Consider the following 54,411-nt stretch of genomic DNA (forward strand, 5'->3'; position numbering starts at 1 on the left):
TATGGCAGTCTCGGAGTTGGACTAAGTTGGAGACCAGCTGAGAGATGTCAGCCTGCTTGGAAGTGGCCAGGTTGTCATGAAGGGGAATAGATTCTCCACCACTGAAAGAAGCTGGCTTTTTCTGTAAAACAGAGTCCCACAAAGGATCCCACGAAAGAGAAATTCACTATGACTAATGCCTTTTTTGCCTTTTCGTTTCATTCTTCTCTTTGAGATGGGGTCTTGCTATATTGCTCAGGCTGGCTTCAAACTTTTGGGACCTAGTGATCCTCCTAGCTGAAATTAACAGTACTCACCATCATTCCTAGCTCCAACTAAAGGATTTTGTTTGTCTGTTTGATTGGTTTCTGGAGACAGGATCTCACACAGGCCAGCCTTGTCTGGAACTGTCTACGTAGCTGGGGATAACTTTGAACGTCTGGTCCCCCTGTTCCACCTTTCCAGTGCTGCAATTCATTACAAGAGTATGCTAGCTTTTCCCCCAGGCATCTTTATGAGAGTTTGCCTGAATATATGTCTGTGTGCCACATGCAAAGCTGGTACCCACAGAGACCAGAAGACAACATTGATTCCCTGAAACTGGAATTATAGATGGTTGTGAACCATGTGGGTGATGGAACTGAACCTAGGTCCTCTACAAGGACAAATGCTCTTAACCCCTGAGCAATAATTCTAACCCCCTACATTTTTAAGAGGGTTATTTATATTTGAATGTACTAGTTCTTGTGGTTCTTGTGCTGGGCATTACAAAAGAAGAGAGAGGGTATGAGGGCAGGTGGGCCAAGGTGGGAGCATCAGGACATAGGCTACTACAACAGTCCAGACAGGAAATCATGGCCACACCTGAGATGGCCTTCCCTCTGTGAAATGTGCTGTGTACAAAGCACTTAGCACAGGCACTGATAGTAGGAAACAGTAGTTAGCTGCCATTGCCACTATTACTCCTGAAGCCTGTGAGACTGCTTTTCAGAAGGCTCTTAAGAGGTTCTTGTGCCCTTAAAAATGCAAATGAAATCTTCTCATTTCTGACATTAAAACCCTCAAGGGCCTTCCCATTGTGGAATGCAGAAACTTCATACTTCTTGCCTCAGCCTTCAAGGTCATTCATGGCCCGGCTCTGGCCCTTTCTGGTCTTAGTTCCTACCACTCTTTTCTCAAGCAACTCCAATGGCTTGTCACCATCTCATTTTCTCCTGCTTTCTTCCCCCTAGATTTTCCCTGTGGTAGATTTATTCCATTTCAGTTCAACTATCACCTTTCCTAATCACCCTATCTAAGGAAGAGGGCCTGCCTCTTATGTCCAGCATACCAATTTTACTTACTTCATAGCACAGGTTGTCTTAGGGCTGGGTATAACTCAGTGGCAGAGAACGTGGCTAGCATGTGTGAGGCCCAGTCTAATATTTTTTGTTGTTTTGTTTTTTGAGACAAGGTGTGTGTGTGTGTGTGTGTGTGTGTGTGTGTGTGTGTAATCCTGGCTATCCTGGAACTCGCTCTGTAAACCAGGCTGACCTTAAACTGAACTGCCTCTACCTCCCAAGTGCTGGGATTAAAGGCACGAACCGCCATTGCCCAGCTCTCCCAGTCTAACTTTTAAGCCTGGTGTGGTATTAGGTATATACCTGTAATATCAGTCTGACCTAAAACAGACCTGGTGCAAAAATAAAGCAAAATAATATAAATGAAATAAAAAATGTCTTGTTTACTATTTCTCCAACTAGAATGAATCTTTGTGTTCTTTAACACTTGGGACCGAGAAGACTGTTTCTGGAATCTCAAGTTCAGGGAAGGACATCAACTGATTAACCTTACAAGCCCAATGGGGGTTCAGTTAATGTCTTTAAGTTTCTATATAGAGAATTAAAATAGGAACATATCAATATATAGACATCATTCTAAGCATCTGCAGTGGAAGACTACAAAAGTTTTTATATAACAAACCAACAGTTTCTTGGGCAGCAAGTGTTTAGGTATTCGTTCAAATACATTGACTCCTCACTTGGACCCAACCAAGATAACTAAAAGCAGTATAAAAGCCTGGCATCTGTGCCTTCATTTTCTGTCTCATATGCTTCAAATGAAAGGACAGATGTTAAGTCAGCCTCAACCTTTCCTCGAGTTACTTAGGAATCATGGGACAGACAGCTGAATCTTGTAGGACAGGTGGGAGTAATTATCCACGAGGGCATACCCCTGCAGCAGAGTGATACCTGTAGGAACCAAGATAACTCCAGCAAGAGAGGGAAGATGACAGGGATAAGGGCTTGGGCTCATCTTGCAAAACCAAAACTGAGACAACTATCAACCAGATGTCCTTATCAAGACTCCTTAATTATGGGTCTTACATTCTTTCCCCAGCTCCTCTGTTGCAACCTAAACTTCATGCTGGTACTCTGCAAGGATTATCTTGGACTCACTGGACCCCTTTGTCCTTTTCAACATTGCAACATCAAATAAATCTCCTTTTTTCTGGTTTTCACAAAGACTTGTCTTTTTAGTGTATAATGGGGATGGGTTGCTAGGGCCCAGGCTTCTGCAACCCCCAAAAAACTCGTTATAATTCCTAAAATGGATATATGCTTCCCTATCTCCCTAAACAACTCCAATGCAATTTTGTGTTCTTTACTCAGCATAATTTTACAGGACTGCAATGAAAAGTGAAGCCCCAGAGAATTGACAGGACAGTTATGACCACTTGCTCCACTAACTAGCCACAGGAAAGAAAGTTCAGCATCCTTTCAAATTTTACCTTTCCTATATTTTAAACTGTTACCCTGAAAATGACAGCTGCTCTTCTCAGTAAGTCCTCTTCCCTGCCTTACAAACTGACTATATTTGATCTGTAGAAAGTTGTTTTTAAAAACTGACATAATTAGGGGGGTGGTGATGTAGGTCATCACCTACATCTAACATGCACAAAGCCCTGGGTTTAACCCCTAGCACTACATAAACAGGGTGTAATTCCAGAACTGGAGGCAGAGACAAGAGGATCAAAAGTACAAGGTCATCCTCAGCTACAGAGTGCAGTTCAAAGCCAGATTGGCCACATGAGACCTCTGACTTAACAAAATTATTAGAATTACATACCCTCAGAATTAGGTTAAGTAAATGCAAAGAGGCATTCCTTTCCCAGCTGTTAGCTACAGTTCTGGTCGGGCTAGGCAATGAGTTACTACATCATACTAAAAACTGAAACTACTGCATGATGAATTGCATCAAGTTCAGGCAGGTCTGGGTTAAATTTGGTTGTCCTGCTTTAATAACTTCTTGAACCATTCATTTGTTTTCCAGCAACAACTAATGCTGCAGGAGCATTTGCTATGTGTCAGGTTACTGCCCCGTCTCACCTTCACTGTGGCTAATTAATCCTTCAGATTAGTCCATGAAGACAGCACCAGGCTGGCAAAATAGCTCAGCACATGGTACTTGCTGCCAAGCCTGATGGGAGTCCTGACAGCCACACTGGAAAGAAGATAACCTACTTCCAAAAGTTGTCCTCTGGCCTCCACATATCTTCTATGTCATGAGTGCACCCCATCCAAAAAATGTAGAGAAAAAATACAGCACTACCCCCACTACCAGTTTCTAAAGGTAAGTAATTTGATTCCAAATCACTATTAAGGACTAGACAATCTAGCAGCCCGGAGCAGGGCCGGAGCTCTTAGCTACCTACTCATTCAACAACCATGTGAACCCCTAACACTCTCTAGGCATTGATGCATACCAGTGAATGAAGACATGGCAGCTCAGCTGTAATCCACATTCTTGGGAAGCAGAAGTGTGGTGAGTTTGAAGCCAGTCTGGGTTAAGAGAGTCCGGCCTCCGAACAGACAAAGACAGATCAAATGTTTTTGCCTGCTGGGCATGATGTCACAAACCTTTAATCCCAGCATTCCTGAAGCAGACATAGATCTCTGAGTTCTGGGCCAGCCTGGTCTATAGATCAAGTTCCAGGACAGTCAGAGCTACATAATGCAGAGACCTTGTCTCAAACAAAGCAGTTTGTGTCCTATGAAACTTACATTCTAGCAGGGGGTTGGACCAACAATAAAATATGAACACAAATGTAAATCATGTGTCATGTTACTCATTTACATCACTTCAAACTGCTAATAGCCAAGTAGGGATGTGTTATTTTACTTACAAAAAGGGTCATGTCGCTTAAAGAGAGTAAGAAGGCTCAGCAGTGGGAGGTGGGTAAGTGTTAATTAGACAGAGTAGCCAGGAGGACCTCAATGGATAACCCTTAGAAGGAGAAAAGGGCTCAGGAGTTTTCTTGACACTGCATCACATCTGGCAACATCAGGCTAGGAAGCAGTAGTGAGAAAACAGAAGTGAAATGTTTTGTAAACTAGGAAGTTCTAGGTCTGTGGCTTTTGTTATTTAATTACATTTCTTTTGCCAGCTTAGTACATGTGTGTATGCCCACACTTGTGAAGGTGGGAAGACATCCTGCACGAGTCCTCTCCTTTCATTATGCAGGTGGTCCGCCTCACCAGCTTGACTGCAGCCAAGTTCTTACTTGGTATTACTTCAAGCTCCCTGCTTCATAGCTCACTACAGCAGAAAGACAAATAGAAATTTTGATTCAAAATATTTCTCTTGCTCCCAAAAAATATTAAAGCTTTACACAAAGAAGGTAACGGGACATGTCTGAAAACTTGTAGGTCAAATTGCAGTCTGAACAAGCCCTCAGAAATCTAAGGGCCGTGTTTTATTTAACAGAAGAAAATGTAGTAAATAGTACTGTCTCAAGTAGACAGGAGCCTTCCTAGTTCTGCCAAACCATTCTACCAGATAACCATTACTTGCGATATTTGGTGAGGGTTACCAAGTTAATTTATAGGGAAATGATTGGCATGCAGAGTTCTATAAGAGACAGTCCTTAAGTTTAAGAAATTTTACATTAAAAAACTCAAAAAAGTGGTAAATTTTTAGAATTTATTTGCATTTAAAGGAACTGTTGACAATGACTCACTGAAAGAATCCAAGTGGGAAAATATAGGCAACACTGATAAAACATATGTTTATTCCACTGAGCAAAACTTCTTAGATGGTTACTGACATGAAACTGAGTGCTTCACACTGTTCTAAACACATGGTGGTATAATTAACAATATTCAATCACAGCTTTCTTTCCCGAATATATAAAAATTAAAATACCAATTAAAAAACTAATATATCTCCTCTTTAAATGTTTCTTACAGATACAATCTCAGCATTTTTAATAGTGGTAATTTAAGAGATTTACTTTGCTCACAAGGTAAGCGACAATCTATCGAAGGCTCATAGTGCAAATAAAAAGTTTAAGAATGCAGCAACTGACATTTCTAAAAATAAAAAACCATAAAATTCTTAGAAGGTTCATGCAAAAAGCTGTACTAAGCAGATGGCTGCAGAACTAGAATGCTTGGTAATTTTACTGGGAACATGAATGGGACTCCTCGTGTTTGCAGATTCAACTTGAACTCTCATCTTAGGCTTTGTATTTGGCTTTCCCAGTTTCACTAATGACACAAATATGCTGCAAAAGAAAAGAAACTCACATTAGAAAAATATATTCTGGAGAGGTAAGAGCAACATTAGAGAATTGTCTGGGTTCCTACCAAACAAGGTACTTTGGACCAGTAACTTGAAGAGAACACATTTTGAAAACAAAGCAGAAATATGTTCCATTAGTGTACTTTTTTCTTTCTCTTATTATGTAACTTTGAAAAACATATAAAGCCGGGCATTGAAGGCATATCAAAATAGGGATCAGTGTGGCTAGGTGATGATGGCAAAAGCCTTTAATCCCAATAGAGAGAGAGATGGATTCTCTGTGAGTTCGAGGCCAACCTGGTCTACAGAGTGAGTTTCAGGACAGCCAATACTACAAGATAAATCCTGTCTCAAAGAAAATAGGGTAAGTGATTAAAAAAATGAAATAAAAACTGTACTTTGGGCCTTTAATCCCAGCACTTGAGAGGCAGAGGCAGGCAGATCTCTGTGGTCTGGTCTACAAATTGAGTTCCAGGACAACCAGAGTGGTTAAACAGAGAAACTCTATCTTGAAAACCAATCAAACAAACAAAACTGCTTTAGATAATGCTGTCCACGTAGTCTTCTTAATTTCTCCTGGACCATGTTCATAAACTCACCTGAGGGATTCTTGCCTCCAGAGTGGGAGGCAGGTATCTGAAGTAGGGTCAATCATAAGATTTAAATGGAATTATTTATTTCTTATTTATGACTATATTTATCATGTGAAATAACAATGAGGCAGTTATTGTAAATTAAGGCTGTTCAACTATTTCAGCCAGCAAGAAGTGTCACCCTAGCCTGGCCAAGTTCCAGTTCTAAGGACGTCTGTACTTGACTACAGCTTTATGTGACTAATGGGAACCATCAGTCTGGTCAAATGACGAGGTGCTAGAAGGAGAAAACAATTCTTTCCTTTCCTAAATTTTTATGTGGGTTTTTTGAAAAATGAGAGCGAGAAAAAAAGAAACATTACTTACATTCAAATCCCTGAAGTACTCATTATAGTCAAGGGCATATCCAACAACAAACTTGTCTGGAATTTCAAATCCAACAACTGTAAAGAATCACAGTTTATTATTTAGACAGAGAAAACAGTACTTTCAAATCTAATATTTGCAAATGTGCCTTCTTTACAAACGTTCTCTAAAATAACTCTAAGCAATTTTAGTCACCTTTCAGCTATGATAGATAAAATGATCACCCAAAGGGCATCTACTTACAGTCTGGCCTATATCCAACACTTCGAGAGGTCCTTTTCACCAGCAAGCTGTTAATTACAAAATATTACATGTGACATATGGAAAGACAATAGAACATTATAAAAGAAAACATCAGTGTTCTTAAATAGTATCATCTGCATTTAGAATAAGGTCAGTTTTGCATACCCATAGGAAGACAAATGGAGACCCACATCAGAGTTTACAACAAGACAAGGCCCCTGACTGATCTCCACCTGGAACCTGATAAGATGCTTCTTCTGAGAGTGGAATCCTAACTACCCATATGTCCTTTGAAGTGTAGCTACTGAGAATAATGAATGGGCCAAGGTACCAACACACAAAGATTCAAAAATAAGGGATCTAGATTCAGAATCCTTGAAATACAACCCCTCAACTTATAAAGGAGGTGGGTAAAAAATGCTCTTTCATCAAGACTCTTAATAACTGCCTCACAAATGGGAACTTTAGGCTACAAAACAAGTGTGTTAAAAGTTGGTGGCGCATGCCTTTAATCCCAGCACTCGGGAGGCAGAGGCAGGCGGATCTCTGAGTTCGAGGCCAGCCTGGTCTCCAGAGGGAGTGCCAGGATAGGCTCCAACGCTACAGAGAAACCCTGTCTCAAAAAAAAGAACCATTTTTTAAAATAATTCTTATTTATTTACTTACTTACTTATTTATTTACTTATTTATTTATTTTGTATACAGTCTTCTGCCTGCATGCCAGCAGAGGGCACTAGATCTCATTCAACGTGGTTGTGAGCCACTATGTGGTTGCTGGGAATTGAACTCAGGACCTCTGGAAGAACAGTCAGTGCTCTTAACCGCAGAGCCATCTCTCCAGCCCCAAAAGAACCATTTTTTAAATTATTTTTTGCTGTGGAGATTGAACCCACAGACTTGATCATGTTAAGAATGGATTTTACCAGCTGGGCACTGGTGGCACACACCTTTAATCCCAGCACTTGGGAGGCAGAGGCAGGCGGATCTCTGTGAGTTCGAGACCAGCCTGGTCTACAAAAGCTAGTTGCAGGACAGCCACAAAAGCCACAGAGAAACCCCATCTTGAACTCATCCCCCTCTCCCCCCAGCAAAAAAAGGATGTATATTATCACTGAGCTACCTACTCCATTTTTTAGTTAATTATATTTTCCTTTTTTAATTTTAGAAGCACTCTTATTTACATATCAGTCCCCCATTCCCTCACCCTCCCATCCTCCTATGCTCTCTGCCGACCTCCCCCAACCCACCCCCATCCATGGATAGTGAAGCCCTCCACGGGGGACCATCAATGTCCCTCACATCATTTGGAGTTAATTATATTTTCAACTGTTTGACTCTTGCTAAAAACATAATAGCTTTGAGCAGTTTCATTTTTTAAAATTACTTTGCTGTTATTGAGTACTTATAGAAATCATGAATTTGCAACTGTAATTTGATTACAGAATTAATTACATACAGCTCTAAAGCTAATTATCTGAATGCTTGTCATGTATGCATACAACCCTGAGTTGAATCCCTAATACCACCAAAATAGTTAATGGCTTTCAATGTTTCTTATTTTCACAGGAAGTTGCAAATGAAAAAAATCATACAAAAGGGAGGTCTCCAGTGTCCTTTTTCAGCATATTATCAAACCAGGACATGGGCATTGATGAACTAAGTGACCATGTACAGATTTCACCAATTTTATATAAACTCATCTCTTTTTGTGCGGTTCAGGCAATTTTAGTCACATGTGGAATTATCTAATCACTACCATAATCAAGATACTTTGAAACATGCAAGGCTCCCTTCTGCATTCCCTTAACCCCTGGCAACCCCTAATCTGTTCTCATCTGTATGACTTTGCCATTTCAAAGTAGGTAATTTAAGTAGAATCATACAGTTTTATTACTTTTCTTTGAGGGGGGCTTATAATAGTCTTGGGGGAAAATGGGGCAGGTAAGCAGTTTAAACAGAGCAAAACACCTGCTTTATGTACTACTGAAAGTCATAATTGGTACAGTTCCACTTAGACTTCTCTGAACTGTTGTATATCAATCAATAGTTGTTCCTGTTTACTGATGAATATGATGGTATAGGTGTACTACAGTTTTGTTCAGTTTGTCGCTTTTAATTGTGGGCTATCACAAATGGTGTTGTGAATACTCTGGTACAGATTTGAGTAGGAAGCTACGAGACAGCTATGAAAACTCAGGCTGCTTGTCTTAGATTCAATGTGACCTCCTGCCTCCACTTTCCAAATGCTGACGTCACGGGTGAACCACCATACCTAGCTATCAACTTATATAAATTTTTATATCAATGTGCACTTTTACTTCTCAGGTATAAGTACCCAGTATAATTTGTAAGGCCTTCTGGTAGTTACATGTACAGTTTTCAAAAAAAATTGTTTTCTAGAGTGGCCATACTATCATATATTCATATCAAATAATAGCTTTTCAATTTTTATTTTGGGAAAAACACAAAACACACCTGTATAGGACAACTACATTATCAAAAAATTACCCATTCTCTTGAGCATATAGCACCTCCAGCAAGACAAAAACTCACTGAGGTACACTTGCACCATCTATCAGAAGAGTCCTTGAGGATGAACTGCTCAAATAGGCTTTATTAAAATGATATTCAAAGACTTTACAAGATACTTTGATCCTTTAAAATGGTTTATAAAAGGCAGCTAATTGGTCAGCAGAGATGGTTCAGTGGGTAAGGAAATTGCTGCCAAGTCTACCAAGCTGTATTCTACCCCCACCTACGACCAACAAGTTAGAGACCTAACTCCCCCAGGCTATCCTCTGACCTACACAAGTGCATGTGGCACATGCCCACATCCCTGCCACAATAAATAAGTGTAATTCAAAAAATGTCAAGAACCAGTTAATCATTCAGGGAAAAAAGAAAAACAGACCCGAACTTTCCTCTACACAAAAAACACAGATTAGTCAAAGATTTGAAAATAAAAATGAAATTGTAAAGTAAAAACAAAGCAAAATTCAACAGCAACAAAACAATGTTACTTCTAACAATAAAAAAAAAAACAACTTAAACTGGGCATTGGTGTAGCACACCTTTAATCCCAGCACTTAGGAGGCAGAGAGGCAGGCGGATCTCTGTGAGTTCGAGACCAGCCTGATAAAGCCACAGAGAAACACTGTCTCGAAAAACAAAAGCAAAAAACCCAAAAACCCCAACTTAAAATAACAGAAGCCTCAACTGAGCCAGGTACCCTGTATTCAAATCATCTCTCTACAGCTTATTAGCTCTGTCTGTGGGCAATTCCCTACGCTTCAACATTCTCATCTGTAAGATGGCGATAACAACTGTTGTAGGATCAAACTATGTAACTAAGGATAAAAACAGAAAGAACTATGAAAGCAAAGCCAAACATCTAGATACGGCCAGGAAGATATGTGACTGCTTCAGAAAAAAAGCAGGTATTGTAAAATGTCAATGATGACACAAAACAGGATGCCTTATCCACCACTCAACTTCAGGAGATCCACATGTTCAGAGCCCAACCCTATGGGTATCGCCGGTTTCTGTTTCACAAGGGGGCTCCTAGATCCATCCTTGCATGCTACTCAGGACAACTCTGATATAAATAGCAAGTGGCAAAACCAATTGTTACTTGACTCTACATATGTGTGAGAGTTCTGTATCTAAACCTTGTGTATCAAGTTGGTCCTAAAGCACAGGTACCTGAGTTTGCCTCTTCAGTATTCACATAAAAATCTGGCCATGGCTGTATGTGTTTGTGACTCCAGTACTGTGAGGTTAGAGAGGGATTCAAAAGCTCACCCACCAAACTCCTGCATGGCTAAAACTTTAAACTTATACCTCAGTTAGAGACCCTGATTACACAATAGAGGAAGATATCCAATCCTGCTCTGGCCTTTGCATATGTGCCTGTGTGCATTCACCTGCATGTAAACACACACACACACACACACACACACACACACACACACACACACACACACACACACACACAAATAGTCTAAGAAACTATACTAAAACTATACATATTTCCTTAGATGATTCAGCATAATTATTTATATGACATTGCAATAGGTATTAAAGTATAAGGGAGAATATGCATAGGTTCTGTGAAAACACTCTTGACATTTAAAAAAATTAAATTACATTTACTTGTCTGTGGGTTGGGGGACATGTGTTGTGATACACACGTCACAGGGACATTTCTAGGAGTCCGTTCTCTCCTTCTACCATGTGGGTCCCAGGGTTTGAACTCAGGTCATCAGGGTTGGCAGCAGGTGACTTCACCCACTGAGTCCTCTTGCCAGCCCATCTGACTTTTTTTTTTTTTTACAAAGGACTTGAACATCTAGGGAGCTTAGTGTCTGAGGTGGTTCTGAATCCAAGTCCCTGTATATACTGTATTAGACAAGTAGTTGACTATATAATGAAGGGTTTTAATAACAAAGTATACTAAATTTTAAGATTACATCACCTTTTCAAGATAAAAAGAGAGCTGAAAGCATTTCTCCTTACAAAGAAGCAATTGCTTATTGCTCCCAATGAAAAAAAACATTCTACTTTAAAATGGCATACATACCTTGCAACCTTAACCATTTTGGGGTTGTACCGCTTGACCAGGGAAAGCAGAGTTTGCATTGTTTTACCAGTGTCAATTATGTCCTTTTAAAAAGAAAAGAGGTATTTAATGGTAAGTGGTAAGTAAAACCAGCATAATTTTAAAATCAGAGTCACTATCTAAACACAGAATATACAGAATCCCAGTGTTCTGGTATTCCACAGTACGATGTCATTATTTTTCAGCACATAAAAAAATTCTCACAATTCACACACAGAGATTCTAGAACTTGCAACCCATCTGGCTTTCAGCAAGTAGTGGGAATGTCAGTTCCCAGAACTAGGCTGCATAGGTATAGTGAGGTCAAAAACAATGAATTGAAATGGGTACATGTAAGCAATGTACATACATGTAAATCTTCTTGTTGCTTTTCCACACCGGGTCTAGCTAAATAGCTCAGGCTAGTGTCCTTAAACTCAAGAGCCTCCTATTTAGACTCCTGACAGCTAGGATGGCAGACATAAGCCACTATGCTTAATTCTGTAAAAGTATTTTAGATTTTTCTCCATAACTTCAAGATAGGGACTCTTTCATCTCAAACTCTAATACTGTGAGAAATGGTGCTTTGTATTATTTTTGAAGGCATTCAAATGGCTAAGTTTCACTATATAAAATGACTTTATCAGGGGTAAAAGACCTGCATAAGATCCACTGAGCCGCAGATCTCCAGTATTACCAAAACTGGTATCAGAAAACAAATAAAAAGTCGGGCGTTGGTAGTGCACACCTTTAATCCCAGCACTCGGGAAGCAGAGGCAGGTGGATCTCTGTGAGTTCGAGGCCAGCCTGGTATACAGAGTGAGTTCCAGGACAGGTTCCAAAATAATACAGAGAAATCCTGTCTCAAAAACAAAAACAAACAACAAGAAAGAAAAGAAAAGGAAAACAAATAAAAATCCGTAAGACAAAGCCAGGCGTTGGTGGTGCATGCCTTTAGTCCCAGCACTCGGGAGGCAGAGGCAGGCGGTTCTCTATGAGTTCGAGGCCAGCCTGGTCTCCAGAGAGAGTGCCAGGATAGGCTCCAAAAGCTACACAGAGAAACCCTTTCTCAAAAAACCAAAAGAAAAAAAAATACGTAAGACAATGTGGACATTAGAAATTCAGGGCTAGAGACTTGTGAAAAACCAAGATTCTAGGGTGTGGCAGGCAGAATACTGATGGCACAAAAATTACCGCCCCCTAGAGTACAGAGTGGAAGAAGTGAGCAGGCATGCTATGAGAGGCTGTGTAGGACATGAGGGATGATCTCTGTAAATGAGAGCAATCCCTGGCCAACAGCCAGAGAGAAAACTATGCCTCATTTGGATAATTACTGTAACTATACAGTGCTATCATCCTGAGTGAATGTTTATTTATTTGTGGGGTGTGTGGTTCAAAGCCAGCCTCGATTACATAGCTAATCAGCCAGGGCCACATGGTGAGACCCTATCTTAAAATAATTGAAAAAAGCCAGACACAAAGTACAATTAATTACTATGTAATTCCATTTGTGCTATGTCCTCAATAGGCAAATCTTAGAAAGTAGAGAAGGGGAAGGAAGAAATAAAAAATGAAGGCTAGCCGGGTGGTGGCAGTGTACACCTTTAAACCCAGCACTCGAGAGGCAGAGGCAGTCAAATCTCTGAATTTGAGACCAGCCTGGTCTACAAGAGCTAGTTCTAGGACAGCCTCCAAAGCCACAGAGAAACCCTGTCTCGAAAAACCAAAAAATAAACAAACAAATAAATAAATAAATAAATAAATAAAGGCTAAGGGGACTGATTTCTGCGTAGCGAGATGAAGATGTTTTTATAATATTACTGAAAAAAGTAAGGTGGTTGGAGAGATGGCTCAGAGGTTAAGAGCACTGGCTACTCTTCCTGAGATCCTGAGTTCATACCCAGTAACCACATGATGGCTCACAACCATCTATAATGAGATCTGGTGCCCTCTTGTGGCCGGCAGGGAGACATGTAGGCAGAACATTGTACATTATAAATAAATAAATCTCTTAAAAATAACAAACAATTAAGGGCAACCAAGATGGATTGGTGAATAAAGCCATTCTCCATATAAGCCCAGTGACCTAAATTCAATCCCCAAATTCCATGCAAAAGGTAGAAGGGGTTGCTTATGGACCCCAGACTGATAGCTGGGAAACCAGCATAGGATTGACATGTAAAAGAAACTTGTTTCTAATTTAAACTTTTTAAAAAAGGTAGAAGAAGCAATTTCACAAAGTTGTCTTCTGGCCTCCATGTGCATACTGTGGCATGTTTACACATGCAAACAAATACAAACTATTTTTTTTTCAAGATAGAGTTTCTCTGTGTGGGTTTTTCTGTCCTGGAACCCTGTCTGTAGTCACAGATATCTGCCTGCCTCTGCCTCTGTGTCTGCCTCCCTAGTGCTGGGATTAAAGGTGTGTACCACCATCACCTGGCAACAAACTTTTTTAATTAAAGAAAAAGAGCCACAAAGTCGTAGATAACTTCAAGGAAACAGTGTTTTCTGACACAGTACTGCAGTTGCACTTATGAGTTCATATCAGTTGAGAAAGCATTACAAAACCTGTTTAGGGCCAGGCCAGACAAAATTCCAGCATGGAGGGGGAAGAGGGCATCATGTCCTACCTCTAGTGAAGGATCAATTTCTTTTGGCTTTTTGGGACAGGGTTTCTCTGTGGCTTTGGAGGCTGTCCTGGAACTCGCTCTGTAGACCAGGCTGACCTCAAACTCACAGAAATCTACCTGCCCCTGCCTCCCGAGTGCTGGGTTTAAAGGCGTGTGCCACTACCACCACCTTTAATTGCAAATAGCAATTGGTAGGTGTTGCAAAGAGGAGTCAGTTTTCTTTAACAATGTGGCTCCTAGTGGGGTGACCACTCTCTAGTGAAGGCCACACATCCAGGAATAATGTACAGCACTAACTGTATTGTTGGATTTAAAGAAAAGAAGATACAATGTTGGGTAAATAGGGAAGTGGGAGCAGATTTGGGGGGAGTGGAGTGGAGGTGAACATAATCAAAATGCAATATACCAAATTCTCAAAGAACTAAAATGAGAAAAAGAAAAAATTAAAAAAATACTAATGGAACAATGGTGGTGCACACCTGTAATTCCATCATGTGAGAAGCTAAGGCAGAAGGGGTTCAAAGTCAGCATAAGCTACACAGTGGGTTCAAAGCCAGCTTGGAGGCCAGGTACGGTGATACCCAACTGTAATGGTAGCATTCTGAAGGCAGAGGAGGTCATCCTGGTCCACACTGTGAGACTCAGACCAAATGGGGCTACACACCTCGTCTCATAGAAGAAAAAAGCCATCTTGAGCTGCACAACAAGTTCCTTCTAGGGGGGCTGGAGAGATGGCTCAGAGGTTAAGAGCACTGGCTACTCTTCTAGAGTTCCCGAATTCAGTTCCCAGCAACCACATGATGGCTCACAACCATCTGCAATGGGATCTGATTCCCTCTTCTGAGGTGCAAGTCAACATGCAGACAGAACACTGTATACATAATAAAAATAAAATAAATCTTTAAAAAAAAACAAAAACCAAGATAATGCTGAAGGAAGGGTGAGAGGAAAGGAGGCAAGAGAGAGAAAGAGGAGAGGGAGGAGAGCAGAGATGGAATGAGAAAGAGAAGGGCAGAAGGGAGGTAGATGATGGTACATGCCTGTAATGCCAGCACTTGACTTGGGAGGTAGAGGCAGGTGGATGGAGTTGAATATATCCTGCACTATTTAGCTTAGCTACCTTTTTCTCAAACAAACAACAAAACAAAGAACTGAGGGTGAAGCCTAGTGGTAGAACATTTATTTAGCATCTTCTGGGTTTGATTCCTAGAGCCCCACTTAAAAAATAAAATTTCTTTTGTTAAAAAAAAAAACAAAATAAGGACTGCAGAGGATGCTCAATGGGAACCAGGAGCACTGGAGTTTGGATCTCAGTACTCACATAAAAACTAGGCATCTGATGGGCAGTGGTGGGCACATGCCTTTACTCCCAGCACATGCAAGTGGATCTCTGTGAGTTTGAGACCAGCCTTGAGACCAGGTCTACAAGAGCTAGTTTCAAAGCCAGAGAGAAACCCTGTCTCGAAAAATCAAAAAAACAAACAAAAAACTAGGCATCTTGTTCCCACCTGCAGCCCATGTCTGAGAAGGCAAGAAGCAGGAAGACTGCTGGGGTTTGCTGGCTTCTAATAAAATGAGCCCCTGGTTCAGAGAGAGGACCCTGTCTCAAATGAATAGACAGCACAATAAAGGACACACATCCTCTTCTGGCCTCTGTAGTTATGCAAAGGCATACATACTTGCATACACATGCATATACACTCAGACATACAAAACACATGCACAAAAATATTACAAAAAAGCATAAAGGAAACAAAGAGATTATAAAATCGAGTAAGCAACTAGGGGCAGAAAAATGATAGAAAAACGATGTTCTGGAAAATGTGGAAAGTATAGAGAAAATGAAAAATAATGGAGAATGAGGTTCTTGAAGCCACACTAAAAATATATTAAAATGTTTACTGAAGAATTGAGCAGCGTCAAGGTAGGAGGATGATCACTGACAGGTGTATAGAGTTCAGTAAGGCAGACAGATATGAAATAGGGAGATCATAGACTATTAAAGAGGTATATGTATATGCTGTTAGACAGTGGCAAGTGAAAAAATACTGAAAGGGATAGGAAGTTGACATGGAAATACAAGATTTTTATGTAGCACAGTCAAAGAAGGCCTTAATGAGAAAGTTTCTAAGTAAATCATTGGTTCTTAAAGCTTAGCTCAAAGTTTGCTTAAGAAAAGCTCACTGGTTTTCATCATAAAGATTGTGAGTCAGTAGTTGCTTGGATGATGCTTTTGGTTTTTAGGGATCACATTGAAAAGCAACAGGCTACAGACAGTGATAGTTTGAATCTTTACTCTACTCACTCTCTGGTGACCTTGGGAATCTGTTTACCCTTCTTGTGCTTGTTTCTACATCATTTACAGTAGTAGCTGGCAAAGTAAGCACTGGATAAACTTTACTGGTATTACATACAAAGTACTCAAAGACATAATAGCAAATGGAAAATAACACATGAACTATAAATAGTTTTTCTAAGAATATTTGATACTCATATTAAGATGAAATAAGAACCTTATGATGTTCCATAAAATAAAACTTAGCACAGTAAATCACATACACACACATACCCCTCTATATAGTTATAGCTACTTTTAAAAGAAAAAACCAGCTGGGCATTGGTGGCATAGGCCTTTAATCCCAGCACTTGGGAGGCAGAGGCAGGCAGATCTCTGTTCTTGTAGACCAGCCTGGTCTACAAGAGCTAGTTCCAGGACAGTCTCCAAAGCCACAAAGAAACCCTGCCTCGAGCCCCCCATCCCCCCAAGAAAGAAAAGAAACCAATCAAAACAATAAGAGAAAGTGTAACTTTTTTCATGAGCTGGAAAATACATCACTTATCCTTTTCTGTTTGTGTTTTTTTTATTTTGTTTTATTTTAAAAACAAGAACTCTCTAGTTTCCGAACTCTATTATGTAACCCAGGCTAACCTAAATGGAATTCAAGAGCTTCCTGAGTGTTTGGGATTCCAGGCATGCCTTACTGTACATGGCTTCTCTTAGTCTTTAGAAAACACCCCCCCCCCAATTAAAACAGAAAGAATTTTTCCCTGGCTTACCTATAGTATACACTAAGCTAGAAAATTTAACAGTATTTTAGAAATAAATGCAGCACTTACCTCAACAATCAAGACATTCTAGAAGAAAAAAGAGAAATGAAAATCAGAAAATGAAGTGAGATATATTTCCAATTATCAGTAAAATCATATAACTCTGGGAAATTCTTGCTTGTATTTGATTATACTGTATCCTGCTTGAAACAAGTATACTATTAGAAAGAATATTTGACCCATATGTTCATTTTTTATAAGCTTTTAATCCTGAATGCAAGATCTTAAGCAACATGTGAAATTTCTCTGGATCTGTGTCCCATATGTAAACTGAGAAACCTGAACCAGCTGGCCTTTCATGTATCTTGACTCTAATATTCTAAGTGTAATCTGTACAAATGCCTCCAAAAATCATGTATTTAACATAACAGAGATGCAATTAAAATTTTATTTTCCCATCAACTAAAGCTAGTGTAATGGTTGTACACATATCTGGGGGACTACACTAAGGAAAAATACTAATCCTTCCTTTTACGACAAACCCTTAAACCCATTCCAATCTATTCTCTTTTTATTCTGTAGCCCAGGCTGGCCTAGAACTCATTATATAGCCAAAGCTGGCCTCAAACTAGCAGCAATATTCCTGTCTCAATCTACCAAATGCTAAGATTATAGTTCTGATTTACCATGCCGGAATCCTCACTCAACCTTCCTGTGTTTATGCTAGTTAAAGAAACAAAGCAGCGTTTCACATGTTCACAATACTCACTGCACAGAAGATTTATTCTATACTGTTTATATAGTTCTCAAAGCACTCTGCCAAACAACCAGAACATCAGAGTTATAACACCCTCTATATTATTCTAAGTTAGTAGTTATCAAGGTAGAGTACATATAGCATCCACTGGGTTTCATGAAATTCAACTTTTTCATCTTGTGGTGGTTTGAATGAGAATGTCCCTCCCCCAGAGGCTCTTACATTTGAATGTTTGGTCCCTAGCTGGTGGAACTGCTTTGGGAAGGATTAGTCAATGTGGCCTTGTTGGAGGAGGTTTGTCACTGGGAGTAGGCCCTGAGGTCTCAGAAGTCCACATCAGCCCCAGTCTCTAGTACTTTCTGCACCCAATTTGCAGATAAAACATATGTTCTCGGCCACTGCTCCAATGCCATGCTGCCAGTCTGCCTCCTGGTTCCCCTCCAGGATGGTCCTAGACTCACCCTCTGAAACTGTAAACAAGCTCTGAATTAAATGCTTTCTTTTTTATAAGTTGTCTGGGTCACGGTGTGTCTTCAAAGCAATAGAAAAATAACTGAAGACATATTTCCTCTAGTTTAACCTACAGTTTTAAGTACTTTACAACATAAATTACTAGCAAAATTCATACGTAACTTACAAATGCATATGCTATGGGTAAATCCTTAAAAAACTGTTTAGTGACTGGGCATGAAAATCAAAGATTGGAGAATCACAGCTTATGCATTAAAAGTAAACTGTAACCAAGAAAAACTAATAAGCCCATGTCTCAAAGCACTTTATTATATAGAAGGCAGCATCTGACAGTCCTGCATGGGTCTAAGAATAGAATATTCAAGCAAGGTTAGCCCAGAACTTCTGGAAAGCAACTCACAACTGCAGCCCATTCTATGGACAAGAAAAAGGTCACTTTAAAGCTCAGGATCACATAGAACATAAAACAAATATAAAAAATTGGGGTAATCTAAAGGTACAGGTTACAGAGCAAATGAATAACATAACTGTGATATTATTATGAGGTCTATATAAATTCTAAGTAAACTGAAAATACATTCATATACTGGGAAAAAAAGCAATGGAGCTATTGAAATAAATCTTAACACAGTGTAAGAAACATTGGACTAAGGCATTTATTTATTCCAATTGTGGTTCTGTCACCTGATAATGACTAAATTTCAATACCTTTCTCTATAGAAAGAGGATGATGATTCCCTTACAGGGCAAGAATGAAGATTGCATGACACTACTATGCAAATCTTTGGCCAAACTGAATATATAGTTAACTCATGAGTCAGTAATTGTTTCCCTACCTACTTTGCAGTTTTCTCACCATTTTCTCACCACTACCTTGAACATTTCAAGGATAGCAAACAGTCCCATCAAAAAGCACTTTCACAGCGGCAGTGACTGCTGCTGTAGCATTACAGAATTATAGACTAGGAAACAACATGGGCTTCTAGGACACAGGCAGAACTACTGAATTCTAATGACCTTGCTTGAGTCATAAGTATATCTTTTAATTCTTTACATTTACTTTATGTTTCATTTGGGAGGTTGTAACACAGCTTGAATATGGAGGTCAGAGGTATTGAACTCAGGTCATCAGGCTTAGTGGCAAGTGTCTTCCTGCATCAAGACATCTTGCTGGACCACAACTATGTATTTTAGCATAAGACAGCTTATATAAATCAACAAAGTCCAGAAAGATTAAAATTTGTCCAATGAATACAAAACTGTATTAGGCTATTGCTCCATTACCAAAACTAAGAATTGCTACCACTGAGAGTTTTATTTCAAGTTGCTACATGTCTATTTAATAATGATAACAATAAGGCTCAGGAGTCAAATGACTAAGTAATCAACAAAGACAAGTACAAGAGGAATAATTTGAATAAAAGTAGATTTTAGATACAAAGCCTACATTCTCAAGTATTAATGGGAAAATATTTGTGTATGTCTGTATGTGTACACACATAAGATAAATTTCCACAAAAGAAAAATGTTTCAATAAACCCATAATCTCACCACTAAGATTTAACTCCGCTTAATTTTTATTCCTTGATTTTATCCACAATAAACAGAATCTACTGCAACTGTCATAAAGTTACTTTAGAAGCAGAGATCTGTTTAAGATCGCAGAGCTGTGTAGTGGGACAGAAATATTAGGTGAAAAAGACAAGATCAAACTAAATCACAGAAGGCACTGAGGGCAAAGCCCCTTCTAGCACTAAAAACTGATTATACAAGTGCAGGTTTTGAATGGCTTCTAAAAATGGACAGGGCACAATGAAAGGGAAGGAGGTCTGGCAGTTGTATACCAAATGGACAGGAGAGAGAATGAACCAACAGATTACAAGTTGTGTGAAGTTTCCAAACACCGCTGATGACAACATTAGTTTGCCATGACCGCATACAGGACTATACAATTTCACAAGTGTTTTATGTTAAAGTTCCCCTACAGATTTTCAACGAAGTAAACTGTGAGCACTAAAATGTAAAAACTAGACCAAGAAAGAACTCTATGTCAGGATTCAAGCTCTTCTACTTCCTGGCTGTGTGACTTTGAGATTGTGAGACAGTTGTCTCATAATCCCATGTATTTTTCCAAACTGTAACTATATTGCTTAATTTCCTGATCTGCAGAATGAGAATATAACTTCCCTTACCAGATTACTGTGAAATTTACCAAAGTAATACATTTATACAAGGCACAGTATCTGAAGTAAATAACTAGCAGCTTAGTATAACATATTCAGTCCAGTATAGTGGCTCATGCTTGCAATCCCAGCACTTGGGAGGCTGAGGCAGGAGGAGATGTTGGGATGATATGGGCTACAAAGTGAGATAGCTGAGGGAGTAAAGGTACTTGGTGCCAATTTTGATCATGTTAACATACTCCCAACTCTCAATTCTACATGCTGGAAAGAACTGGCTCCTGAACTCAACAAACTCATGCACGTCATACACATACATACATACATAGACACACACACACACACAGACACATACACAGACACACACACACACACACACAGACACACACACACACACACACACACACACACACACACACACACACACACACACACACACACACACACACACACACACACACACACACACCCCTTAAAAATGAAACTACGGGGCTGGAGAGATGGCTCAGAGGTTAAGAGCACCGACTGCTCTTCCAAGGGTCCTGATTCAATTCCCAGCAACCACATGGTGGCTCACAACCATCCGTTAAGAGATCTGGTGCCCTCTTCTGGTTTGCAGATATACATGGAAGCAGAATGTTGTATACATAATAAATAAATAAAATCTTTAAAAAAATAAAACTACATGTGAAACTCCCCCCCCCAACTTTTTTTTTGAGACAGGGTTTCTCTGTGTAGCCCTGGCTGTCCTAGAACTTACTCTGTAGACCAGGCTGCTTCTGCCTGGGCAGAGTGCTGGGATTAAAGGCATGTGCCACCACCTCCCGGCATAAAACTTTTTAAAAGACTGCCTTTCTCCCCATTTGTACTTTCTGAAGGATACCAAATTAGATTTTCAAAGAGGCATTACAGAACGCAGTAATTAACAATGTGGATTTTTAGTGTTACTATTAGATTCTGCTGTCATTTGGCTATATAGTCCAGAAGATATATAAAACTATATAAGGGTACTTTGCAAGTATTAAACAATAATTGCTTACTTAAAGTATCTCCAAGTGAGTGATTGAAAGCACAGTTACTAATTGATTCTTGGTATAAAAATGATTCTTTGCTTTCCCTTTAAGGTACTTACCTTTCCAGTTAAAGTTGAGAGATCATCCCCACCAATAACTTTTATGTCCCCTGTTGACTGATCATTCTAGTTAAAAAAAAAACATCATTTACATGCATATTCTTGAATACACACAAAAAATTATTAGATGTAAGAAGTTAGCTATCTAATGGCTACAACATTATGGTATTCTAAATCATGTATTATAAGTATTAGGTTTCTAGAAATTAATGACTAGGTAAATAGAGATTAGTAAAATTTAAAAATCATAACTGGCCATTGCTGGTTTTTAATGTTCTGAAGAGTCCTAAAAATAGAGTTCATCCATTTCTGAGTGAGCATAATATAGCTGCTCATCATCAATCAGGCAGTTCTCAACCACAAAGGACAATTTATTAGCATGGCAGGTGTCTGCTTCTGGCCCTGTAACATTCCTGTGAGTCACAAGTTGAAGGAGCTGGTATGTATCACATCCAACCCTGAGGATATGCCCCCTCAAAGTCCAGCCCATACCCAAGTCATCTTCAGAACTGAGAAACCAGGTCTGAGTACCAGTCTGTTAGAACACACTTCTTAGGTTTTCACTCTGCTCTCATAGAAATTAGCAGAAACCCTTATAGGGGTTTCAAAAGAGAGCACTTAACACTCACTGTAGTTGGTGGGAATAACTGTTATTTGGATGTGCTGAAATGAAGACAGAAAACTGAATTGAAGCAGATAAATAAAAAGCCTGGACTTTCTCTACTAGGAAAATGACAAGTACCATAAAGCTACAGTAATTCCCTTGTGTCAATCAGTACAGTGATTGACAAAAAGTTAAAGGAACAAAGTAAAATCCAGAAACAGACCCAAAAACATATGGCAATTTAGTATATGACAAAGATGGCATCTTGAGTCAGTAATTAAAAGATGAATTATTCAACAAATGGCATCTGGTCAATTACTTATCCATTTGAGAAAAAATATAAAGCATGGTCCCTACCTCACACCATGCACAAAAATAAATTCCAGATGGATTAAAATCTAAATACAAAAAATAAAACTATAAGTGAATTGGAAGTAAATGTAGTAAGATACTTTTTGTTTTTGTTTTTTGTTTTTGTTTTTTGTTTTTTTTTTTTTTGCATTACTAGAAAGGGCAAAAAAACAGGTCATGAACCCCAACTGAAAATATCTATAACCAATATTCTTAATGCATGTTATACTTCAAAATAAGAACCCACTAGATGGGACTGGAGAGATAGTTCATCAGTTAAGAACACATGCTGATCTTGCAATGGACCTGGGTTCAGTTCCCAGCATCCACATGGCAGCTTATAATTGCTTGTAACTCCAGTTTCAAGTGTTCTAGTCCCCCTTCTAGCCTCAAAAGCATCGAGCATGCACATGGTATGCATACTGGCATTCACACATGTACATAAAGTAAGATAAATATATCTTTTTAAAATAGAACTACTAAAGCCTAATGGTGGCAGCTCAGCTTTTAATCCCAGCACTCGAAAGGCAGAGGCAGGTGGATCTATACGAGTTCAGGCCAGTCTGGTTTACAGAGAGCAAGTTCTAGGACAGCCAGAGCTCTTTTACACAGAGAGATGCTGTCTTGAAAAACAAAACAAAAAAAGGCACTACTAAAAAAATGTGATTCCAGTGTTCACCCATCCACATTTCAGAACTAAATCCTAGTAATACAGTGAAGGGAAACAAATACTCAAGTTGTTGGTTGGAGTACAGAAACCAATATGACCTCTTTTGAAAAGAATACAGCAATGTGTACTAAAACTGGAAACATGCACACCATTTTGGTCTAACAACCCCATTTCCAAGAATCAATGTCACAAAAACATTCAGAAACATGCAAAAAACATAAAGTACCCACTGTATTTTTTTTTTTTTTTTTTTGGTTTTTCGAGACACGGTTTCTCTGTGTAGCTTTGGAGCCTATCCTGGCACTCATTCTGGAGACCAGGCTGGCCTCTGCCTCCCTACCACCAACGCCCAGCCCACTGTATTCTTTTTTCATCAAAAAGAGTCAACATGTGGTAACAGGGGATTAACTAAATAAATCAAGTTAATGTACACAACAATAATACTATGGAACTATTAAAAAGAATCACAAAAAATTAATGTATACTTATATGGATCAATATTAACTAATAATACCAAGTAGCAGACAAATATGCTACCTATAAAACTATTTTTGTTCTGTATTTAAAAGTATGTTAGGCTAGATGGTGGTGGTACAAGCCATTAATCCCAGCACTAGGGAGGCAGAAAAAGGTGGATCCAGGATGGCAAGGGCTGTCACTCAGAGAAACCCTGTCTTGAAAAACAAAACACAACAAAAGTATGTTGGGCCAGGTGGTGGTGGTGGTAGTGCACATCTTTAGTCTCAACACTCTTGGGAGGCAGAGGACAGCAGACCTCTGTGAGTTTAAGCCTAGCATGGCATACAGAGCGTGTTCCAGGATGGAGGCTAAGGCAGGGTTGAGAGTTTGAGATCACTCTGGGCTACCTAACAAGATCCTATCTCAAAATATCATTAAAAAAGATAGCTGGGTGGTGGTGGCTCATGCCTTTAATCCCAGCCCTGGGGAATCAGAGGCAGGTGGATCTCTGTGAGTTCTAGGCCAACCTGGTCTATAGCACCAGTTCCAGGACAGCCAAGATTACACACAGAAACTCTTACTTCAACAAAACAAAACAAATGATAATTCAATTGGTAGAATGTTTGTCTGGTATGTGTAAGGGGAAGTGGGAAGAAAGAAACAAAATAAATAAAAGCATACTACTAGTACATACTGTAAACTAAATGTTTGGCTTTTTAATGTAATTTTGCATATTATTACTCTAATCTAAAACCCAGAATCTCAAACACACAGAACTAATTAATGACATAAAGAAAAATAATTGTAGAAAACCTGAAACTAGTTTATAGGTTTTCAGCTGTAGTTTACAGCTAAAGTGCTACATAGTAATAACAAACCTAGGTAAATACTGACATCTTGTGTAGAAACATGGTATTACAGTCCAACACCAATTAATTCCCTTTTCAAGGAAAGGACAAAAGGAGTAAATACCTAAGAATGAAGCTGTGATCCAAAGGCTATGGCTATAGGGTCCGAGGCAACAGAACTCCAAAGCACACAGAACATTGGCACTCTTAAGACTGTTCAAGGCCGGGCTGTGGTGGCGCACGCCTTTAATGCCAGCACTCGGGAGGCAGAGGCAGGTGGATCTCTGTGAGTTCAAGACCAGCCTGTTCTACAAGAGCTAGTTCCAGGACAGCCTCCAAAGCTACAGAGAAACCCTGTCTCGAAAAACCAAAAAAAGGCTGTTCAAATTTCCACAGTCCCACTGACCTCACTGTTTCAGCTTATGTTTTATTGAAACTTTTTCCAAGGAAAACAGCCTCCTTTTGAATGGGGCTAATAAAATGTTCATTTAATAGTTGTTATATATAAATGCCTATATTGTTTACAAATGCTATCCATGAATCAATTACCTAGCTTGAGTGGGCAGAAAAACCACAGCAACCTCCCTGTATCTGGAACTGACTGTATCCTTAAGTTAGTGCCTCTCTCAGAGAGGCCTCACCTTTAACTATTAGAATAAACTCTATGGAGACATGACTGGAAAGAATGAAAGGACAGTTCTCTCCAGATTGGCTCCATCTCTTCTTTCCCTTTTCATCATTTCATTAAGCAGAGTGCCCAAGGGTTCCTTCATTTAGGTGTCACTGTCAGTAACCAAAAATTCCCAGAGGTGGTTCAGAGCATTGGCTTCCAAACCACCCAGGTTCAATTCCAAGCACACCCATGGCAGGTCTCAATTGTATGCAATTCCAATTCTAGAAAGTCAGACACTCTTCTGACCTCTGTAGACTTCAGGCAGGCAAAACACTCATACACATAAAAATCTCTTAATTACCAGAGAATCTCAAGGATCTAAAATACAGCCTTTAACATTTATTTCTACGTTGTCTACCTGTTTATTCCTAATTTTCCATCCCTAAGATCTTTGAAAATCCCTAAGTAGCAACGTAATTGCTTAGCATACTTGAGGTCTTGGATTCATTCAACACTGAAAATAAATTAATTACAAATCTAAAAATGTAACTTAAAATAATGGTTTGCTAACACCCCTTCTCCCAAAACCTCATTATTTTCATCAACTATTAGTGCAATTTTATAAAATTGAAATAAAACTCAAAATAGAAGAAACACATTTGTATACTTGTAAAAATGTTTCATTTTCCTGAAGGTTATAGAGCATAGGGGACCAAAAAATGTCACCAAATATAACACTATATTTCACTGTTTTAAGATATATATTCATACTTTACTGCCTCTGAAAACATAATTCATGGTACCATGCTACTATAACTGGAGGTATTTTCTTTCTTAGAAGCACAAAAAATACAGAGGTTTTAATTAGCAGACTCTTTCATTTAATGAAATACATATTTGGTAACCCCCAGGTTCTTTTCCACCTAGTTAAATGACATCTGGGATAACACTGATTATATAAACTATAGTAGCATTGTGTACATGTATACAGACAGAAAACTCTTTAAAATACTCAAAAAGTGGTGACAAGAGCTGGAGAGATGGTTCAATAGTTAAATGTATGTGCTATTCTTGCAGAGTACCCAAGTTCAGTTCCTAGCACCTACATGTTGACTCACAAACATCTGAAACTCCAGTCCCAGGGGATCTGATGTCTTCTGCTGGCACCTGTAGACATGAGGCACTCATATGGTAAACACACATGCATGTAGGCAAAACACTCATAAATATAAAATAAAAATAAAACTTAAAAAAATAGAATATGGGTGGCACACGCCTTTAATCCCAGTACTCAGCAGGCAGATATCTGTGAGTTTGAGGCCAGTCTGGTCTCCAGATCGAGTGCCAGGATAGGCTCCAAAGCTACATAGAGAAATCCTGTCTTAAAAAACCAAAAAGAGAGCCAGGCGTTGGTGGCCCACGCCTTTAATCCCAGGACTCGGGAGGCAGAGGCAGGCTGTGAGTTCGAGACCAGCCTGGTCTACAAGAGCTAGTTCCAGGACAGCCTCCAAAGCCAGAGAAACCCTGTCTGGAAAAACCAAAAACAAAAAAAAAAAACAAAAAACAAAAAGAATATGGGTGACTTAAGTTTCTCTATAATATCCTGCAGTTTTATTTTAAAAATAAATATCTATTTTAGCCAGGCAGTGGTGGCACATGCCTCTAATCCCAGCACTCAGGAGGTAGAGGCAGTTGGGTCTCTGAGTTCAAGACCAGCCTGGTCTATACAGTGAGTTCCAAGACAGTAAGAGCTACATAGAGTCTCAAAAAAAAAAGAGAGAGAATGAAAATAAAAAAAATAAGCCACACAATCAAAATTGTGAATGATGGAATTTACATGTAAAGATTACATTCATTTTGTTTCATCATATTGTCAATATTCTACATCACTTCAGACTCTGACAAAGGTAACGTGGCCCAAGGTCAAAAGTGGTTTCTGTTTTCTGAGAAATAATTGTTAACCTTAATAATGAGACTTTGCTTCAAATAATTTAGGATTACTCTCAAAGCAACTTAGTTCCAGAGAAATTATTTGCCACCAGCATATACAGTCAGGAAAACACCAAGTCTCAACAGAAATTGTTTATTTTTAAAATATGTGTATGGGTGTTCAAGTTGCATATTTGTTTGTGTACCATGTTAGTGTCTGGTGCCCTTGGAGGCCAGAAGATGGCATCAGATCCCTGGGACTGGAGTTAAAGACAACTGTGAACTACCATGTGGGTGCTAGGAATTGAACCAGGTCCTCTGAAAGAGCAGCCAGTGCCTTTGACTACTGAGTCCACCTCACCAGTCCCATAATTCTTGTAAAACTTACTTATTTTTATTTTATCTGGAGGCTAGGACATCAGGTCCCCTGGAACTGGAGCTACATAGCTGTGAGCCATCTTTTGGGTGCCAGTAACTAAACCCCAGTCTTCTCTACAAGTGCTTGTGACTGATGAACCATCTCTCTCTGTCACTGTACTCTGCAGTAATTCTTAAAAGTTGTTTTGGAAAATATCAAAACACAGTCAGGTATGGTGATACACGCTTGTACTCCCAGAATTTGGGAGGCTAAGACAGAAGGATTATTTGAACCACAGAGTTTGATACTAGCCTGAGCAGTATCATAAAACAAGTCAAAATCCAGGTCAAAATAAGACAAAAGAAAAACCATGCAAAGTAAGTACAAATCCATCTTGGGTGACTAACAAACAATATTCACTTTGATGTTGGTCTTGAACTACAGTGTTGTGATGTAAAGTACCAGTGAATAATAACAGCAACAATTATGGCCAGAAGTGGTAGCACCTGCCTGTAATCCCAGCTACTTGAGAAACTGAGTCAAGATGACTAAAATTTCTAGATCAGCCTATGTAATGAGTTCAAGGATAGTCTGAGCAAGTTAGAGAGGGTCTCAAACTAAAATTCTAAAAAAAACTGGGATAAGCCTCAGTTGATGAGGCTCAGGTGGTGGTGCACTCGTTTAATCTCAGCACTCAGGAGTCAGAGGCAGGTAGATCTCTGTAGGTCAGTCTGGTCTACAGCAGAGAGTTCCAAGACAGGCTCCAAAGCTACCCAGAAAAACACTGTTTCAAAGTAAAAACAAACAAACAAAAATACATACAAAACTAGGATTGCCATATTTTTTAAATTATGAATGAATTATACTTACACAGTAGCTCTTCAGTCTGATAAAATCTACAGTCATGGGAATGGATCTATCACTATTTCTATTCAGTGCTTTAATGTAATCCAGCAGGTCAGCAAAGAATTTATAGCCCCCCTTCAGCACACAGAGGGCCACAATGTGATGGCCTCCCATCTCTTTCATGACATCTCGGGCAAGTCTTTCAGTCCTACAAAAATAAAATCAGGAATAGAAGATTCCAAATAGTTATATTTTTATAACAAACACTTCTTAAACTTCCACAGGACACATTCTTTGTCCCCATAATTGGTAATCTTGCTTCATAAATCAAACTATTAAATAAAGTGGGGGATGTTTTCCATATGGCAAAGGGAAGATTTTGGGGGTTGGGGAAGGTGACACAGGATCCCTTTATGTAGCCCAGGCTGCATAGTAACTCATAACCCATGTCTCGAACTCTGTGTGCTGAGATTATACTTACACACCAACACACAGCTCAACCAAAATTAAAACTTACTAACTTTAAAAACCAGGTACATGCTAGGCATCATGGTACATGCCTATAATTCCAGCTACCTTTAAAAACCAGGTACATGCTAGGCACCATGGTACATGCCTATAATTCTAGCACTCTGGAGGCTGAGGCAGGAGGAAGGGTATGGGTTGAGGGACATACTGTACAACAGCAGAGTAAGTACTAGGTCACTTAGGGCTACATAATAAGATTCTGTCTCAAATAAAAGAACAGGTATACTATAACATCATGAAATTTAAAAATACAAATAAAAAGATACAATGTTCAAAGCTAACAAGACTGGTGAATTTTGGTTAAATTGCATTTCTCTAATGTAAAATATTAGAAGAGATTGTGAGGAAAAATGAACTCACATACCACTGGTAGTATAAAATTATGAAATTTTTTAGAGGTTAATTTGGCAGTATGATAATATTCAATAAACATCTTTTACTTGACCCAGAATTTCTACTTGCCTAAAGCTGAGCAAGTGCCAATATATATCATATTTCCTCTAATAAACTCCTGCTAAGTGCAAAATAATGGAGATCTTAAGTGTCTACCAACAGTACAGAGTTAAATCAGTTATGGTATATCCATGAACAGAATAGCATTATCACCTTTAAAGTAAACCTGGGGGAGCTGGGAATGTAGCTTAATTGGTAGAGTCTATGCCTAGTATGCACAGGAACAAGGTCCTAGGTTTTATCCTCATAACTGTGCAAACTGGGCATAATGGCACACCAGTAGAAGCAATAGCATCAGAACTTCAGGTCATCCTCAGCTACACTGTGAGTTGGAAGCCAGTCTAAACTATTTGAGACCCTTTTTCAAAATCAATATAAAAACAGGACTGGGCATGGTGGCTCATACCTGTAATCTCCAGATGGGGGAGGAATACTGAGTTAAGGTCAGTCTGGGCTATACAGAAAGTTCCAAGCCAGACTGAACTAAACAGTAAGAACCTATCTCAAAGAGAAAACAGTTTACACACACACACACACACACACACACACACACACACACAATTATAAAAATTTTTAAAGATAAAAACATGTGATAGCTATAGATGTACTAATATTAAAAAGTCCAAAAATTTAGTATTATATGATAGTACATAACTCGTATGTGTATATATACTTTACATACAGTGATACAGTAAAGAAATGTGTATAACAGGGGAGGAGGGCCTAGGCCCTGCCCCAAGTGACAGATTTTTTGATGATCCCTCATGGAAGGCCTCGCCCTCCTTGGGGAGTGGATGGGAGAATTGGTGGGGGGCTTGGGAGGATGGGAGTGAGAGTGAACTGGGATTGATATGTAAAATAAGATTGTTTCTAATTTAAATAAAATTTATAAAAAAATTTTAAAAGAAATGTGTATAGCAAACCAACAGAATCATAATCTCATTTACAGACTTCCAACCTCGTTTCAACATTTGCTGGACTCATTATGGAGTACCACTATTTATATCTCAAACTGAATAACTAGTAGGACTTCCTGGTGTTTTTCTTTTTGTGAAAAAGAACTTTAAAACTAGAAAATATTGGGGCTGGAGAGAGTTAAGCCCATTTGCTGTTTGGGCAGAGGCCCTAAGTCCAGTTCCCAGCCACACAGTAGCTCCCAATGGCCTGCAACTCCAGTTCCAGAGGACCCATCACACTTTTGTGGTCTCCTGGAATGCAGATGCTGCACATACATGCAGGCCATTGGGAGCACTTGTGCAAGCATCAGGACCTAAATTCAGATCCTTAATACCCATATAAAAACCAGGTGTGGCCGCATCTGCTTGAAACTTCAGCAATAGGGGACAGAGCCTAACCGAATCAGCATGTCCCCAGGTTCAGTGAGAGACACCAACTCAAGGGAGCAAGACAGAGAGCAACAGAGTATGGCACCCAATGTCCTTCTCTAGCTTTTACATAAATATATACATTATACATATGTATCAAATACATGCCTATCACAAACATACACAGACACATCTAAAATAAACCCATAAAACTTCAATTAAGATCTGTTCTGTCTGCATGTGTCCCTGCAGGCCAGAAGAGGGCACCAGATCTCATTAGGGATGGTTGTGAGCCATCATGTGGTTGCTGGGAATTGAACTCAGAACCTCTGGAAGAGCAGTCAGTGCTCTTAACCGCTGAGCCATCTCTCCAGCCCCTTCAATTAAGATCTTACTTACCTGTCCATAATCACTCCATGAGGAATAAACACCTTTTCCAAATCCTCGACATAGTGATTAGGAATACAAAATAAATCTAGGTCATAGCCTGGTTCATCATCACTAATCTGAAAAAGAAAGACAGCTGTTTCAAATCAGAGCATAAGATATCCATATTTAACAAAATTTAGAAAATAAGCCTTAGTTCGCCAGAGGAATTTGGGTATGAGAGGGTATGAAGGGCAGTTAATTTTATATTTTTGTAATAAACTATAATCCTCTTCCTTCAGGTCACAAGTAGAAAAAGATAACAATTTAAAGAGGTATGACAAATGTGGCAAAAATACTTTAAACATCAGAGACTAGTCTACGCAGTTTCTACTCTACACATTGAGTATGTTTGAGCATTGTGGGGGCAAATGCAAGTGCATATGTGTGTCAACTCCAGAGATTGAAAATGGGTCTAAAAAATTCATTTATGTTTTGAGACCAGGTCTCTCATTGGCTAGTATAGTTTGGCAGGAAGCCCCAGGGATCCATCCCCCTGTCTCTGCCTCCCTGGTGCTGGGATTATAGGAATGTCCTGCTTTTTAGCTAGGTGCTGGGGGTTCCAAACTCAGGTTCTGAAGATGACATGAAATGCACTTTATAGACTGTGTCATCTTCCCAATCCCCTAAAATATTTAATATAATGCAGTATATTCTTGTAAATTAAATAAAATCTCACACAGAAAATGAAAACTGGTGTTAACCATCCAAATCCTAAGAATGCTTATCTCAGAGTATATATGTGTGTGTGGTGGTGGGGGGTCACCAAAAACCTAATTGATCCTTTAAAAACTCAGCTTGGCATTGGTGGCGCATGCCTTTAGTTCCAGCACTTGGGAGGCAGAGGCAGGTGGATCTCTGTGGCTTCGAGACCAGCCTGGTCTACATGAGCTAGTTCCAGGACAGCCTCCAAAGCCACAGAGAAACCCTGTCAAGAAAAAAAAAGAATACCTTTACTAACAAAAATGGAACTTGGACATTTGTATCATAAAAAGGATCATTCAACGAGTATTTTACAAGAAAGCTTTTGTTTGTTTGTTTGTTTGAGACAGGGTTTCTCTGTGTAGATTTGGAGCCTGTCTGGAACTTGCTCTGTAGACCACAGTGGTCTCAAACTCAGAGATCCACCTGCCTCTGCCTCCCAAGTGCTGGGATTAAAGGTGTGTGCCACCATTGCCCACCTATGAACGCATTTTTATAAGTTTTATAAAGCAAAATTTAGTTCATGTTTTGAGACAGGATGACAGACTTCTCAATATTATAATATAAACATACCTACCAGACTCATCAGAACGTGTGCACTAAAATCTGACAAAAACTAAGTTGGATTGTTTCAAAGTACTTTAGAATCAAGATTAGAATACCACAATGACTTCCTTGAGGTTAATCATCCCCTTCACCCACCCACTGCCTCTGCCATAAGTTTAAACCACATCATACCCAGAATTTGTCAAACTACTGCACCTACTTAAATGGCCCTGTGCCTGGTTACAGGTTGTACTGGTAACTTAAGAACTTAAAGGATTGTTTGTTTCAAAGACAAATTCAATGTGAATTCTGCCAAGTTCATCCCAGTCTTTTTATGTGTTTGAGACAGGGTCTTCTATGTAACTCCAGCTGTCCTGGAACTAGATATATAGATCAGGCTGCCTCAAGCTTGCGATGATCCTCCTGCCTCTGCTTCTTGAGTGCTGAGATAACAGGTATACACCAACTCACCCTACTCCCAGTCATGTATTCAAAGAATCCAAACAGAACACCAGGAAGTACTTCAAAATAGGAATACTATTTCTGTCAACACACAAAACTGGTTTCTAATCTAAAACTTTTAATTTCTAATTAAAACAGATTTATGTCAGAGGATTTTTATTTTGTGCTTTTGATAATATTTATAGTTATTTTAAGAGTAAAAATCTTGTTTTTGATGACTTCAGTCTCAGCTCTGTAGTCCAGGGTAATCTGAATCTCACAACACAGCCCAAAGTATCTGCACACCTAGGGCACTCTCCCTCAACTTCCCAAATGAAGGGGTTCACAGGTATGGGCCACATAGTCAGTTTATTAAGACCATATTGATACAATTCTTCCCCAAAAGGCAAAAATCAAGTCTTATGTCTCCTATCACCTGAGATATTTGTGTTTGTATTCATGTGGGTGTATGCATGTGTGAAAGCAGGTGCACATATGTGGAGGCCACACCTAACAATTTCTTTCCATTATAGAAGTTGGGACATGTTGATTATTAGTTATAAAACTACATTTTTCTGTTTATCTATTATTCTCACCTCCTCTTGTTCCTGTCTCACCACTAATGTAGTTTAGGCTGGCTTAGAACTCTTGGCAATCTTCATGCCTTTGCCTTCCAAGCACTGGGATTACAAGTATGTTTCACTACACCTGTATTAGTATTATACATGTCTTAACTCACAATCATTTTCTCTTTTGAAACAGTTGCATGAGCTCAGGCTGGCTTTGAACTCATTATGTAGCTGAGGATGACTGACCCCATCCTCCTGCCTTTGCCTCCAAGTGCTGTGATTACAGGGCTTTACTACCATGTTCAACACACATAGTTCATTTCAGAACTCATTTCCACTTGTTTGGACTCATGAACAATGCTATTTTTTAAATACAAAGAGACCTAAACAATCCTAGTTGTGGATGATGAATTGATATTCCAAAGATCATATTAGCTTAGGTTCATTTCCCTTTTTATATCATTTTGATAATATATCTGTGTAACAAGAAATTTTATGTGTAAACCACAAGAATTTTTATGTGACTTCCATTATTATAAATGTGTACATAATAGCGATTTTGCTGAGCATGGTGGCACATACCTATCATCTCAGCACTCAGAAGACTCAAGTTTGACGCCAGCCTTGGCTACATAGTGAGACACTAGCTTAATTCAAATATATTAAAATTTTCCAAAAATATTAAAGTAAATGATATGCTATCCTCTTGAGATAATTTATACTCTCTGGTTATGATTAAACCAATTATAATAATTTATTGACAGACACTGGTAAATGTGAAAACAAGTTAAATACTGTGTTTATCTTACAATTTTTTATCAGTTTACAAATAATACATCTATTGTTTGTTTCCCTTCCAAGGGCTAAAACTAAAAGAAAAATAAATAAGGTAGTGGAGTGTTCATCCCAGGAATATATTATAACCACTCTAGGCAAATGGGTCCTATAACTACCATATCTGTAAGGACATGAATACCATAATTTTTCCTTTTACTAATGTGCATAGTAGAATAATAGGTATGTTCATACTGAAACATACAACAAAAACCTGAAGATGGTTTCATAGCTATTTGAAGTGTCTGAATTCATGTTAGCAGATTATTTAAATGTTAGTAATTTGGCAGTCACCAACAGGAAAATACCACCTGAGTCTCAATATTACTGTTATTGGTAGTAATTAACACTTTTATGTGATCTATCAATGTTAGTGAATCCACATAACTTAAAATTACAGAAAGACTGAACACATTTCTAGTACCCTTTTAGTATAGGGGAGAAAAAAATGACATGGATCATTGACTAATTATGGAAGAATAAAAAACATTCCACTGGGATCCTAACTACGTAGAAGATTAAGGCAGGGGTAACCTGGGCAACACAGCCAGATCCCATCTCTTAAAAAAATTATTTAAAGCTTGGTGTTTGTGGTGGTGCATTGGTGCATACCTTTAATCCCAGCACTTAGAAGGCAGAGGAAGATAAATTTCTGTTGAGGCCTGAGGCTAGCCTGGTTTACACAGAGTTCCTGGACAGCCAGGGCTGTATAATGAGATGCTGTCTCAAATATCAAACTAAAAATAAGTAAAAACTACTAGAGCTAGGCAGGACAGTGCATGCCTATAATCCCAGCACTCAGAAAACTAAGGCAGGAGGATTCCAAGTTTTGGAAATTTCTCTGGGTCCCACCCCTAGACAAAGTACAGGTAACTAATAACTGCTGGGTGAAGAATGGCTGCTTCCACAAAGAGCCCCTTACTGGATGTTCACTGCCACGTAATAAACCTTGAAACCATTTACACACAAACAAGAATATATGCGTTTAACAATGATAAAGAAAAAGAGGCTATCAACTTGAGAGGGTGAACACTGGAGGGATTTTACGGAGCGTAAATGGGAAGGGCTGGAGGAAGAAAAGGGAAAAAGGGATATAATTCTATTTAAAATTTAATTTTTTTAAACATTTGCCAAATGTAGTGACAAATGATACATCTTTAATCCCAGCACTAGAAGCAAAGGCAGGCAAATCTCTGTGAATTCAACGCCGGCTGCTGATCTGCATAGTTCCAGGACATCCAGGGCTATGTAGAGAGCCTGTCTCATAAAACAAAACAAAAAAAAATAAAAGTGAATTTTAAAAAAAAAAAATGGGTGAAATTTAAAAAACCTTGTAAAGGTATCTGTTACCAACTCTGCACAAAAATAAAAATAAAGAAAATGAAAATTCAGTTCATGACAGTCAGTTATTGTAATAATAAAACATATTAGCTGTTTTTCCCCCTTAATCTAAAAGAGTTTAAAGTAAAAAAATAAGATGGCTGGGCTGGAGAAATGGCTCAGTGGTTAAGTGCACCGACTGCTCTTCCAGAGGTCCTGAGTTCAATTCCCGGCAACCACATGGTGACTCACAACTACCATGAATAAGATCTGGTGCCCTCTGCTGGCATGCAGGCAGAAGACTGTATACATGATAAATAAAATTAATAAAATAAAATGGCTGGGCAGTAGTGGCACACACACATACACACACCCACCCACAGAGAGGCAGCACACGCACGCACGAGGATCTCTATGAGTTCAAGGCCAGCCTCTCTCTCTCTCTCTCTTACACACATACACACACATACACACACACACACACACACACACACACACACACACACACCACACACACACACACACACACAGAGGCAGGAGGATCTCACACACACACACACACACACACACACACACACACACACACACACACCTTTAACCCCAGCACAGCACAGCAAGGCAGGAGGATCTCTATGAGTTCAAGGCCAGCCTGGTCTACAGAGTGAGTTCCAGGACAGCCAAGGCTACATAAAGAAACCCTGACTTGAAAACAAAATAAACTAGAAACCACAAGAGCTGGGCATGGCAGCGCATTCCTATAGTCCCAACATTTAAAGAGACTCAGCCTGGCCTATATAAAGAAAACCTGCCTCAAACTAAAATAAACCAACCCTCTAATAAAGAAATCCATCCACCCCAAACAACAATAATAAAACTATAAGGCACATTTTTCTGATATGATTAGTTCTTTTCCTACCTGCTACAGTAGCTGGAACATAAAATAATTAAGATGGATGTATAGGTAACACAGTACAAAATTTACAGAAAGAAATCGCTAAGAGGAACTGTTTCCATTTTTTGGTGATCATAAATAGTTAATTTTCATCTTACTTAAATGAGTGTTATTTTAAACACTGTTGATAATAATAAAAGTGACAAGCAAAAATATATAATATTTTAACCAATTCTGAGGGAGGGAACAGGCTGGAAATGGCTCAGTGTTTAAGTGTAATTGTTGCTCTTTGCAGAGGACATGGATTCGGTTCCCAGCACTCACCTGGAAGCTCACAATTGTCTGTAACTCCAGTTCTAGGAGATCAAGTGCTCTCTTCTGACCTCCACAGGCATGCTAATCATGCACATACATACATACAGGGCTGGAGAGATGGCTCAGAGGTTAAGAGCACCAGCTGCTCTTCCAGAGGTCCTGAGTTCAATTCCCAGCAACCACATGGTGGCTCACAACCATCCATTATAAGATCTGGTGCCCTCTTCTGGTGTGCAGATATACATCGAAGTAGAATGTATACATAATAAATAAAATCTTTAAAAAATACATACATACATACATACAGGGAAAACACTCATATATACAAAATAGAAATAAATCTTAACAAACGAAAAAAGTATCAGATGGATAGAGGTATAGCCCAATGGTAATAAAGCATATGCTTAATATGTAAGATCCTGAGTTAGATCACAAAAACTCACTCCCTCTCTCCCTCCCCTTCCCTCACTCTCTGAGTAGCATACTAGGCATGGTGGAATATGTTTACCTCTAATCTCACACTCAGGAGGGTAAGGTAGGATGACTGAGAATTGGGAGACCAGCCTATAACTAAAGTCCCTATCTCAAAATACCTTTAGGGCCAGGTGGTGGTGCATGCCTTTAATCCCAGCACTCCAGGCAGATCTCTGTGAGTTCAAGGCCAGCCTGATCTACAGAGCTAGTTCCAGGACAGCCAGGGCTGTTACACAGATAAATGCTGTCTCCGAAAAACCAAATAAACAAAAACAAATAAATAAAACCAAACCCTGAAGCCAAGTGTGGTGGATCATGATTGTAATCCTAAAACTTAGAATATTAAAGCAGGAGGAATGTGTTAGTTTAAGGCCTAGGCTACATAGTCAATTTCAGGCCACTTTAAAAAAATAAAAAATAAATCATCTAGTGTCCTGTGGTTGTAGTCCCAGCACTCGGGAGGCAGAGGCAGCTGGTTCTCTGTGAGTTCAAGACCAGCCTGGTCTACAAGAGTTAGTTCCAGAACAGCCTCCAAAGCCACAGAGAAACCATGTCTCAGAAAAAAGACAACAAAAATCATCTAGAAAGGTAAAAGTTCAGTTAGTAAATCACACTTCTATCTGGGCCATTTTGAAATTCAACGATATGCTATATGAAACATACCTGATGTTTCACATTAGTTTGCAAAAAGCCAGAAGCTTTTTGATAAATGATAGTTACAAGCAACGTGTTTTATATCTATCAGGAACACCTAGGGGCCAGTTTCATGAAGGAGATCTAGTGCATGGTCACTTGGTCTACCTGTGTCACCAATCATATTAGTCTACACAACAGGGTCCATATTATGTAACTTTAGGGTATTGACATTAGATAAAGTCTGCAAAAACATTTGTCAATGCCTAAGACAGAGAAAGGTATCTAAGAAACATTTACTATAGCTCCTAGCTTAAATTTACTGGTTAAGGGTAGAATCTGGGGCCAGAGAACAGGTTCAAATGTAATGGCACTGAATGATTTAGCAAAGTTCCTTAACTCCTCTGTGTAAATTTTTTTAAAGAGTAAGTCAGGTAGGGGTTGGAGGATGGCTCAGTAATAAGAGCACTTATTACTCTTCCAGAGGACCTGGGTTCATTTCCAGAACCTCCATTGGCAGTTCACAATCATCTGAAATACCAGTTCTTGAGGATCTGATGAGCTCTTCTGGACTCCACAGGCACAGGGCAAGCATGTGGTTTACATACATACATGCAGGCAAAACAGCCATATACAGAAAAATTAGGAAAAAAATCAAGTCAGTTAAAGGACTTAGAAGAGCAACTAGCACACAGTAAGCACTAGTTAAGTGTTTTTGTGTTTGTTATTCCTAACATGCAGACAATTTAGGGGAAGGAAACTTAAAAACAAGGAACAGGAATTTGCAAGCTAAAAATAGTGAATTTCTTGATGTTCAAACAAAACTAAGAATAGTCACTTCTAAGATTAAGAACTAATTAGCTCTATACTCTACAAGTACCAAATCTCAAAACTTAAAGGCATCTGTAGAACTCCTCAGTAACCAAATAAAAATAACAGCAGACTGTTGCCCATAGGCTCCAGAGATAGATCTATTTTTTAAGGCAGAGCTCCACCGCCTAAAATTTATCCTTGCTTCTGGTGCTAATCTAAACCAGGGCTGAATACTTGAGGGGGGTCTCTCCCCCTATTATGTCTGATAATGTGAACACACCATTGTTACAGGGTTATTCTGAAAACTAATTAGGATCATCTATGTAAAGACAATGATGGTTATTATTCCTGTTTCCACCCAGGAACTGTGAAATGCTTGTTTATTTGCATATTGTCTTACAGTCCTTTCAACACCAGCAGCCAGCTCCTCAAACCAGAAGATGGCACATGCTTGCATGTAATCCCCTCACTGAGGTAGAAGCAAGATGACTGTAAATCCAAGGCCTGGTTTACTTGGGGAATCAAGAGCAGGACTCCAGGTCATTGAGAACAGAGTGTTTCAACGGGCGTTGGTGACGCAGGCCTTTAATCCCAGCACTTGGGAGGCAGAGGCAGGTGGATCTCTGTGAGTTCTGAGACCAGCCTGGTCTACTACAAGAGCTAGTTCCAGGACAGCCTCCAAAGCCACAGAGAAACCCTGTCTCGAAAATCCAAAAAAACAAACAAACAAAAAAACAGAGTTTCTACCTTAAGCCACACTGTCTAATATGACTATGAGACAGCATTTTTAGGCTCAAATGCTTATTAATTCACTCAACATACTATTAATGGAAGCTCCCCACAAACCAGGCATTGTGCTAGATGCTAAAGCTACAATGTTGATTCCTGACCTATAAAGCTTGTTTAAGGGCGGTAGCCTTTGGCTCAGAGGTAGACAGCTCACCTATCGGGAACAAAGCTCTGGGTTCAGTTCCTACCACGAAAAAAAACTCAGCAGGCCATGGTGTTGCAGTACTTGGGAGGCAAGAGTCAAGAGGACTGTCACAAGTTCATGACCAGCCGGGTGGTTTACATTGCTAATTCCTAACCACCCAGAGCTACACAGTAAGACCCTTCCAGAAAAATGAAAATAATTAGTTTGTGTAAGTGGGAGAGACAATCAACAAGTAACCAGGTAACTACGAAATCTACCACAGTGATATTAATAAAGAATGATATGACATTTAATTAGTAGTAGGGGCAATAATCACAATAAAGCAGGCTAAAATATTTAATCGGAGGCAGGAGCTTTAAGTTATTTTAGCAAGCAAGGTTGTGGAGCAGAGTGGGGGATCAGCTTGTCAGGTTACGAAAAATAGAGCCAATGGGAGAAGAGACAAAATACAGGGGCTGACTGGGGGGAAAATGTCCTTTAGCCTAACAACTAAATCCATATTTAAAAACAAATTCCTCACAGCATCAAGGACAAATGTATCTCAACCCCAACCCCAAGCCGTGGGAAAAAAAATGAGCCGCCTTTTCACTAGTCTCCTCAGGTGGGAAAACAGACATGCTTTTCCAGTAGCAGGGCCGCAACGCGGATTCAATGGAGCAATTGCGCATTCCACAAATACGAATTATGACATCTGCAGAATTAGAGGCAAAGCCCAGGCCTGAACGTGCCCTCCCATGCTGTCGTGTAGGGTACTGGAGCTCCTTCCAGAGGCGCCCCCCGAAGCTCTCCCTGGCCGCCAAGCCCCGAACTTCAAGAGCAAGGGTCTCCCCGAGAAAGCTCCCCCGCCCTCTCCCCTCTCCCCTCTCCCCTCTCCGTGAGGTATCTTTCTCCAAGTCGCCCTCCGCCTCTCCCCGCCGGGCTCCCGGTGGCCGCACATGTCAAGGCAACGCCATTTCCACCTGCCTGCCTCACAAGCAGTCAACCGTCTCGGGGCTCCCAGGGGAGACCCAGCCCTGAACCCCGCCATTCCATCCTGCTGCCCGCCGCCCTCTGGGGACGCGCAGCCGGATTCCGGGAAGCGGTGACCGCCCCCGCCCCGGACTTCCGCGGGCCCCAACACCCAAGGCCCGCCAACGGGCCCCGAGCGGCGCCACTGAGCAGCCAGCCGCCTAGGCCTGGCTGTCCCGCTCTGCTGAAGAGTCCCGGGGCTCACCACGACGCTGGGGCTGCGGGTCGCCATGACGGAATCGGTCGGCTGGCGGGAGCGAAGAGCGGTGTGAGGAGGAAGCCCGCAGAGGAGGCGCCGAGGCACGAGAAAGCGGTGAGGTAAACCCAACTAGCTTCTCCGCCGCCTCGGCAACGGGTCACAGACGCCGCTGCCGAGGCCCCGCCCTCGGACCGCCCCTCGGACCGCCCAGGCCCCGCCCCTGGCGGCGAGGGTGGGCGTTCTCCCGCGCTCCTCTGCGGGAGAGCCGCTACTGGGTGGCTCCTGGGGCCAGGTACTCCTGGGAATTTTCTTCTGGAAAAATCCAGCACTGGTCACACAGCAATTTCCGGGCCGCTTCCAGTATCCCAGAGGACTCCCAAATAATCAAACCTACCTCAGTTCGCATTTCTTTTTCTCTCCTCCTGACTATTAAACTGGTGGATTCTTCAGGTTCTTGTCACCATGTGGTTCCTCAAGCCAGACGTCCCCTTCCCAAGCCCCACATGGTGGATGGCTTCCATTTTCCTGATTTAGAAGCAGTTCTTTAAAAAAAAAGTCCTTACTTAGTTTTAAGACTTGAGACCTACAACCCTAGAATAGCCTGATCAGGGTACAGAACCAAGAGGAAAAGAAAACTGCTTTGTAACCTTGTAAAATCGACCCCAAACTGCTTTTTGCCTTTACATAGAATGAGCATTTTTAACGCAGGCGAGGTAAAAAAAAAAAAAAAGCAGATTATATGCCCAGCTACCAAGAAGGATCGAATATTCAACATATCTGGGCAATTTAGTAAGAAATTGTTTCAAAATAAAATTTGCTAAAGTGTACTAGGGACTGAGGAAGATATTTTGCCCTCATCCTCTGGCCTCTTGAAGCTGCTGCACAGGCGAACGCGCCTGCACATGACTGCAATATGCTCATACAAAGGAAAGAAATGCTCATGCAAGTTCATGTTACCAAGGAAGCTGTTGTCATTGCTTACAAGGGGAATTTTAGCCATATGTGGTAACATGCTTGTAATTCCAGTACTCTGGAGGTAGGAGAATTGCAATTGTGAGTTCCAGACCAGCCTGGGATACAAAGTGAGGCCCTGACAAAAGAACAACTGACTAACTAATGTTTGAAAAAAATGAAAGAGTCGCCGGGCGTTGGTGGTGCATGCCTTTAACCCCAGCACTCGGGAGGCAGAGGCAGGTGGATCTCTGTGAGTTCGAGGCCAGCCTGGTCTCCAGAGCGAGTGCCAGGATAGGCTTCAAAGGTACACAGAGAAACCCTGTCTGGAAAAACCAAAAAAAAAAAAAAAAAGAAAAGAATGAAAGAGCCAAGAGTATAGTGCAGCCAGAGTATGTGGGAGGCTCTATGTTCACTATTCTATATCACAATAAAGAATGAACAGCCAATAAAGAATGAACAGCTGGACAGTGGTGCAGACAACTTGAATACCAGCACTCAGGAGGCAGAGACAGGCAGATCTCTGAGTTTGAGGCCAGCCTGGTCTCCAGAGAGAGTTCCAGGACAGCTAGGGCTCTTACACAGAGAAACCCTGTCTTGAAAAAAGGAAAAAAAAGAATGAATGAATGAACAAACAGAATATCTGTGATGATTAAAGGATTCCACATGCATTGGTGTGGCATACATCTAGCACACAATATGTGGGAATGGTAGCTGTTACTGACATTTATTTTTGTCTCCACAGTTTCCTACGTGCAATTTGTTTTATACTTTGTTTATTAGACAGTTTGTTTTTTGAGACAGGTCTTCCTATAGTCCAGGCTGGCCACAATCTTACTGTGTAGCTGAGTATGGCCTGGAACTCCTGTTCCTCTTGTCTTCATTTCCCAAGTCCTGGGATTACAGGCAGATGACTTTCCAATGTGGAATCAGAAAGCAAAATAAATCTGCCTCATTTACTTTCCAATGCAGCCAGCAGTTGCTTCCCCTAACACTACTCCAGATAAACCTGTTTTTGTTATCTCTAGCAGCCATCACGATCAGTGGCCTCCCTGTTACTAAGGATACTGATATGAGAGGTGTGATGGTAGACTTTTGAAACTGGAAAAGTCATGTACTTCTCAGAACCTAAGTCTCTTTCTTCTGTAAGGCAATGACTGAAAAGATGGCTCACTGGGTATAGAGTTTGCTGTGCAAGCACGAGGGTCTAAGTTTGGGTCTCCAACATCCATGTAAAAAACTGGCATGGTGTTTGTCTATAAGTCCAGCCCTGGTGGGACAAAGGCAGGCAGCCCCTACAGGCTTGCTAGCCAGGCAATCTAGCTGAAAAGGTGAGCTTTTGATTCAGTGAGAGAATCTCTCTTCAAAAATAAGGTGGAGGGAAAGAGACAAAGATGCCAGCCATCGATCTCTGGCCTCAGCTCATTCATACATACACACACACGGGTGAGGGTACCCTCGCCCATGCATAGACAGTACATATGCACAAATGAAAATTTAACATCTTTTAAATGTAAATGAGCTGGGCATGCTGACTTGTGCCTACAGTCCCAGCTCCTCTGAGATGTAGATAGGCAGATCAGTCCAGGAGTTGTCCCAGCAGACTGACTGACTGCCTTTGGATTAGAATGTCAGCAAGTCTCCAACCTACTGGGCTACCCCAATAAAACTGGGACTCACTAGGCCTTCATAGTCACAAAAGCCAAACTTTAAAAATTCTCTAACCCCCCACCTCCTCTCTCTCCAAATAAATACCCAGAGAAATACAGATGTATAGATGGGCTGTTCCTGTGGAAAACCTCAACTAATAGAACTGATTTCTGGTTGTAATGTTCGGTACCTACCCTGAATTCCTGAGAGTCCTGTGAAGTTCAGTGTCTAATTAATGGCAACCATTATAAAGTATTACATCACTTTTCATTATGTGTCAAGGAAATGTGATATGGAAACTGAGCAAGAAGTGTCATTTGATGTAAAAATGTGATTGACAGATTGATGTACAGCTGTCCTCTTGGCAGTAGCACCCTTGTAAATCATTGTCTTTGGGTATACCAGTCAGCAAGTAACCACAGCTCCTGAGGCACAAAAACTTCAGGTCTTGAAGCATTTGCTGATGCAATCCCTTTTCTCTGAAGATTTCTTCTTTCTGGTGTTTTATGTGGTTGGCTATATTGTGTCTAAAAGGTAGATGATAAATATTGACAAATGTTATTTGAGTGCTGCACAGTTATTGACCTTGATGAAAAACAAATTCAGTGGTTAACCTTTCATCATTTAGGTGCTTTTCAACTTTTTTTCAGCACAGGGTTTCTTGCCTTCCAAGTGCTGGAATTAAAGGCCTGCACTACCACCACCCAGGATGCTAACAATTTTTTTCTTTTCCTTTTTTGTGCTACTTTCCTCTGTCTTTTTGTCTTCTTTTCCATTTTCTTTTTGTATTTGGAGACAGGGTTTCTCTGTGTAGCCCTGGCTGTCCTGGAACTCCCTCTGTAGACCAGGCAGGCCTTGAACTCACAGAGATCCGCCTGCCTCTGTCTCCCAACTGCTGGGATTAAAGGCGTGTGCCACCACTGCCCAGTTGCTTTTTAACTTCTGTGCTAAAACACTCTACTGCAATTTTGAAAATTACCAATCAACCAAATAATGAGTTTTAGATGTGTACTCTATGATGCTTGGCAGAACCATTGAATCAAGGACATTCAGACTGCCAGCTACATACATGTTCTCTGACAAGACTCTCTTTGTTTTCTTAATGTATTTTACGAACATGCACATATGTGGTATCCTCTGTGGACTGGCCTCAAGACTAACAGTGTAGCAGCTCCCTTTATTTTTTCAGGCTTTGGCTTGTGTAAAATTGGCGGGCACAGCAGACATTCATCAAGACTCATTCCTGGTAATGGAATGAGTTTCATACCCTTCTTCTTTTTTTTTTTTTTTTTGAGACAGGGTTTCTCTGTGTAGCTTTGGAGCCTATCCTGGCACTCGCTCTGGAGACCAGGCTGGCCTTGAACTCACAGAGATCCGCCTGCCTCTGCCTCCCAAGTGCTGGGATTAAAGGTGTGCGCCACCAACGCCCGGCCCATAGCCTCCTTCTTTTATCAGTGAATTCTCTGCATGTTGTCCTTGAGAGAGGAATCTTAATTATATTGTATTTGGAAAAGATTAGGGAAAGAGGGAAAGGTTGTGGTCCCTGTTTGTCTCTGTTTATCTCTCTGTTGGAATAAGAACTATGTTCTCAGCCCGGCGGTGGTGGCACACACCTTTAATCCCAGCACTCGGGAGGCAGATGCAGGCAGATCTCTGTGAGTTCGAGACCAGCCTGGTCAACAAGAGCTAGTTCCAGGTCAGCCTCCAAAGCCACAGAGAAACCCTGTCTTGAAAAAAAGCAAAAAAAAAAAAAACAGAACTATGTTCTCTATCCATTTAACACACTAGCAGTTAAGGCCAAAGCAGCAACTACAATTAAAAAGCTGCAATCTGCCAGACCCATCCTGACTTACTACAATGCAACTTTTATATTAATAGTTAAACTTCATTAGAAAAAATGAAAATCTGGGCTGGGGAGATGGCTCAGTGGCTTTAGATTCCCAGAACTCAGAAACTTCCATAGTTCCAGTACTAGGTAAGGAGAAGCAGGTGAACACCAAGGGCTCATGAGTCAGTCAGTCTAGCTGGAACACAAGCTCCAGGTTCTGGGAGAAACTGTGCTTCAAAATGTGAGGTGAAACATGATAGAGGAGCATATGTAATACTGACCTCTGGCCTATTGTGTGGCCCACACGGTGATCCCAGCACAAGGATGTAGAAGAATCAGGAAGTCAAGGGCATCCTTAGCTACACAGTAAGTTTGATGGTTGCCTGGGCTTCCTTCCTCTCACAAGGGAAGGGTCTGGAACAAAATCTAAATTGGACAAAATTCTAGGAAAATGTAGAAACCAGGACCAAGCCAAATAGGATGGAGTAAGCTTAGGACCTGAGGTAACTTTGGGGTTTGTCACAGGAAGACTAAGTGACCAGTGGTTTGAAACTTGAGTTCCTCATATGACATCTGGAATGTGGGGAAATCCAGCTTTGTAAATACTCTTGAACAGTCGGGGTGGGGGTTTGCTGTGAGATTATGTCTTCTAGTAATGCCACGGCTAGATCCATAAAGTCTCACAAGCATGGCTGCTTCTACATGAGTTATGCAAGGATGGCACCAGTGGGTATGCCAACATGGATGGGAAAAGCTCCTGAGGCCTCAACCCTACACAAAGGAGGATAGGAAACTGAGGAAAGCTGGGAGCAGGAGACGTGGTCCATCCCAGGGAAGAGCACACCAATTGTTTGCCCAGTGCCAAACTGGTCAGCCCTGAAAGTTGATATACAAGTAATGTTAAATACAGACAGAGCAGGTGATATACTCTCTCTCTCTCTCTCTCTCTCTCTCTCTCTCTCTCTCTCTCTCTCTCTCCCACACACACACACACACACACACACACACACACACACACACACACACACACAATAACAATTTGTGAAAAAGAAGTCATGATTTTGAAGAAGAGTGGGGATGAGTATATGGGAGGGTTTGGAGGAAGAAATAAAGACTATTTATAAAGAAATAATATGTCATGAGTTTCTGGGATGCTGAACACATGGTCATGCTAGGGGAATAGTGTGACCAGAGAGATCATTAACATTCCATGGCCCAACCCATACCCCACCCTACTTCTCATCCATCTGGATGTTTATCTGCATCTTTCGTAATAGCCTTTGGACTATACTGCTAAGTGTGTTTCCCTGAACTACAAGAACTGTGGTAGCAATAACTGAATCTGAGGAGGGTATCGTGAGAACATTTGCTTAATTGCTGGTTGGTCAGAAGTACAGGTCACAGCCTGAGACTTGGAATTGGCACCTGAAGTGGGAAGGAGTCTTGGAAGGCAGAGCTCTCAACCCGTATGGTAGGCTCTGATGCTATCACCAAGCAGTAGTTACTGACATTATGTCTACCCTCTGAGACCTGAGAAGCCAGTTGCTTTTTCCACGTACAGGACATCCAGATGCTTTCTTTTGCAGACTCTCTATGTGTGTGGGGATTTTCTCCCCATATCTGGCCACAAAAGCATGCTATGCAATGCGGAGAGCACAGACTATGGGGCTGGGGAGATTGCTCACTGGTTCAGAACACTGGCTGCTCTTACAGGGGACCTAGGTTTGATTCTCAACAGCATAATCATCTATAACTTCAGTTCCAGGGGATCCAATACCCTCTTCTGCCCTCCAAGAGCACATCACAAACATGTTAAACACATATACATATAGATAAAAACACCCATATACATTTTTAAACATATGTTTTTGAAAGAGTGTAGACTATGATAAACTCCAGTCATGGTCTCTCCTGCTCCTCCCATCTTTGCAGCTGTCCTTATTGCTATTACCAAAGTCTTGCTTCCCCATGTCATGACCCACAAGCAAGAAGAATAGAGCAAGGTCGTAGGCACAATTAACAATGAGCTCAAGGGGAAGATCAATACTGAGCATTGCAAGGTCCTGGGTTCTAACCTTATCACTACAATAAAAAGAAATATTACTTATTACAAAATATGCTTTTTGAGACAAACTCGTGCTTTGTAGGCCAGAATTTACTGTGTAACCCAGTCTAGTCTCAGACATGCAGTGATCCTCCTGACTCAGCCTTCTGAGTGCTAAGAGGACAGGTATGCATTACCATACCTGACTAATGTAACTTTATTTTTTTTCTTTTTGTTTTGTTTTGTTTTGTTTTGTTTTTGGAGACAGGATTTGTCTGTATAATAATCCTGGCTGTCCTGGAACTCAATTTGTAGTCCAGGCTGACCTTGAACTCACTGAGATCTGCCTGCCTCTGACTCCCGAATGAATTCTGTGAGTTCTAGGACAGCCTGGTCTAAAAAGTGAGCTCCAGGACAGGCTCCACAGTTACTGGGAAACTGTCAGGAAAAAAAAAACAAAAATGCAGAGCCAATGTAATAGCTCAGTTGGTAATCGTGCTTGCCACACAAGTCTGAGGATCTAATTTCAATGCCCAGGATCCACAGTAAAAAGACAGAAGTAACTCTAAAAGTTGTTCTCTGACCTCCACAGGTGCCATGGCATACACAGGCGCACACACACACACACACACACAACACACACACACACACACACACACACACACAATCATAATAATAAATACATTTCACCATTTCATTTAAATTCATTTATTTTATTTATGACATGAGTGTTTTGCCTACATGTATGTCTGTTCACCATATACATGCCTATGGATGGTTGTGAGCCATGATGTGGATGCTAGGAACTGAACCTGGGTCCTTTATAAGGACAACAAAGATACCAAGCTCTCTTTCCAGTGCCATGAATACATTTTTTTCTTTTTGGTTTTTCGAGACAGGGTTTCTCTGTGTAGCTTTGGAGCCTATCCTGGCACTCGTTCTGGAGATCAGGCTGGCCTCGAACTCATAGAGATGCGCCTGCCTCTGCCTCCCGAGTGCTGGGATTAAAGGCATACGCCACCCGTGCCCAGTTCCAATTTTTTTAATTAAACAAGTACAAATTTGGTTCCTTGTTGGGGCCCATGGAAGTGACTCGGTTCCATATTGAGTTAAGGTCAGAGTTCAAACCTATCCTTGCTCTTTCAAGGTTAAAGTTCTAAGACCTAAAGCTCTGAGGTGTGGCTACTGAAGGATTTTTGGCCTAAGGTGTAGTCACTGGATCCCTTGCCTAGATAAACAGAACTTAATGTAAGGTGTGGTTACTAGATGTCTTAATTCTCAAGATCAGATAACAAGAGGTTTGATTTAAGGTGTGGTTACTAGGTTTTTTAATCCTCAAGAGCAAATAACAGGAGGCTTGATCTAAGGTGTGGTTTCCAGATGTTTTGAAAATTAGGGAAGCAATTATGACTGTTTGCTCCTGTATCATTGGTAATGAGGTCCTTTGAGCAATAAACTTAGGGCTGATCCCAGTATTCACTGGATGCCCTCCCAACTCTATCTTCTGTTTCTAGCTTGTTTCTTTCCTCAATCCACGCTTCCATTTTCAGGTATGAACCAGACTAGTCAGCTGAACTGAACAGTTCTTCAGTCCTCCTATTACAGGAGATAGGGATATGAATCTATAGCATTCAACCAATCATTACCAAAAGAAAATGAGAACTGGTAAAGAGCAAAGGTATATTTACAGTTTGGGCAGGAACTAGGGAGAGAAAAGCTCTTTGTTTCTCTCCACCATGCCTTCAGTACTGACAACAATTGTATGGAAGAGATGAAAACAGCCAGGAAACATACACATGTAGACTTAGCTGTGAGACATGTCATCCATTATCAAAACTGTGGGGGACTCTTTATAGAAGGGTGGCACTAGGAAGGAGCACTCTCCATTCCCAGCAGGAGACTCCAGGGAAAAGTCACTTTTAGCAGCATTTCGAGTGTTTTTAGTGGTTCTACACTGGACTGTGCATGGACAGAACATTTCCAACAATGTGTAGTAGTTTTTGTTATTACATAGTTTTTCTATTAGTTCACTTATTTTACATAGGGTCTAACCAGGTTATACAGGCTGGACTCAAACTCACAATCGTCCTGCACCAGCTTCCTGAGTGCTGGGATTACAGGAATGCACCAACACACCTGGCTATATTAAGTTTCGTTCAGCCTGGGCTAGAGAGTGGGTCTTCTAGGAGGAATGACAGAACAGACTCACTGGAGGAAGGTAGCAGATTTTTTGGTTGTGAGCCTAGCCTTTAATGGCTGAGCCATCTCTCCAACCCTGGAGGAAGATAGTAGAAACAGCCTTCTCAGGGTAAGTTGACATTGCTGTCAGTTGCATAAAACTGACAAGATGATTTCAGGGCCTCAGGACTAGGGATTTCCAGGACTATATTAGCTCAGAGGCAGATAGCTTCATGAAGGCAGACTGCAGTGTATATTAAAATACAAAATACGAACAAATAAAATGGACTAGAAGAATCTAGTGCAGATTTCTTTGAGATTCTTAATGGAAATTTCTTCCAGTTGGGACAGACAAGCTTCTATGCTTTCCCTCCAACTCCGACTTTAATATTATCTGTCAAGGTTATGTTAGACCCCCAGAAAACTCAGGTATCCCAGGTCCCAGGCCAGGACCACGGTCACCCCAATCACCAGGCAGATTCGAGAGCTTGCTGCAAACTGTATGAGGCTTTATTGTTTTTTTAAAACATGTTAGCTCGGGTCTTTCAACCACCCCCCATGGTGGATAGCTAGCAAAGACAGCTCCTCGGGGCTCTGGAGAGATCCTTTTTTTTTTTTTTTTTTTTTTTTTTTTTGAGACAGGGTTTCTCTGTGGCTTTGGAGGCTGTCCTGGAACTAGCTCTTGTAAACCAGGCTGGTCTTGAACTCACAGAGATCTGCCTGCCTCTGCCTCCCGAGTGCTGGGATTAAAGGCGTGTGCCACCAAAGCCCGGCTCCCGAGAGATCTTGTAGGGCAGCATAAGGGGTACGCACAGGCTCAGGATTGGTGTTCCCTCCAGGCTTGGAGGGCTTGCCCTGTGTTGATTGGCCAACTGGTTGTTATGGCCCACAGGCCCTCCCAGGGTGGTTGCTATGCTCTGTGCATCATTGCTGTGCGCTTGTCCGTAAAGTACACCCAGGGTCATAAAGCATAGCGCCACCAGCTAACTTCTGATTGGTTCCTTGTCATGAGGCAGGCATTTGACTTTCTAGTGTCTAGGACAAGGTCAGACAAGCACGTGTTCGGCCATTATGGCTGCCGAAAGGGGAGCTGGTCCCTTCAGTTATTGTTGCTCATATTCTATTTTCAAACTGTTGGGGATGAGGGCAGAATGTTTTATGTGTCACAGAAGCTTTCTACCCATGAGCTACACCCATGGCCTCTCAATACCATTGTGGTGACCACATTCTCTCAAAAATTCATCACCAACAGACCACTCACCTAAACTGAAATCTCTAAACCAAAGCATTACGTGCTCCTTGGTTGGTATGTTATTAGTTACCTGATTTGTGGGTGGAGTGCTCTTAAAGAAAACTTTTCTTGTTTGTTTGGTGTTTTTTTTTTTTCCGAGACAGGGTTTCTCTGTGTAGTTTTGGAACCTATCCTGTCACTTGCTGTGGAGACCAGTCTGGCCTCGAACCCACAGAGATCCGCTTGCCTCTGCCTCCCGAGTGCTGGGATTAAAGGCGTGTGCCACCCACACCCGGCTAAAGAAAACTTTTCTTGTTTCATTTCATTTTTGTGTCAGGATTTTGTTGTGCAATTCAGGATAGCCTAAAACTCAAGATCCCTTTGTCTTTGGTTCGTCAATGCTTTTCACTTGTAAAAGGTAATTTTTAAATGCATACATTGTGTGTGTGCACGTGTATGTGTGGGTACATATGTGCTAAGGCCTGCTTATGGAGGGCAGGACAAGTTGCAGAAGTTGCTTCTTTCCTTCCACATGGCTCCTGAACTCAAGTTGGCAGGCTTAGCAGCAGGCAGCTTTAGTCTCTGTACTGTGTTCCTGGCCCCAAAAGTAACTTTTTGGAAAACAACCTCACTGTAGTCCAGGAGGGTTTGGAACTGAGAAGCTTGCTAAGGCTGGCCTCAACCTTGTGATAATACTCCTGCCTTAGGCTTCTCAAGTGCTGCCATTAAAGATGTGGTCCACTGTTGTAATTCACCTTGCATTGCTATGATAAAATACTCTGACAAAAGCAATGTATGGAGGAAAGGGTTTCTTTGGGCCTTCACTCCCATGCTGCAATTTAGCATGGAGGGAAGTCAGAGCAGGAATTTAAGGGAGGGACCTGCTCACTGGCTTGCTCTCTTTTAGTTTTTTGTTTGTTTGTTTGTTGTTTAGAAAGCTACCATCATTTTTGAAACTTTATTTTTTACTTTTTAAATGTGCAGGCGTTTTTTTCCTGCATGGATGTCTGCATACCACATGTCCATAGAGGCCAGAAGAAGGTATTGGACCCTCTGGAAGTGCAGTTACAGATGGTTGTGAGCTGCTGTGTGCTGGGATTAAAACCCGGATCCTCTGGAAATGTAGCCTATACGCTTAAGCACTGAGTCACTTCTCCATTCCCAGTGCTAGCTTTCTTTTCTTTTTGTTTTTGTTTTTGGAAACAGGGTTTCTCTGTAGCTTTGGAGCCTGTCCTGGAACCAGCTCTTTGTAGACCAGGCTGGTCTCGAACTCACAGAGATCCACCTTCCTCTGCCTTTCCAGTACTGGTATGCACCACCGCCGCCCAGCTTGCTTTTTGTTTTTGTTTTTGTTTTTTTGAGACAGGTTTTTAACTATGTAGCTCTGGATGTTCTGGAACTCGCTCTGTAAACCAGTCTGGCCTCAAATTTACAGAGATCTGCCTGCCACTTCCTTTTGAGTGCTGGGATTATTATTATTTTTTGTTTTTGTTTTTGTTTTTTGAGACAGGATTTCTCTGTGTAATTTTGGAACTTAAAGGGGTAAACTAAACTCAAAGGCTTCACTTCTAATAATTCACACTGGGGAGAAATTATATAAATGTGGAAAAGCCTTAAGTTCCCATTCAACTCTTATTCATACTAGAGAGAAACTATATAAATGTAAAGGTTATGGAAAAGCCTTCAGAACAAATCCAGTCCCCTAGACTCTAGTTCTTGTGTTGTGAACAAAACTCCAAGACAACCTTCCTCTTAGACTTAGTAAGTACCTGGATACTGTGTTTGACAGAAAACCACCTCCAAGAGACAGAGAAACCACAGAATGCTCCCTCCCAGCACCAACCAATGAGAGCAGGCTACCTGCAAGCAACAGACAAAGCCATGGAAACCATCAGTGCTCCCATCCGTAGCCAATCAATCAAAAATACTAACAAACCAGTTGCGCTGACTCTGGGAAATACCCCTAATTATTCCTCAACTGTCAACCAATCAGGACCTGACCCATACCTACTGATGTAATCCTGTGACTTTTTTCCCCTTAAAACCTAGCAGTAGACAGGGAACTCTACTCCCTCTTGAGGCTGCTGCATCAGCTTGCTAGACGGAGTCCCTATCAGTAGGATTCAACAATAAAGTCTTGCGTTTGCAGTTCAATGAGTCTGTCTCCTTGGTGGTCTTCGAGACTTGAGCACAACAGGGACCTGTCCTGGAACTAGCTCTTGTAGACCAGGCTGGCTTCAAACTCACAGAGATCTGCCTGCCTCTGTGTTTTCTAAAGACAATATTCTCTTTTATAAATTTTCTACACCCTACTCCGTGTGTGTGTGTGTGTGTGTGTGTGTGTGTGTGTGTGTGTGTGTGTGTGTGTGTGTGTGTGTGTGTGTAAGAGAGCACACACCTTTAATCTCAGCACTTGGGGGGCAGACAGACCTCTGTCAGTTCAAGGTCATCCTGGTCTACAGAGCTATTCCCCTGACAGCCAGAGATAGACAGAGAAATTTGTCTCAAAAACAACAAAAAAGAGAAAGAGAGTCAGAACATAAGAGAGAGTGATAGCACAAGAGAGCGAGAGATCGAGAGAGAGAGCGAGCGAGCGAGCGAGAGACAGACAGACAGACAGACAGACAGACAGACACAGACACACACACAGAGGCAGAGATACACACACACACACACACACACACACACACACACACAGAGAGAGAGAGAGAGAGAGAGAGAGAGAGAGAGAGAGAGAGAGAGAGAGAGCACATGTGTGGAGGTCAGAGGACAAATACTTTGTCATCTTTCTCCTTCCATCAGGTTTTAAGAATCAAACTCAGGCCAGGCATTGGTGGTGGCACACACCTTTAATCCCAGCACTCAGGAGGCAGAAGCAGGTGGGTCTTTGTGAGTTTGAAGCCAGCCTGGTCTACAGAGCGAGTTCCAGGACAAGCTCCAAAGTTACACAGAGAAACCCTGTCTCAAAAAACAAAAACAACAACAAAAGAATCAAACTCAGGTAGTCAGGCTTGTCAACAAGCCCCTTTACCTGTTGAACAATCTCGATAACCCAAATATTTTTAATTTTTGTAGTGCCTGATGAACAGTCTTCTTAATCTCCATATTTTAAATTGTGTTTAAATTTTAAATTCTTGCCGTGCATTGGTGGCGCATGCCTTTAATCCCAGCACTTGGGAGGCAGAGGCAGGCGGATCTCTGTGAGTTCAAGGCCAGCCTGGTCTCCAGAGAGAATGCCAGGATAGGCTCCAAAGCTACACAGAGAAACCCTGTCTTGAAACGCCCCCCCCCCCAAAAAAAAATTAAATTCCTGGCTTGTCAAGACTTTTCTGAGATGTTCAGGCCAGTGATTATTAAAAGAATAACTTTTAGTGTGGGGTCTCTGCTATTTCCTTGGGATTTGATAAGGTCTGCATGAAATAGCAACAGCGAAGCCAGGCGTTGGCGCACACCCTTAGTTCCAGCACTCGGGAGGCAGAGACAGGTGGATCTCTGTGAGTTCGAGACCAGCTTGGTCTACAAGAGCTAATTCCAGGACTGCCTCCAAAGCCACAGAGAAACCCAGTTTTGAAAAACCAAAAAAAAAAAAAAAAAAAAAAGAAAGAAAGAAAGAAAAGAAACAGCAACAATGAAAGCTGAAAAGTATTCATACGTCTCATGATACAAATTGTGATACAGCCAGAAAATAGACTATTAGGAAGCAGCTAGAATATGAGTACATTTTCTGACCTAGGAAATTATTTGTGATTTCTATGTAAAAAAATACTTAATGGGTAAAAGAGGCCATTTGTATAAAAGTTGTAGCCTTAGCTGGCCTGTACCTCACTATGTAGACCTTGAACTCACAGAAGTTCAGGAGGCTGAGAGCAGAGGAAACA

General features: G+C 40.8%; 1 protein-coding gene across 1 annotated transcript; it reads right to left on the bottom strand.

Annotated features, from left to right (window-relative positions):
- Positions 1–4,927: 4,927 nt before the first annotated feature.
- Hprt1 (hypoxanthine phosphoribosyltransferase 1) lies at positions 4,928–40,826 on the bottom strand. The gene is made up of 9 exons (XM_027432079.2): positions 40,658–40,826; positions 30,945–31,051; positions 28,264–28,447; positions 21,562–21,627; positions 17,091–17,108; positions 11,323–11,405; positions 6,744–6,790; positions 6,501–6,577; positions 4,928–5,524 (listed from the first exon to the last, which is right to left on the bottom strand). The coding sequence occupies exons 1-9, from the start codon at positions 40,682–40,684 to the stop codon at positions 5,477–5,479; spliced, it is 657 nt and encodes a 218-aa protein (XP_027287880.1). The 5' UTR covers positions 40,685–40,826; the 3' UTR covers positions 4,928–5,476.
- Between the last annotated feature and the right edge of the window lie 13,585 nt (positions 40,827–54,411).

This window comes from Cricetulus griseus, chromosome X (assembly GCF_003668045.3).
Source record: "Cricetulus griseus strain 17A/GY chromosome X, alternate assembly CriGri-PICRH-1.0, whole genome shotgun sequence".
In the NCBI taxonomy this organism is placed as follows: domain Eukaryota; kingdom Metazoa; phylum Chordata; class Mammalia; order Rodentia; family Cricetidae; genus Cricetulus; species Cricetulus griseus.

Excerpts from the sequence above, each read along its gene's own strand:
- Hprt1 (XM_027432079.2), bottom strand. The coding sequence starts at position 40,684 with ATGGCGACCCGCAGCCCCAGCGTCGTG. Across the intron at positions 28,448-30,944 it reads CATGGAGTGATTATGGACAG|GACTGAAAGACTTGCCCGAG; the intron begins GTAAGTAAGATC and ends TTATTTTTGTAG. Across the intron at positions 6,791-11,322 it reads AAAATGGTTAAGGTTGCAAG|CTTGCTGGTGAAAAGGACCT; the intron begins GTATGTATGCCA and ends TGTAATTAACAG.